The sequence below is a fragment of the Cyanistes caeruleus genome, chromosome Z (assembly GCF_971803275.1).
Source record: "Cyanistes caeruleus chromosome Z, bCyaCae1.hap1.1, whole genome shotgun sequence".
NCBI classification, from domain to species: Eukaryota; Metazoa; Chordata; class Aves; order Passeriformes; family Paridae; genus Cyanistes; species Cyanistes caeruleus.
In genome coordinates, this window is record NC_141732.1 from 76,412,916 (window position 1) to 76,485,004 (window position 72,089).

The window sequence follows — 72,089 nt, forward strand, 5'->3', positions numbered from 1 at the left end:
AATAAAACAAAATAACAAGCAGGGGCACAGAACTCCATTCATTTACTTGTCAGCCTGTGTACAAGACAGGGAGGAATTGTCTCTAATGATGCTTCTTTCTTTGTTAGCATTTAAAAGGGCAAAACCATCATACAGGTCACTTTTGACAAACCTGTTTATTTTCCATTTTCCACAGCATTTGCTGAGCATCCCGCTCAGTTAGTGATTTAATTTATTTATTTATTATTTTATCAGCACTGCCCCCTTCTTTCCTTAGCCTTTTTCCCCTTTTTACTCCTTGAAAACTATAATGACTAGAATCAAATAAAATGTCAACATTTGCAATTCCGGAGCTTCATTTAAGCAATAAAAATAATAATTAAAAGGGTAAAACCTTAGAGAGATTTCTTCATTTTATATGGTTTGCCAGAGATGATACACATTCAAAAAAGCCAGTAAAAGAATTAATTAGAAACAGCTAAAGCTCAACAAGCTATGCAAGTTAATGAAGCAGAGAGGGAAATGTCATCTTTGAAACCCAGAGCTACATTGGCTTGGATAATATATACTCCTGCTTTACTCTCCTAACTAAACCTCTTTTAATCTCTCCTCTAAAAAATCAATGCTAATGACACTGATTTACCAGGAAATGACAGGCAAATAATACCACAGGAGTTGTTCTTGTTTAATGGTAACTTAGTTCTGAAGAAGAATGGCAAGGATTTTATTTTGAAGTGTTGGTTTGCTAATTGCAAATTACTTACAACTTTTTTTTTTTTTCATTCTGTTCTTCTTCTTCTGCAGCTGATCCTGAGTTATAGCAAACCCTTTATTATGTGCAAGAAATGGTAAATATCTTACAGATTCAGACAAGAAAGATTCACTAGATTACTCTCTCTGTTAAGTTTCTCTTGCTTTTTCTCTTCATCTTTTATTTGTTCTGCTGAAAGGTAAATGAAGAACAGAAAAAGATACTGCATGTAAGCAACTAATCAGCAGGTCTTGTTCTCCAGGAGCAGCTTATGTATTTTCACTTTTGCAGAATAATATGTGGCACTGGAGAAGGAATTCTTTATTCTAAAAAATTAGTCAGAATTTAGTAATAAATAATAAAAAATTATAAAATCTCACAAAACAAAGGAAAAATGAATATTTTCTCTGAATAAGTATTAATAAATAATGAGAGAGAAGTATTTATAAAATTTACTTTTATTTTGGAGAGTGTTTAACAGTACTGTCCTATCATCAAAGTGTCGCATTCATACAAATATTCCTCCCAAATATTTCATATGCAGCTTCCAGTACTATCAGTATTAGGGTGTCTGAACATCTTCCAGTAATTCTAGGTTAATTTTCAGCAATGCTTCTGAACTATCTTCTCAGAATTCATGGTGGGAATTGTCATGACTTTTCTATTCTTTCTTCTCATTGTTCCAAATATTTAACTATTCCTTGTAGCAAGCTAAAGAGATTAATATCATGTGTATTTAGATGCTGAAGGTATTTTTAAGATTTTTTTTTCTTTTTTCACTGAAGATTCCACTTACACACAGAAAGCCAATATACTTAGCCATGTGTTTCCTAGGTTGATGCAAATAATAAGTGGGAAAAAAAGTACATAAATGATGAGTCTAGACTGCTGGTTTTCTAATGGATGCATAAAATTTCTTTACTCTAAATTTTATACTTTCATCTTAAAAAATTTAGTTATATTATAAATATGTCTGTATTTATTAATTTTTATACAGAGACAGAAATACATTTTAATATTAATATGAATTTAATTAGTTAATAAATTAATGTTAATATTTTCTTGTTATATATGTATAGGTTATCATCATCATTTTGCTCTAATTTCATACATTTGTGACTCCCGTTAAGGTAATCTTCTGGGTGAGCTGGGTGGTTCAAATTGCTCCTGCAGGCTTTCCATCTATAGATAGGTGTAGAATAGGAAAACCTCCGTTCAAATGAACATCTTTGCCAGGAAAAATATGGTAAACTGGGTAGGAAAAATCATATGCAGACTGATCTTTCACGGTATGTGTCAATATCCATAGTGCTGTTCCACACAAGCCTGAGACTGATATCAGTTCTGGGGCCCCAGTCCAAAAAGTTCTTAGTCTCAGTTGTGAAGGATGCAAAATGTGTGCAGCACTGTTTATCTCATATTTGGCACTGCTGTGAGTAGTAACATATAAATAGATTGGGTATTCATTAATATTTTTACAGTTATCTAAGAACCTTACCTCAAAGGTGTCATATCCATGCAAAGCTTTATTACTGCTATCACACAGGAGAGCCATGAGGACTAATTAATTAATGTTTGTAGAGTATCTTGCAAATGCAAAGTGCAATGTGAATATGGATCATTATTATTTATTATCCTAAAAGATATAAAGATATATGGGAGAGCCTGAGCTCCTTTTAAGTTGCACTTCTATTGCATCAAAGTGGGCATAACACTGCCTTAAGGCACCTGCTGAGGATTCAAAAGCAACAAGGATGATCAAATGTCTAAGCAGCATGATCAGTGAGGAAAGAGCAAAGTTTATGTTAAAGAAAAGACTGATGCGGAAACCCGATAAAAACCTTCAAATACTTTAAATATGCAAACAGAAAGTGCATAATCTCTCTCTATACCCACTAGATATTGGATAGGCAGAGCAGAAGGAAATATATGGAATGAAATATAAGTAGGTCTTTTGAAAAATGAAGATAGTTTATGCTGCATTTTTTTCTGCAGGGTTACAGCTTCCCTGCAGAAGTTTTGTAAATGATATGCATGCATCTGTCAAGAAAGAGCAATATATTTCCTTCTGCTTTTTGGAAACTTACTGGACAATACAGAATCTTTGACTCAGAAATGGCCTGGCTTGGAAGGGACTTTCACAATCACTCAATTCCACCCTCTTGCCATGGGCAGGGCACTTTCCTTGCGATCATGTTGCTCAGAGCCCCATCCAACCATGCCTTGAACACTCGAAGGGATGGAAACATGATCTGTTTGTTTGTTTGTTTTTTCCCAGAAAACATTTTTCATCATTCTGTGTGTCATCAAGCTCCTGGAAGGGCTAAAAAAGTATGTAGATTTGGTACTTAGGGATATGGGAAAGTGGTGGGCTTGGCAGAGCAGTCGATGACTTTAGAGGTCATTTCCATCTTTAATTATTCTATGACTGTATGATTATATGACCAGAGATGTTTGAACCCTGGCTGAGGTGAGTTTTTAGGGTGGATTAGCATAGATATACATCTTGTTCCTCTTATGATTGAGTCCAACATCCTTACCCAATTTCTGATACAGCCTGCGTTGCCAAGCATGCACTCCATTTTCACATCTGGTCCTATATTTGCTATGCAAAATATGAAAAGGAGAAAGTGTTTGTTTCCCTCACAGACTGGTATACCTTTTTTCCTTCTCTCAGTCAGCTCTTTGTATATTCAAAGTTAAACTCAGGCTGAAATCTCAGCTTTGAGGAGCAACATGTTGGGGTTGTTTGCTTGTTTATTTGTTTGTTTGTTTTCTTTAATTATGACCATAACAAGAAATTTAAAAAAGAAAGAATATTCAAACTGTAAGAAGCGATGGTTTTTAATCTCCCACAGGTTCCAAGAAAACTTGCAGAAAATATTTACTTTTTTTTAACCTTCCCCTGGAATTACTTAGCAAGTCTTAACATGAAGAAGATGTCTTTTTCCCAGTTATTCTCAATATCACTTCTCTCTGGGTGATGTCTGTCTGTTTTCCCTCCCTCTGCCCTTTCACACTGTAATGCTTTATGGAAAACACTGTGCCTACACACTGTGAATTCAAAAAGATAGTTAAGTGAACAAACAAAACCAGCAGTGCTGCTTTTCCCCATGTTTGTTGCTCAACCATTACTTGGAAAAGTGCTTTAGTAGGATAAAAATACAGAGACAAGCAAGGAAATGAGAGGAAGCAAACTAGCTTTAGTAATATTTTCCTTTACAAAAATATATAAAGGTTCAAATACCATTTTAAATATATATGTATATATATACACACAGATATGCATAATATGAATAAATATAATACATGATATGAATATATATATATATATGTAATATGAATCAAGGGTCTAAAAGAATCAAAGAGTTAAGGGCATTGCTAGGGGATAAAATTGGTGGAATGTAATAATACAAGCCATGAAGAAGAGTTAATTATTAGAAGATAGAACTAGCTGGAGCTAAGACTATCTCTCATTTGCTTGGCTTTGTTGTGTCAGGATGGGGAAGATGGGGCCTTGTAAAGATGAACAAATGTAACTACACCTGGGCTCCAAAACCAGATCCAGGTTAGGGAGTTTTGGCCAATGGACCAGAGAGCTTGCCAACAAAACAAAGGTGAAAAGTTTGCCATGAGGTAGATGTCCCTGACTTCATCTTAGGAGACCACTGACCCATTTCAGAACCCACCAACTCATTTGGAGGAAGAAGCTGCGCAGGTGTGGAAGGACTTTGAGCTCATTTTAATATGAAGTGGGGGTAGGCAGGGTTTGGTAATGCATATGTATAGGCATAATGAATAATGCCATGGCCAAGGAAGGCCCTTGTGCTCACTCTTGTGCTGGGCTGCTGGGCACAACTTTGGGGTCGCCAGCACAAGAAAAATGTGGACCTATTGGAATGAGTCCAGAGGATGCCACAAAGATGCTGAGATGACTGGAGCTCTGAAGACAGCCTGAGGGAGTTGGTGATGTTCCACCCAGGCCCTGGGGAGACCTCCCAGCCCCTTCCAGTGCCTACAGTGGACTTATAAGAAAACTAGAGACTGATTTTTTATCTACTGTTATAGTGGTAGGACTATGGGAAATGATTTTAAACTGAAAGAGCATAGATTTAAATTGTGTGGAAGGAAGATGATGATGGTAGTGAAGAATTGGAACAGTTAACCATGGAAATCATGGATGGTTTGTCCCTGGACAGCTTCATGGTCAGGATGGGTGTGGCTTTGAACAACCAGATCTAGTGAAAGATGCCCCAATCCATGGCAGTGGGGTTGCACTAAGAGTGTCTTTGAAGGTTTCTTCCAACCCAAAACATTCTAATTTGCAACAGCAAACCTTTCACAATTTTTTGTCCATTTGATCTGATCATTTTCCTCAAGGGCCTTAGTGTGAAAGACATACCTGTGCCTCTGAGTGAATCTGGATGAAAGGTTCAAACGGGAGTTATTCTGAACATGAGAGCTCAGCAGAAGTGTAGAGTTACTGCTCAGTTTCAAATGCAAGGGGAATCAACATTTCTTCCAGATGTACAAGATGTCCAGCCCAAAAAGTAAGAGCAGCACTTACCTTTTTTATGCAGGTGAACACCCACATTTCTCCATTTTATTGAATTACTTTGTGCTCTGATAAAGTGTCATAGCCATTACTTTGCTACTCATAGGAAATGCTGTGAGAAGAAAAACAACCAAACAAACATTATACTTGGTACTTTCATTTTCACATCCAGAGCTTCTTTTTTCACCGTGATATATGCTTATTTGAAACCGACTGTATATTTTAAAATATACTACTGTGCCCTTGATGGCAGCTGAAGGAATTAATACCTAATTTTTATGAGCCTGTAAAGCCTAAAAGCCCAGATCCTTTAGGATATGCAGGCATGCCCTGTGCCTTCAAAAACCATCACATGGTCAGCAAGAAAAGTATCTAAGTGACCTGATCAAATCTACATAGAGAATTCATGACCAAAGAGGTATTATGCCAAACTTCTTTACATGGAGACTGAGACAAAGAGACTTTTTAATTGACCTTGGAGTTTCCAGTCCTCAGGAAAAAAATGTCTCTAATACTAATGACTGAAAAACCACTGAGGAATAATGGCACAAAAGCCAGATACACACTTCATAGAGAAATCTGGCTAACAAAGGCAAAATTCTACCATGACTATTTCTGCTGGCTTTAAAGAGTGTCCACACTGACCACAGGGTGGGGATGGCTGACCTGTAGCTATGTGCCATTTCCAAAGGAAGCACAAAGGATGATTGCCTGAACAGCAGGGTAAGCTGTCATGAAGGTAAATTTCCCTGTATCATTCTCTATCCCAACCAAAAGACTAATAACTTTATTTCCTACTGAAGCATCTTTTTCCTTGTTCATGATGAAAGAAATAATATAAACACAAAATCTCAAGCTTCTTTTTATTCAGTACCTACAGGGTCTTGTTCTTTTTTCCTTCTTTCTTTCTTGTCTATGGTTCCTTCAAATTAAGTGGTTCCTTGCAATTAATTTGCTGTGAAAGGTAATCCTCAACTCAAATCACTCTTCTGGCAACATCAGCATTTGATACAGTAAATAAATTTTCAGTTATCTTCATATTCTACCAACTATACAAAGTACTGTCCCACCAGAAATCGTGATCAGGTATTAAAGACTCCTGAGAACTAAATGATCCAAGCTCAGAAGCTCTGAATCCCATGATAAATTATACAAAAGGGGCACTTGAATAGATTTGTAACTGATTTTGCTGCTCAGAACACCTCCATTTCAATTAGAGGTAACCAAGAGGCATGACACTGAAGAGCAAAACTAATAATTTTTGCTGATGTCGAGAAAGGTTATGGGAGGTGAGGGGATAGAAGCAATGACTTCTGTAAAATGTACATAATACAAGTGCCTCAGTCTTTGTTTTATGTCCTTGAAGTCAGGAAGGGCCATTTCTATTTTCTCTCTACCCTGTAGCTGTGGCACTGTCCTGAAGAGAGGAGCCCATCCACTGCAGGGTGACTTTGGCCTCAGGAATTCTCAGACGGAAACTGAATTGTGATCATTTCATGGCTGCAGATAAAAATTTCCTACCTGGTTTCATAGTCATGGTTTGCATCCAAACATGCACAGGATAGAAATCCCTACAACCAAGACAACAAAAAACACAAAAGATTTACAAATCTTTTGTGAAATTGCAGCACAGGCAGCTCTCTAGACTGCTAGCCCAATTTTGACTGCTGTAGATCCCAAATGTTTAAGTATCTCTGACCTCATAACAATTTCTCCCCAGTTTTTGCAGTCTTGGTCAGGTTGTCTGTGTTGGGCAGTGGAAGGTAGGCTGGCTGGTCCACTTAACATCTAAAGTACTTTTTTATTTCTGCTTTATTTCTTCTTTTTTTTTTTTCCTACTTGTTCAAGGAAAATTAATAAGCCACACGTATGTGACCTGTGTTACCACGTACAACTGATTAGACTATGCCAGTGTAAATTATTGCTCTGTCCCTCTGTAGATCTATTACAATTTACTTCAGTGGAAATACTTCCCTTGGAAATCTGACTAATTTTGTGCCAATAATTTGTGAACCCAGTATATTTACAGGTTCTAAACATGAAGGCCATATTTTTATAGGTACTGTAGAGTTATGTTTCTGCTTTTTATAGGTGTTATTCACCATAAGGTCAGACCTCAATGTAATTAATAAATCTCTATGAGCTTTTAAAACTTTGTTCTTGGTCTTTGTACATGTGGTTCTTTTTTTTTTTTTTTTGTGGTGTTGGGGTTTTCTTTTTCTTTTTCTTTTTCTTTTTCTTTTTCTTTTTCTTTTTCTTTTTCTTTTTCTTTTCCTTTTCCTTTTCCTTTTTCTTTTTCTTTTTCTTTTTCTTTTTCTTTTTCTTTTTCTTTTTCTTTTTCTTTTTCTTTTTCTTTTTCTTTTTCCTTTGCTTTTGCTTTTTTGTTTTTAATAAGTGACACTTATATCAAATTTTGGGGTCCTGAAGAGCTGAAATCAGTACAATTTTGCTTCTTGTATCACTAATTATGAAATCAAATTGTCCACTTTTCTTACAGCAGCTGTATATGTATATAACCACAAATGTTCTCTAGAAAAATAGTCTTGCAGAGAAGGAGTCAGTCTCAGTGACATTTTGTGATAAAAAGAAATGTAGAGGATTAGAGAGAGAGGTAAGAACACAGAGACAATCACCACCCAAAGACAGATAAGAGGAAGTTCAGCCCCTGAGAATTGTATTTTAGTGCTATTGTATGCAGCCCTTAAGACCAGAGTTCCTGAGAAATTATCTCAGTCTCTCAAATCTAACAGCAAGACTTCACAGAATACAGTTTAGGCCCTGGAGAAATCATGTAAGCTGTGTTTAAATATTAAACAGTTTAAAGAGTGGATCTCTTCTAACCTATAGTGGCTCTTTAAGGAGAATCCACATCAGGAGCATAGTGGGTAAATCAGGGGGGAAAGTGTTTTTTCTCAGTAGGAAGAGAGAAATACCTGGAGCACTCTTCAACTGCTGTATGACATAACTAAAATGATTGCTTTTATTACTAGCATTAATACTGAAATATTGTTTCCTAAACAGGGATAAGCAGCTGTATTTTTAAACTTATTTATGAAATAACATTGTCTAGAAAGTTGTTGCATAGGGAAACATCTACCTTGCTGTTTTTTGATACAGATGTTTGCACAGGATTGTCAGCATGTGTGTGAGTTAATGTTTGTGTGAGTGTGTTCCTTGTTACAGTCAAATTCTAGGGGGTAGATTTTTCTAAAAGGTGGATACACATTTCATAGTGCATGTCTTTTCTACCCTTCTACCTTATAAAAACATGTTTTTTGCAATAAAAACACACAAAAAAACCCCAACAAAAATTATAAACTCAGTCTGGTTCCACTTGCAAAAGTACTAAAAATATATATTTTGAGAACATAAAAAATTTGGAAGCATGCTTCAATGCATTCAATTCCATGTAGTACTCAGGATATTCTGTGTACCTCTGGCTGTCAATAAAGATAACATGGATTCGTTAAAGTGGAGAAAAGCTAATACAGTCATTATTAGTTCCCTATATTTTATGTTTAAAAACACTCTTTGAGAAACAGTAATGTCACAACTGGTACAATAAAAAGTCATTCATCATGTTAATAGCCCCATCAGAAACAACGTGTAATCTGTACCTCAGGCAGGTGGGCAAATCCAAGATCAGATAGACAGAAATGCAAATTCAGTTCTTATTCTTGGACTCCTCTCCTTTGGGATCTTAAGTGGGTTGCTCGCTCTGTCACTCAAGAGTACTTAGATCTAGAGAAGATAACCTGGTCTGGAATTTGTTGGTAAAACATTGCCCATGAACAGACTGTCAAATCACGTATTTTGGGGTAGCTAATTATACCCCCAAATACTTCAGCATGTGGCTAATTCTGAATCCATAAAGGGTCCCATTGAAACCAACATCTGAGTGCCTTTTGGAATTAGAAACTTATGGAACATCTTAAATTAGGGGGAAAAAAACCCTCTTTGAAATCCTCCCTTCTCTTCATTTCAGAATCTTCCCCAATGAACCAAATGCTTTGCTTATCTGAACTCTGGCTTGTAAAGTAAACTGATGTCTCAGTTTCAATGCATTTGACCTTGATGACAACTTTGATGTTAAACTTTGCAAAGCTAAATGGACTCCTGTGACTGTGCTGTTAAACCTTACATAAATTGCACAGAGAACACGGAAAAAATAAAAATAATTTAAAACATAACCTAAGAAAGATAAAATAAAAAGAAAAAGCCAAAAGTTGGCATGTTTTCCTGAATTTGGGCCATATTCAAGCACAGATCACTGCCACATGCCACTGTGCCATCCAGTCCCCTACTCACACAACTACTGCAAATGGTATCATTTTGCAACTAATTTACTCGCTTAGTTTTGGCCATTAGTCATTCCCAATATCCTCAATCTGCAGGTAATTTTCCACATTATTAGTTACCCACCTGTCTTATTAAACTGGACTTTCTGAAACCCTGTGTGTCTACATTTTCTGCACCTTCAGATCAAGCAAATAATTGCCTGTACCTGGATGGAAGGATTTAATAGGAAGATTATAGTTGATTCCAAAAGTTAATAACTATAACATCTGGTTTCTCTTTTTAACATTTAAATGATAAATTCAGTGTTCAAGAAGAAAGGAGAAAAAAAAGTGAGAACACAGAAGTATGAAATGTTCTTATCATTTGTAGGACAAGTTAAATTTAGATGGGCAGAAGGCAGGTTTTACTCTTTCCCCCTTAATGTTCCACTACCTTGACCCAAAGGGACCAATCTTTATCACATTAATAGAAGGAATTTCTCAATACTGGGACAAGACTTGTCTGCTTTATCATCAAGAATGCCAAGTGAGCTGAATTATGCAAAATCTTGGTTATCTTTCGCTGCTCTTTATGATAGACTATGGCTGTTCTGAGATGCCTCAACTAATTTCCATTCAGACCTCTATAAAACCATCTGCATGGGAAGAGATTTAAATATTGCTGGGTAAAACTGGGAACTTTATTTTCCCCAATCAATTCTGAAGAGACTGGGGGAAAAGAGAGAATGTGAGAATGAAGAAGGGACAGGAACCTGGGGTCTTGCTGCCTGGACCTGAGATGCTCAGAGTTGCACTGGCAGCTGTCCACAGGCACAAGTGCTAAATCTATTTTGCATATAAATTGACACACTTAAAAAAGATGCATACATCTTTAGCAGATGCATTTTCCTTGGTAGGCAAATAAAATCATGTTTGTTACTTAAGTTCACCTGCAATGAAAACAAAATGCCCAAGAGCTGTTTAAGAGGAATAGCAGACTTGAGCTCCAGCCTGCAAGACTCATTAGTCTTTATGGATTCCACATCCAAATCTAAGTGTCAAAGACCTGACAACCACCCAGGGGAGAAAGTTATTTCAAAAAGAGATGAGTATCTAGGCACATAGTGGGTAGTGTAATTAACCTGCCCAGGTGAAACTCTCCTTGGGGAAACATTTACTCCTCTTCAAGAATCACTGAATATGGTAGTAGCAGAAATGGAAGGAGCTGTCCTAGTCCTGTTACTTCATCTAGGGTTTAAAATAGTATCTCCTTTTAGTTTTTTGGAGTTTTTTATTTTTTTTCCCCAAAATGCCCAGATTCACCAAATTCACTTGGAAACACTCTGGATCTTCAGTAAACTCTGATATGGAAGAAAGATGTTCTTTCTTTGCTTTGAACCTTCTTTCTGAAAGCTGGGATTGAGAGGTCTCCACTACAGAGATCTGGGCACAGAAATTAATACAAATTATTTTTTCCCAAACCTTCTATGTGAACTGGGCTGCTCCTTTATATTTTATCTATGGCAAAACATATTTCCTGAATTCCATCCCAGCGGAAGGACTTGAAACCAAACCTCTTATTTCATCCACCCAACACTCAGAAGTTTCTTCATATGAAGATATGATATAGAGCATATTAATAGAGATGGGTGTTCCTGAAACCAACAGTACTGTTTTAATATATAAGGTGCATGACCATCTTCTAGCCCAACTGAAATCTATGACATGAAGCCTGTCAACTTCATCACTGGATTTACCAATAGATGTCTTTACTCTGCTTCAGGCACTTCCCTGCATGTTCAATGTGTTATTGCTTGAGAAAGAGCTACTTTGGATTTAAACAACTGAAAATATAATTTCGGTATGTTGGCAGAATTGCATCACCAGCTCTACTGCTGAGGAGTTTTCTGTGCTGATTTTGTCTCTTTTCTTAATTCTCACCTTATTCCACAAATAAACTAAACAAGTCTGTCCTATGGTCCTGTTATGACACCACATGAAATCCTGTTGTCATTCTAACCAAGAGTAAAATTCATATTCAGAAAGTTTGAGCTAGAACTGATATCTTTAAAAACATGTCCATATAAACCTGGATTTATATACTTTTGCCAGAAGTTCAAGTATTTTGCTCCTTATATAAACTGAAACTTGATAGCTGTAAAATGGACATAAAGCTAATAAACTGCTTCATGAGTGTTCAGTGACTACTATTTATTTTTTTTTTTCAAGAGGGAAAAGAAACAATTCATATTGTCATTTATATTTATATTTATATTTACATGGTACTCTAAGCTGCTTAATTAATGAATCTATAAATTTCTGTGTTTGCCTTTCTCCCTCCCTACCATCTGTCCTCCCCTCCTACATCACTTTTTTCCTTTCTAAGTCCATGTGTAATTTTCTGTAATCAAAGAAAACCTTAAGCAGCCTTTTTTTTTTCTTTTCCTTCCCTCCCTCCCTCCCTCCCTCCCTCCCTCCCTCCCTCCCTCCCTCCCTCCCTCCCTCCCTCCCTCCCTCCCTCCCTCCCTCCCTCCCTCCCTCCCTCCCTCCCTCCCTCCCTCCCTCCCTCCCTCCCTCCCTCCCTCCCTCCCTCCCTCCCTCCCTCCCTCCCTCCTTTCCTTCTTTCCTTCCTTCCACACTTCTTTCTTTTTCTCTCACTCTTTCTCTCTTTCATTGTGTTTGGGTGTTGTTGTTTATCTGTTCTTCCTTTTATAGTATAGGCATAGAAAAAATAGAATTATTAAGAAAAATAGTTTTATGTTATTAAATTATTGGTCCAGACAATAATCTGGTCACACCATACTTTTGGTTTTTGAAAACCAAAACAATGAATTCAGACTATCACTACCACAAAGTGTCAGTTGAAATCTTTGAACTTTCAAATCATGATTTTAGCAATAAAAAATTTTTGGGACATTAGACTTGTAAATTTGGAGTAGAATTGTGATAATTTACTGGAAATTTCAGGACGTTATTAACAGATGCTGGTATCTTGCTACATGGAAATTGTAATAGTTTGCCCATGACTAAATAAAAATTGTTTTACTGTCAGTTGCTTTCTACTTTTACATGATAGAGTATATGCAAAAGGATGAAAAAGGTCAATGTTTCAGTTGACACAAGAAGGAAACCATAGAGAAATCAGTTGGAAATTTTCCCAGTACAGGATGCTGCCCTTAGCACTAACACTTGTCATAAAAAAAACAAATCCTATATAAAAATTTCCAGAATAAAAATTAAGCATCCCTATTCTTGGTTCTGATTTATATAATACTGTATTCTACACATTTATGACTTTTGGAAACAAATGTTCAGCGTGAAATCTTTTCTGTGACTGCATCAGTGTCTGAAAACAGCTAAAACCAAAAAATGTCATCTGGACAATGATATTGGGAAATCTAATTAGCATTAAATTAGGCTGAGATTATATATCATAAGCAATTAGAATAGGGCTTTGAAAAGTACTGTCTCTCTCTGATGCTTTCAAACCTTTCAGTGTCAATATTCCAATAAAAATGATATTTACCCCCACAGGTTTCATAAAGAATGAATTTTTGATTACTCAGTCTGGTTGATCAGGCTAACTTTATTAGAGTTGTTTGTTTTTTTTTTACTTTCCAAACTTCAGCCATTTATTTCCCCCGCTCTCCCTCTCTAAGAAGTTTAACAAACACTGCATTTACTCCCCCGCCCTGCAAATGGCAAAAGAAAGTTACCTTTTATTTATGAGTGATCATTTTTCCTGTCTATATTTTGACAAATAACATGGCAGAAAATGATTAAGGGTCTCATTTTGCAATGTGACTTGTATGTTATTTATTGTTAAAATAAAAGTCACTTTGTGGATTGAAGTTTTTAATCATTTTTCCACTCTGTCAGGAAATAGTTTTGTCAAAAAGTGATGATATTTGACAGTGCTGTTTTTTAATGACAGGTACAATCCTGATAAGGAGTTTATCAGTAATTATTTCACTGTAGTATAATTATATGGATAAACTATTATCTTGTTATTTTCCATTTAAATGATCTTCCTTTTTCCCATGTTATTAATAGGAAGATTACAGTGCCCTGAATAGCTCCCACATAAAATAAGGGATACACAAACATTTTTGAAAATACTTTCCCTGTCTTCTCTCAGAAACATATTTCATCCAATCTTCAACTCAATTTTGCAGCAAACATAATGAATACTCTAATTTCTTTGTCAATCAGATTGTTAAGCATTTTTGTTTCCCAACTTCTCCTTGGAAATCAACTGCTCCTATTCCAGTTTTGCATATGCAAGAGAATTACACTTCTTCCATCTCCATGTTTACATCCCACCTAGCTTCAGCCACTTTCCGGGAAGTTTAAATTAAACTTTATCAGTCTCTTCCAGTATTAAATAAAGACAGACAAGGACTTCCAGAAGATGACTCAGGTCCAGTTAAGTCAGCTCCAGTTGCTCATTAAATTGCACAGATGACAGGGAAAAAAGAAAACAAAAACAAAATTATAAAAAAAAAGAAGAGAAAAAAAAAAAAAAGAACAGCTCTTTAATAAATGTACTGAATGCTCAAACTCAGATTTAAGTTTATAACTTTTTTGTGATGCACCTACACGTGTTCCTCAGAGTGTTTCGTGTATGCCAGACAAATCCACAAATGCCCATTAACTCATCACAGCTCTGTGAGGAGCACTAGGGAAGTGCTGTGGTCGGGTTATAGCTAAAGCAAATGATGCCTAATAGGTCAGCAACATAATGAGAGGTCAAGGAAAAGGATCTCAGCCTTATCCAGGTATTTTTAAGCCACCTGTCTGGCAATACTGAAAGAAGATTTGGAATTAAATGAAGGGAAAAGTGTTCTGCTATGTCAGGACTGTGAGGTGGTGGTGGATGAAAACTGGACACAGCCTGGCAGTGTGCATCTGCATCCCAGAAAGACAACTGTGTCCAAAAGAAGTGTCACCAGCAGGTCAAGGGAGGGGATTGTCCCTGGTGAAAAACTGCATCCAGCTCTGGGGACCCCAATAGGAAGGATGTGGACCTGTTGAAAGAGTCCAGAGGAGTCCACAGACATGCCCAGAGGACTGGGGTACCCCTGCTCTGGAGACATGCTGAGAGAGCTGGGGATGTTCAGCCCAGAGGAAAAAAGGATTTAGGAAGACAAAGTCCTTCCCAGTCCAAAGAGGTTAAAAGAGAGCTGGAGAGAATCTTTTGACAAGGGCATGGAGTGATAGGACAATCAGAAGTAGCTTTAGATTGAAAGAGGCTAGCTTTAAATTAGAGACGAAGAAAAAATTCTTTCCTGTGAGGGTGGGGAGGCCCTGGCACAGGCTGCCCAGAGAAGCTGTGGCTGCCCATCCCTGGAAGTGTTCAAGGCCAGGCTGGACAGGGCTCTGAGAAGCCTGGGGTAGTGGAAGTTGTCCCTGCCCATGGCAGGGGGTTGGAGCTAGGCAGCAACAGGGGGAGGGACTTTATTACCCTTCCCAAGCTAAATCATTTTATCATATTATTTAATACTTAACATCAATGGATTTTAATGCAAATCACTGTGGAAGGAAACCATGTGAGAACTGATAGCATTTTCTTGTTGTTCATGAAGCATCATGGTCAGATACCCCACTATCACAGGTGGAGTGATGCACTTCACCAGTTAGAAGAAAAGCAACAACATACTTTATTGAAATAAAAGAGTGAATTAAGAAAGTTGGGTAGCAAATGTGACAGGGATTTAATGAGATCCAATGTCAAGATACACTTGATTACTGCACAGAGAACAGGATTACACAGAATTATCAGGGAGACTCTCCCACTGAGCCTCGAGCTTCAGGAGGGATCCCTTTGTGTTCTAAACTCCTTCTCTGACAGGAGTCTGGGGATATCTGGATCCACTCCTAGCCCCAGACTTGGTCAGTGGCTCAGACCTAAAGAATGTGTGTCTGCACAATCAATTCTTTGCATTCCTTTGCTAAGATTTCAAAGTTTATCAGGCTGTTAATGACTTCCAAGGATCTGTTGCTGCAAGGAGTCTCTCAGACTTGAGGAATAACCTTGAGACATCCCTGCTAAAGGGGATATCCTGGCATGCAGCCCGTCTCTGTGCAGGAGAGCCAAACAGGCCCCGGGCTGTCCACTATTTATGGACTAAAATGATGGACTTACTGTCATATTTGCATACCAGAAACATGTCTGGGTCACCCTTCCAGACAGTCCTTGGCTACCCCATTGCCATCCATCCCCCAAAGCCCGGAGTGAGATGCCAGTCATATTAACACAGCAAAACAGTTACTGTCAGACTGGTGCAAGAGCCACACTGGCATCGGCTCTGTCAAAGCTCTGCTTCTAATTTATCATTTAATTTAAACACTAGAATGCAAAAAGAACAGTTCTTAACCAGGGGTACAAATATTTTGATAGCATATCACTTCATTGGGCATGGCCTGCCTGACTAAATATCCTTTCCTCACAGACGAGGAGAGGCTGATTCAGTGGGAACAATTAAGAAAAGTGAATTCTTGATGGGCTGAAACAAAAAGTTGAGCTGCTCTTCTTATGTTACACATACAAGTTGTTACCACAGGAGAATGGCCCCTAACCCTGCAAAAAGCCATGGACAGCTTGTTTTGACAGGAATCATGAGGATCAGCAGCAGCTGGTGATTTAGCTTAAAGAATTGTCCCAGCATCTACATTTGATTTCTCATCTTTATCTCCTATCTTTCAGACTCCCATCTGAGCTTGTTTTCAGACAGGACTTAAAAATAGAAAATAAATGGCACAGTAGCCACAAGGGGAGGACTCAGAGCCTTTGATTGCCAGGTAAGTTTAACTGTAATAATCACAATTAAACTCCTTTAAATTTGCTGCACTTCTTTTTTTTTTTTTTTTTTTTCCCCAGTCATGGAGATAACTGTCTCAACTGAGGAAAAAAACATGAGATGAGGTGGTTTAAAAATATCATTTTGCTAGTGTTTCTAATCAGGAAAATTGTTTTGATTATTCAGAGTGGGCTGGTTCCACATTGCATCTTTTGCACTAATTATTTCTGGCTGGTCACTAGTCTGACTTTATCTTGTCTTATCGTGTCTTATATTATTTTAACATTCAATCTACAGTAGCTACAGACATAATTTTCCTGCTCAGTGCTGGACAATTCTTACTTGCTTCAGCCCGTGATCATGTCAGCCTCGAGAGGAAAGAGGTACATGTGTAGGTCACAGAGATCAGAAAGGAAAGAATTTAGGCAGTAAAACCCTGATGTGAAACATCTAAGGAGGGACAATTTAAAATTGCCATGCGGGACTCGGAACGCGAGCGTGTTAACTAGCAGCTCACAGGCTTTGCCTATTCCTCTGTTCCTGCTTCAGTTTGACAGGATTGGCACAAGGAAGCTCTCAAAACTGTCAAACTAGCACATTTGATGAGTCCAGGTTCTTTTCAACCCCTATGGCAATGTCCTTTTATTCATGCAGTAAAAGCTTGTTACCTGGTCACAAACATAGTCCTGCTTCAAAGCTCCCTGCTCTCTTTCCACTGCTGATTTCTGTATTTTCCCAGTTATTCAGCATCAAACCCAGAAAGACCTGGACTACTGGATTCCCAAGGCTTTTTTTTTTTTTTTTTTCTTCCCCTTGTTTTCTTCCCACCCAAGCTCCCAAGCTTAGCCTTTTCCTTTTGCCTTTCATTTTGGTGACAACCAAAGCAAAAGTGGTGAGTTTGTTTTGCTAGATTTAAGACACAGCAAACAATTCAAATAAGGAGTTGAAGAACCAAGAATGGGGATGCTTAATTTTTATTCTGGAAATTTATATGTAGGATTTGCTTTTTTTATGACAAGTGCTAGTACTAAGGACAGCATCCTGTACGGGGAACATTTTCCAATTGATTTCTGTATGGTCTCCTTCTTGTGTCAACTGAAACATTGACCTTTTGCACAGCTGAAGATTCTCTCCATGTGCCTGTGAAACTCAAATCATGTTGATTAAATAAAACACATGATCATCTCAGCAAGACAGTACATAATGAAGCACAGCACCAACCAGGTAAGATAACGCACAGAAGCACAGACCATGACAGAACATCACAGATACGACCACCTCTGTAAGACATCTTCACACACACCACAGGACATGACAAAATGTACATTTACATGACTTGAACTGAAACTGTGATGTGTGCCAGTGTGGACATGGTGTCATAGCCATCCAATCCTATGCAATTTGCTCTGATCAGATGTTTTGCATTTCTGTTTGTCCCTGAGCTACAGAGGTGTACATGGAGAAAGTTCTTGGGCTGCTGCAATAAGTATGCAGAGACTACAACAAAGTATGCAGAAGGAGACAGGAAATAATTTATGTGGCAGCAAATTAGATTTGTCTGTGATGAAATCGGTCCACTATATTTGCTGCAGTGTCTCTAACCAGCAGCTCTCTGTTGTGTCCCTGTGCATGACAGAGGATGATATTCCATTTGAAGAATATTTGGCTCATTTAAGCTGGAAAGACATTGCAAGGAGTTGCAAAGTGAAAAGACAGAAAACAGGTTTGGCAGATTTTTTTTTTTTTTTTATTTTTTTATTTTTCTTTTAAAATATTTTTTTCTGTTTTACTCTGAGTTGCTTTCCCTTCACTCAGGTATTTGAGGTACTGGTGCTATGTCATAGTTAAGTCTATAATCTCAGATTTTGGGCAAAATTGATTGGGAGGAAACTTCAAACACTGGTGATGAGTTGTGCAAGGTCTTATGAACAAGCCTGTACCACAAGGAAAATATGGTCTGTGGAGAGCACAACTAAATTGTTAAATTTCCTTTTGTTTTCAGGGATCTCAACCTGGTTACACTGCTGCTGCCCATATGAGATATATAAGGATCGTATTTCTCCTTTGAGTTTCCAACTCATTTTTCCCCTCATTACCCATACCTTTTCTTATATTCAAAAGATAAGATAGGATTTTGTGCAGAATGCTGGCTTTTAACAAGAAATATTACCATCTCTGATTTTGTTTCCAGCTACGTTCAGTTTCTTCACTTGTATGAGATTTCCTACTGCATAGAATCATGGAATCACCAAGATTGTAAAACACCTGCAAGGTAATTGAGTTCTACTGTTAATCCAGCATCACTGTGTCCATCACTAAAATATATTCCCAAATGCCACCTTCACACGCCTTTTGAACACATACAGGGATGGTAATTTCAACATTTCCCTGGGCATCCTGTTTCAATTCCTGACCAGGTTCCACGGTAGGAAACAGAAAACCAGAGCTTTTTCAGGTAAATACTGACCCTGAAAGCAGCCCATGACCCTTCCGGAGCCATTTATAGTCTGAAAGACCAGGTACATTTCTCTTTTTTAGCTCTGTACAACCACCTGGAAGAAGGTTGTGAGGTGGATTTCAAATTTTTCTCCCAAGAAACAGGATAAGAGGAAATGGCTTCAGGTTGCACCAGAGGGAGGTTTAAATTGCATATAAGAAAAAATTCCTTCACTGAAGGAATTGTCAAGGAACAATGGAACTGACTGTCGTGCCAGTGGTGAAGTCACCTCCCTGGAGGTAACTAATATATGTAGATGTGCTGCCTGGGGACATGGTTTGTAGAGTTTTGTTGGTTATTGTTGGTTATTGTTTGTAGGTTATTGTTGGACTTGATAACTGTAAGGGTTTTTTATGATGTTAATGATTCCATGATTCAATTTAAAAAATAAATAAAAGACAAAACAATATTTTGTGAGGGTTTTTTAATGATTTAGGAGTTATACTGGAAATCCTTGAATATGCAAGGTCCCTTTCCATTCATTTGTGTGTGATCTTCTCACTTCTCAGTCATGCAGAGAAGTCATGAAGCACCAAATAGTATCAGAGGAGGAGGTACTGGAAAAGCCTTCACACTAGCCATGCCAGGCAAGAAAGTGTGGAGAAACCAAGAAATACTGGTTTGAAGCACTGATGTTTAAATGTTATTCCATTCTTGAGCAAAGCACTGTAACTTTCACTGGATGACAGTCACAACAGAGATACGGTACATAAATCAAAATTCAGACAGTTTCTGAGCAATCACACGTGTGACATACCTGCTGGAGGTGACTAAGCTACATGGAGAGTGATGGTAGGCACCTGCTTGTCTGAGGACAGTAGAAAGGAAACTGCCTTTCATTAGGCCAAGATTTGCAGGAGTTAAGTGCTGATTTTCAGAGCATGACTATAATTCAGCTTCAAATAATGTGATAAGACAGTCAAAGGCAGAAAACTCTGCTAAACTCTCTGACAAGGGAACAGAAAATCCTCCACAGTTATAGAGACTCTAAGGACTTAGTCTCTCATTTGTAATTTACTTCTTCCCTATAAACCCAGTCTGACCTTGTCTGTACAGTATTGTCCAGACCTTTCATTTGTCATATGGTATATGGCTTGGTAGTATAGCTGGTGTCTCAATGTCACTGAGTGTCTGGGGCTTGGGATTTTTTCCTCCACTTTATGACTTCAATGGTAAAGGTAAAGCAGCAAGAATGTGGATGTCAAAAAATGCCTGTATGTCTTTGCAAGAGAATTAAAGCTTGGGAAAGCACAGTTAAAATTTCCCAGCTGAAGTAAGAAAAAACCCCAAAACTTTAAGGTCAAGTGGATAAAATTTTTTTCCCTACTTTTCTAGTGATCAGATACTTTTTTTTTTTTTAATTGCAATTTAGTTTAAAAGCAAATTAATCACAGAAAAAAAATGGTTTGGATTTTGTTGTTGTGGATTTTGTTTTGTTTTTAATTACAGAGATCACTAAGAGCATTAGGGTTGTTTGGTTTTATTTTGTTTGTTTTTAAAGTGATTAAATGCAACTGAAGACAAGAATTTAAATATGAATTCAAAACTAGAAAAATATCTGCAAAGAAAACTGATGTAAAGTACACCAAAATTGGATTGTTCAGATTGTTTTGTGCTGAGAAACAAATTCATTCCCTGTAACACTGTCATCTCAGTGAGGTATCACAATTTAGCTGTGATGTAGCGACAAGTTCACCTATTTTACCAATGCACAGTATTGGAACATTTATTAGCCATGGACTAAGAAAGCTGAAGGTTTCCAAGTTTTCTATCAAAATCACAGAAACTCATTGCACAGCTTATTTTTTTCCTGGCCTTGAAGTTCAGAATCAGAAATTCTTTTACTAGGACACTGAATTTGATACTGCTCAAGAAGATATTTTAAAGATATATTTCTTCATGTTTACTCCTGGTGTGCAAACACATGCTTGTACAGTGTGTAAGACATTGTGTACATTGATTTCTACAATATGTCATCTGAACTGATGTTGTGATGAAAACCTACCGGAAGCTACAGTGACCAACTTTTTAAATTAAAGTACAACATCTAGATGAAACATTCTGCCTTTCAGAATCCTTTCTTTGTGGGAATGGAATGAAATTATCTCTACATTTTTTAAAGAGCAAGGTTTTCTGAAGATAAAGTAAGCTTGTGCTAATGGCTGATTTTAAATTTGTGAGGTCTTCTTCTTGGATCTGGAGTTATTAAAAAATGAAGAAAACTCAAAATCTGTGAAACTCCTCACCTAACTGCAAAAGAACTGGGGAAAGAACCAGAAGGGTAAAACTGACAGAGCACATGGATTGAGTTAGAGGCATTTTAACAGGTAAAGCAAAAGTTGTGCATGTTGCCAAAGCAAAACAAGGAATCAATTCACCGTTTCCATGGGCAGGCGGGTGTTCAGCCATCTCCAGCAGAGCAGGGCCCCATCATGTGGAAAGGCAGCTTGGGAAGTCAAACCCCAAACATGTTCCTTTCCTCCTTCCTTCCCCCACTGAGCATGACGTCCCATGGTCTGGAATGTCCCTTTGGTCACCTGGGGTCATCACCTGTCCTGGCTGTGTCTCCTCCCAGCCTCCCAATCACCCCCATCCCCTCCCCAGCCTGGCAGTGCAGGAAGCAGCAAAGGCTCTGGCTCTGTGCAAGCCCTGCTCAGCAAGAACAAAAACATCTCTGTGTTATCAACCAGCACAAACCCAAAACACAGCCCCACACCAGCCACTGGGAAGAAAACTACCTCTGCCTCAGCCCAAAGTGAGCACAACGTGACATCCCAGCGCTAACAAACTTACTCTCCTTATCTGGACAATTCTCTGGCTGCGAGTCAGATCTTGAATTCCCCAGGAGGCCATTCTTCTCTGTCTCTTTTCTGTGCATATCCTTGAACTGATCAGCCACATCAGCAGCGTTAGGTATGAAATAAGAAGCCTGACCTTTGGAATTGGCTCTCCCGACTGATCAGCTCAGCACTGATGTGCCTGGCACATTTTGACAGCACTGGGAGTTGCGTATGGGAATTGCACATGTCTAGATGGGAAAATATTTTAGAGAGAGGAAAATTCTATAGAGAGGGGCATGGCGGAGGGAGAATTTCTCTGAACAGAGAGATGCAGTTTAGCTGGTTATTTTCTGGCCAGTCTTCAGTGTATAAAATCAGGTTATCTTCAATATTGAATTGCCTATGCATCCAATGAGATCACAGTCAAGCAGAAGAATGTCCTACAGACATGAAAAAAAATTAGGATGTAATATATACTGAGCAGCACTGAAGACCAGAAATGTTAGTAAATGGTCAACTGTCCCAGTCCCTCTGAAGGCAGGAACTGAGGCTGTGTAAAAAATTCTTACTAAAAAGATAATTTCTTTTTGATAAGGATTTGTGTTTGTTGCAAAGATTTAATTGAGTACAAATTACATTTCCTGAGTTGTTCTGCTTCATGTACATTTATGCTTTAATGTACAGAGGCATTTCTGCATTTTGTCATGGTTTCTTCCCAGACCAACACTGAGGGACTGACAGCAGCAGAAAAATCTGTTTTTCATAGGCTCTGCCATCTTTGATGAGTACATGTGACAAGTGTCTGAGCTTTAAAGAAGAGTCTGGGGCCACCAGAAAACAAATATAACACATGATGGATCAGAAATTCAAAACCTGTGGGTAGTTATTCACACTAGCTCCCATGGACCTCCTCACAGCCTGTGAGTTCTGGGGACCTGGCCCCGGCACACATTCATATTCTCTGAATGACCTGAGAGGACAGTTGACTTTTTAGCTGCAGTTGGAAACAACCCAGCATATCTTTCACAAAGGGGAGACTGCCCAGAACTCACACAATGTTCTTCCCATACACATGTTTTTTGTTTTATTTTGTTTTTGTTTTTTTTGTTTTTTTACAAACATGTCTAGCCCATATTCTCCAAGATTATCTGGACACCTGTGGGAGACCAAACAAGGTCTGAGAGGTGGAATCATATATTCTCAAGCATCAAAGGCCCCACATGCCTTTTGTCATGGGCTGCTTTTTCTCTGTTAGAAGCACAGAGCTGCATCCCATTTTATTACGGATGACAGCGCTTCCTTTCCCTGGCTGTGCTCTGCTGTCCAGTGGATGCAAAACCCCAGGGTACATCCACACTCTCTAAACAGCGCAAATCATTAGCTTTGGGAATTCTGAAAATGACAGAAAATGGCAGGAACACTGGGGTCACCTCCCAGGCTAGGAGAATGCTGCACCATTTCTGTCAGCACCCACTGTCCCACGAGAGCAGTGGGGAGCTGCATCACCTGGACAAGGCCCCCAGCACGGGGCTGAGCAGCAGCAGGTCCAGCAGAAGTGGTGATGACTTGCACATTGGTAGAGTTTGCTGTGAAATGACATTACCACCACTTTGATGAGGAAAAGGCTTTTGCTTAAGTAATGACATCAGTCTTAAATAGATCTGACAATAATACATGCCTTTGGAGGGGTTTAAATAGCTTTCCATGGGAAGCTGGGATCAGCAGTCTGATGTAAAGTGAATTTCCCAGCTCGGCAGCAGAACTAGGAGCAGAGTTAAAGTCCTCTGAATTACTGTGCATCTTTCTCTGGGCAATACTGGTGTGTCCCTCTCTAAAGTGTCGCACTCCTTCACCTTGATCTATGTGTGATCATACCCCTAAAACAAAGAAAAGCCATGTGACAAATGTTTGTGGGAAGAGATTGTTCAAATGCTTTCAGCACATACTGGCATGGTTTATTACCATATGTATCCAGCTTGTTAGACAGCTAAGAAGGACTTTCTTGCAGTTAAAGTATGAGACACAGATAAAGCCAGATTAAAATTGCACCTCTGCTACCAATCTCCTTTCTGATGCTGGGCATGGCTCTTAATTTATCAGACCTACTAACCATACAGCATGAAAAGCATCATGCAGCCCTGGTGAAAAGAACTGTTTATAGCAATAGATATAAACAAATTCAGGGTGTAAATTAATTGTGTCTATGGAACAATGAGATAATTTTAGAAGTACAAATAGCAGAACTTCTCTTTACTTTTTACAAATTTCCCAAAATTTCCTGTGTCAAATCAATCTGGAAATATTAACAAAGATTTTGCTGGACATGGGTAAGAACGGTGTTTATATTTATGTGAAGAAAAGGAACGATTTCCCACTGCACTGGACAGGAATTTTCACTCTGCTTTTGCCATCTGAAATGTGTCAGCTCTGTACAAGTTCAGCAGCAAACACAGACAAGCAAAAACGGAAGTAAGCTATTTCAGCTAGATTGTTTAAAGATATATCAAGTTCTGAAAAAAACCCTCATAATTACACTGGACTTGAGACCCCTGAGCCATGTGCTTAAAGATGACATAGACCTCAGGTTACAATATGTTTTTATCTATGCCAAACTGTCCGCTTTTCTGGCAAATACAAGAGGAGGAACAGAGTTGCTGGGAATTACAGCTAATTTTGGGCTGCATATAGCTTTCTTGTCTGGATCTTCTGTGACTTAAGCATGAGGAAACTTTTCTGGGATTAAGCATGAGGAAACTTTTCACACTGGTGAGACCAGACTGTGCCCTCAGAGTTATATGTGTTGTGGTATTGGACTCTGCTGTGCCCTCCTCAAAGGCAGAACGAGTTGCATTTGATGGTGTTTCTGAACCTTTGTGAAGGGAAGAAGAATTTTTAAATGTTATGAGACATTTCTCCAAAATAATGGCTGGGGAATATCTGCTTGTCTGTGGGCACAGGTGGCTCTTTGCCTCTTTCTGTATGGAAAGGAGAGTTGGGTACTTCTCTCTCGGCCTCTATGTCTCTCTCACTGATAATGAAGGGCCTTCAACAGACAGCAATGAGTTCTACTATATTCATTCTTCACTTTTATATTCTCTTGACTTTTACAGGTGTTCTTTGAAAAATTGCATTAGGGATTTTATGATATTTAGAGCTGTCAGTTCTTCTATCGTCTCATCTCTGAGGCTGGGAAATTGCTACACAAACATAAAAATAAGGTGAGAAGGTCATTGTATCCTTCCATGTTCTCTGGCAATAGTTTCCTTCTACCTGTCCTCTTTATTTCCCCCATCATCACAGTGTTCCTTCCACCCTGGAGCTTAATCACACTATCAAATACACCTAGATTCTAGGCTTTTTTTAGGTCTCAGCTTTACAGAACCTTAGATATCATGTTGAAGAAAGGATGCTTTCTGTTAAGACATCCCACTGGAGGTGTAACTTAGAGCTTGTTGGTGGATTCATGCTCTCTCTACCAAGGCATCCAAACCACTTTCTCAGCTGCTGTTCTTTCACAAAGTGAACCTGGGCTTGCACACTGGGTATCAGATCTGATGTCCTCCAACCAAGCTGTGATCAGGTCACATAGAACACTGGGAATCCTGAAACACTTCACAATACACCCAGTGAGGTACATCTGAGTAGAGGAATAGAAATTATAGCTAAAATATTAGCAGCACAGCTGATTGTAGTTTTTCCATGTTCTAGCATAAATGGCTAGAAGATAAGTGCTTGGAGCTGGGGATTCCAACAGGCACAAACCAACCAATGACCTGCACGGCACAGCACCCTGCAGGGAGGGATGAGGTGAGGGGATGTGAAAAGTGGTCAGGTAACCACAGATCTGATTGCCATGCCCAATCAGCAGAAATGGGAGAGTTGCACTCATGGGAAGTGGTGGTGCTCAATCTGCTGTTTCAGCTTCTCCTTCTTCCCTGCGGACAATCAGAGCAACATCAGTGCTGCCCAGCATCTCCTCACCCTGTGTTCCCTCTCCTGGCCACCTCTCCCTTCCCTGCTGCAGTACAGTTTCTCCTCCAGGGCTTCCTGCAAAGCCTTGAGCCTGTGTGACATGGTCCTCCTGAGCCTTTAATGCATAAATCTTTGCTCTTTTCCTGAGCACCAAATTCAATGTATTTCCACGAAGAGGCTGTCGTTAAAGCAGTGATTTATCATTGGGACAAGAAAATACAGAGGCTATTGAAAACCAGCATCCAGACATTAATTCCCTAAAAATGAAACTGTAGTCATTCAAGAACTGAGAACTCCGAATTAAGCAGGAAAAACAAAACTATCTAGACCAAACTAAAAGAAATGGTCCAAATATTACACTACAGACTTGAGAAAGCAGGAAAAGGAAGATGACTTCCATCTTGCTGAAGAAATTTTACAATAAGATGGCTTTCCCCCCCACCCCACCCTTCATCAACTATTCAAAAGTGTTTACCAAATATATGTATTTTCTCCAATAAAACTGTGGTGTGAGTTAAGCTTGTGAGCAGATGGTTGTAAGTACATAAAATTCGAAATCTAAAATTCAAGATGGTGTGAGCAGATATATAAATCATATGATATGTTTTTCGATTGGATGAGCAAACCACAACTCTTAAAACCAGACTTCCATTGCAAATAGCAGCATTTTGTGAAATTCACCTTCTGTTAGTATTTTTTAATAGTTGTCTAAAATTAGCTGTTCCCAGGAACAACCCAGCCAGCAAACTCATTAACTAAAATAACTGCTGAAAACAAACACAGAGTGGGGGCTAACCTAGTCACTGAGGCCTTGTTTTATAAATTTGAGTAAATATTAGTAGAGCATTTAAAACAGTTTGTCCATCTCTATCAAAAGTTCATGTGCGTTGCAATTGTGCAGGGAAAATAAAATAAATTTTAAAAGCCACACACAAATCTTGATGTAAGAGAACACATTTGAGAAAAGCATAGCCTCATGAATAGCATTGACAATTCAAATAATGAAATGTACATTCCTTTCACACAAGATCACGCTCACAAAAACTTCTTCAGCTTTGTGCAAATATTATTGAATATTTTGATGAGACTGCAGAGCTAAATGGATTATTATCTTGAACTTCAGACACTTGCCTAAGGACTTATACCTAGTGTTATCTGACAGAAAAATAGAAAAACAACCCCAAATTTCTTCCCTTTTGTTCTCCCCTCTCGCCCCCATCAAGCCCTCTACTACTTTATCCCCATTCTGTAATTTAAACACATCAAATTTGGCGTGTAGCTATTTTAGATGGTGGGAACATTTTGCCATAAAATCTAAAAATCTGAAATCTATATTCTGGCATGAGACCATAGAGCTTTCATTAAGAAATTTTATTTTAACATAAAAATGTGTGGTTAAGGTAAGAATTGTGATGTAAGAAATCAGGGTTCAGAATCTGGATTTTCATGTACTAACAATTATTTGTAGGCCATGATATTGACAGAATTTCATTGGTTTAGGTGGCATAGTAAGAAAATATAGTATTATATTTACCTCTGAGGTTAAAGAAAAAAAATCCCACTTAGGGTTTTCTAAGGTGTTGTGGTGAAGTAGCAGAATCCAAGATGTCACTGGCTGTGATGACATTTCTTACATCAATCCCCTGCTTTTAGAAGCATTGATTTAATGTGGGGCAAAACACGCTAATATTCTCTGGAAGGGACATTTCTGTCACTCTAAAAGTGAACTTAGAAATGTTTTGGCACACACCTGACTCCTTTCAGCAGGTCTCCACATTTCTCTTGGAACTGATTCCTCTCAGATTAAAAAACAAATGAATGAAGCAGTTTCTTTCAAGGCTGGAGAAGAGATAAGAGCTCTCAGGATCAGGCATGAAAAGGTGTATCAGGTAGACCTAAAATTAGAGCCTCTTATCTTAAAAGACAGCCTTGGCATACAGATGTGTAAGGATTACAACATCCATCTAAAGTAAAAATGGAAACTAATGAGCAACTTTAGATGAATTTAAATTTATGTTAAGGTCTAAAAATGTTATTTAGTTTTATTTTGTGTATGTTTTCTAAATTAAATCACCCTGTTTCACTCTATCCTTTGACCTTATGTCAGCTAGGTCAGAGTAAAGGTCCTTGTTATTTGTGACCCCAAACAAAATGTTTGATTTCCTTGTTAATCCCCTTTTCACAGGAGTTCAGCTGGCCATAACCATTGTCCTGCTTCCAGGTGGAGAAAGGGCTAATAAACAAGTTGTGTAGTGATGGGAGGCTGCAAAAAAAATCCTTGCTGATGTTTTTTATCATGGTTCTCCTTCTGTAAAGATTTGCACCTCAATTTTTCCTTGGAAAGTAATGCAAGAAGCGTGTAAAAGTCCTTGGGGAAAATAGTGATCATAACTGGTAGAGCATCATCAGTCAGTCATGTTTCCTGGGCTAAAATTTCCTGCCCAAATTCTTCCCCTAGGCTTGAAACTGGAGCAGTCAGCACCAGAGAGTCACCAGTTTGTCATGGGTATGTTGATGTTTTACAGTTCAAAGATATGTTGGATTAACACAGACCAGCTGCGCCCATGAAAATAGGAATACACTGAACCAAATAGGGAACCCTACCATCGTTTTTGTACCTAACCACCCACAGAAATTGTATAACCAGTGTTAGAGACAGAACACAAGCCTTCTACTGATGGGGCCAGATCCTAATCCCACCCTCCTGGACTTGTTATTACCTTGCTACTAGAACTTGTGTGACCTTGAATGTGGTACCAGACTTTACTCATCATGGTTTAATGTTTAAATGTGAAATAGCAGCAATGGTCTTGAAAACATGGGTAAAAACAGAGGAACCAGAACTGTAAACACCACACTGATGGCCCATCACTGAAGCAGCAGAGCTTCAAGGGCTGCAATTGGACAACATTCACCAAAGGAAAAAAGCATCAACTGAGGGAGGGAAAAAAGACATCCCAGGAAAACAACAGGAGGAGACACCTACCTCAAACTGGGAGAACAATATCCCCCTGCCATCTCTGGGTAGCAAATAGTCAACAGCTGCAGGCTGAGTTGGGGACATTCTATAAAACCAGTACTTTATAATAAGATATGTTCTCAGATGTGGTAGTGGGGAAGCCTTTAAGAGAACTTGGTCCCCTTAACCTGTATATAAAATCAGCAAGGACTAGAGTCCTCAGCACAAACTGCAGTGACACAAGCTCCATGGCACCGTCTACTCATATTTAATTTAAGATTGATTGTTAAGCATTAACTGTGTTGAATATGCAGTGGCAATAATTGTTAATGAGTAGGAATAAACCATTAAAATAATATGTATTGTTAATGAACATCAATCTGGTAGATTTCTGTTTTAAAGTTTAAATTGATTTGATTGATCAGTCTTCTAAATATTCCCATCACATCAGTCTCCTGCTCCTTGAGATAGAGCTATGTATATACACACACACATACTGACATATATATATATATATGTATATTCAATTGCAACATGTAAATGTCAAAAATAGAAGTATTAAATACATCGTACAAAAATATAAGTGAAAATTATAATCATTCCAAATTATTCAGGAGCTTGTTAAGTGTCTGTGACTGCTAGGAATATAAATAATGATCTTTATCTGATGTAAATTTTTGATTAGGAGATGCACAGCATAAAATGATCACCAGCATTTTTTTAACATTTCCTATGACAGGATACAGAAGCATTTTGGATCCTTACAATTAAATATTTCAGGTTGTGTCAAGATAGACTGTTAGCCCTATTGCTACTGAGTAGTCAGCACCCTCAATAAATAATAATTGTGTTTGTGTTACAAATGGCCAGTTTGTCTGACTTCTCTGTTATGACAATCTCAACATTCCACAAGGTACACAATTTAATTGCACTGAACAATGGTCAGAATAGAGCAAAACATTGTAAGTTTTGTTCACCACATTCATTGACATGTATTTAGTTCTTGGTCATATGATCTTGTATTGGTGTATCTATAATGTTCTCTAGAAATCATATCTGCTGGTATTAACTCTTTCATTCCTGGACTGTCTTATGTCGACAGCATTTGGACTTAGTAGGTGAATGATGTTTTCTGAATGAAGGCATGATGCCTTCCAGCATGACAGAACACCCCACCAGCTCAGCATATCAGACCTGCTGCTCTTTGCTGGGTAAAACACTGGCTGGTGGCCAGGCCCAGAGAGTGGTGGTGAGTGGTGCCACATCCAGCTGGCAGTCAGTGACTGAGGTGTCCCCAGGGATCAGATCTGGGGACAGCCCTTCCTCATCAGTGATCTGATCAAGTGCACCCTCAGTCAGTTTGCAGATGACACCAAGTTAGGTGGGAGTGTTGATCTCCTGGAGGGCAGGGAGGCTCTGCAGAGGGACCTGGACAGGCTGGATCCGTGGGTCTGTGGTGTAAGGGGTAAAAAGGGGAAGTGCTGGGTCCTGCCCTTGGATCACAACAACCCCTTCAGTTCCTGGCTGGGAACAGAGTATCTAAAAAGCTGCAGAGTGGGAAAGGCCCTGGAGGTGCTGGTGACAGCAGCTGGACATGAGCCCAGGAGTGCCCAGGTGGCCAAGGAGACAAAGGATATCATGGCTTGTGTCAGCAATAGTGTGACCCACGGTACCAGGGCAGCGGCTATGCTGGGCAGTGGTGAGGTCACACCTTGAATCTTGGCTTCATTTCTGGGCTCCTCAGGACAAGAGAGACATTGAGAGGCTGGAGCGTGTCTAGAGAGGAAAACTTAGCTGAGGAAGAGTCTGGAGCACCTAGAGCAGCTGAAGAAGTTATGGGGGCTGGAGAAAAGGAGGCTCAGGGGAGACCTTCTCACTCTCAAAAGGAGGGTGCAGGCAGGTCAGGCCCTGCTTCCAGGGGACTTTGGAATTGTCAGGATAAGAGGAAATGACCTCAAGTTACACCACTGGAGATTTGGATTAGATACTATGGAACATTTCTTCACCAAGAGCATTTTCAACCACCCAAGCAGGCTGCCCAGGGCTGTGATGGAGTCTAGATGCTTCTAGAGATATTTAAAAGGTTTGTAGATGTGGCACTTAGGGATTTGGCTTAGTGGTGGGCTTAGTTGTATTAGAAGTGCAGTTTATCTCAATGATCTTAAGGGTCTTTTCTAACCTAAATTATTCTGACTTTATACTGAGCTAACCACATAGACTTCTGACAGATATGCTTTACAAACATAAAACAAAAAATTCACATCTGCTGAATGTGTTGCACCTGGTTCATTTTACCAAGAGATGATCTTTTCTTCTGAAGTCCCAGACATTCCCTAGAAAAAGTGTCTCTGAATGTTCTGGACACGTTCAGGTCATTTCCTATCAAGCAGATGTGAAGACTACAAGCTTTGCAGCAAAACTGATATTTCACCGTGAACACTATCACTGGCCAATATCTCCAACTGCAGAACCATTTGCTTGTCTTTGTGAAATGCTGGTTTCTTCACATACAAAGAATCATAAGTGAGCTTCAAAACTAAAATGGTTTTCCTTGGTTTTTTGTGGTATTTCTTTCAACTCCTGCTTGCTTTCAGAAATCTGAGGCAGGAGACCAGATTTTTTGTTTCTCAGTTCACTGAAGCATTCTTGTTGATACAAGGGACAAGGTAGGTGATTTACTGGTTAAGAAACTTTCATCTTCTCAGCTGAGAGCAAACTGCCATTTTCCTCTGCTCTCCTTCCGCTGTAACCATTTGTTATGAGGAGTACATCACATTGCTTGCTCTCAGTTGATATCTTCCTTATCACTCGGATGGGAGTTCAAAGAATTAATTTTCTGTGCTGTGGGTACCTTTAGACTCATGGGAGAGAGTCTGGAGCTGTAAAACATCAAGTCCAGTGTAAAGTTAGACACCATCTATGGGCCATATTCTACCACTGCTGATGGATACAGTTTGGATGACATAGTCTTCTACCCAAAAGGGAATCAGTGCAGAAAATGGTCCAGGTTCCCTCTGGAATAATACATGACTCATCCAAAGCATTTGCACCTGTGAGCCATGTCTAGCCATGCTTTAGAACCTAAGCATGAAACCACAAGTACAATCAGAATGTAGCAGACCCATTCATGCTTTCTGGGCTGTGTGTGTGCCTGGTGACCAACTCTCCAGGACTCATTGTAGGTCCAAATTTTAGACTCACTGGCACAAATGTTTCTGACTTCAGTTCAACAAGTCTGATAAGGAAAGCCTTGCAGAAAAAATTAGACAACTGTGAAATGGATAATTGAAGATTTCGTCTATGAGTGTTTGAGATAAGGAGTGCAATAATAAAATTTGTCTGAATGTATTGAGTAGACTCGCTGCAGTTTATGTGTAATCATATATTTAGCAACATTTGCAAACAAGATCAGCAATTACACAGCTAAATCAAACCAGCACATGTCTGGCTATGCCACAGTTTATAAGGAAAGAAAAACAATCTAAGATTTTTAGTTTCAACTGAAGTGCAGTTGAAGACAAGGGATGCAAGAGGGGTGTGCTATGAGTATCATACCAGCAAAGCAGATTATCTGGCTTGTTGATTGATAAAATATTTTTAATACATTTTATATTAGCCATACAATTTTTCTGTTAAATCAATTTTAATCTTGACAGGTGAACGATAGTCTTATTTTCTTTGATGTTAAAGTGCTGAAAGCAAAATGTATAATTGAGGCAAATACCTTTGTCTTTAAAGAATCCAGTAGAGAATCCTTTAGTGCAGTAGCCATGAAACCCAGAAGATAAACATAGTAGACTGACAACTATAGCTCATCTACATGAAACCACTGGAAATTATGGAATAGTTTGAAAAATAAAAGATAGAAAGAAGAGCATAGTTGTAAACCCTGCTAGGTGAGCTTTCCCAGATGACAGGCAGCTCTTATTTTTGAATACGCATGTGTTCAATGAAAAGTTTTGTTAAATTAAAACAGGTTGACTCCAGTGGGAAACAGATTTGAGTTTTCAAGGTACAAAACCCGCTTCAAATAAATATTCAGCCTGTTTTGTCCCTCCCTCTCGAACTTCTCCTCTAGGAGAAGGTTCATTTGTTTTACAAGACAACAAAAAAAAAAAAAAAAAAAAAAAAAAGAAAAAGGAAAAAAAAAATCCTCCAGCCACACTTTTACTTTGGACTAATGTTCACCTGTGTGAAACAGTATTTTTTCACTTCCCACACAGGAGAATGACCAAGGACTGATTGACATCCTTAGCAGAATGCCAGCTTTTCAGCTCCAGACTTGCAGACGTTCCTCTACTCCTCAGAGCCCCTGCCCTAGAGGCGTTTGGCTGTCTTGCTTATTTGATTATGGTCAGATAGGAAGACTGAGCTCTGATAGACAGCTGTTCTCCTGCTATATACTAATAGATTTGATCTGTTTTGTTTGCCTGTGGGGTTTTTTTTTGTTTGTCGGTTGCTTTCTTTATTTTTTGTTTGTGTTGTTGTTGTTATTATAGGTTCAATTTTCCATATTTTATTTTGAAATGTTTATACTATTATAGAAGACTTATAAGTGCATGGTAAATTCTGATACTCATGAAATAGGAAAGGGTATTTCAATTTTTCATTGAATTTTATAAGTTGAAAGGTAAAATTTTGGAATTCAATTGAGATACACACAACTTGCCATGGTGTCAGCAAGCAAAATTTGGCAAGAGATATAAACCAAACTTGATTCTTAAAAAATTTTAGCACTGTGTGGACAGTTAACACTGTGTAACTTTGAACTCCCATTCTCATTTTTTTTTTCCTTTTTCAGCAGAATTGTTGTGATTACAGTGGCACTGAGAATGTTTATCTCAATTACAATTCAGCTTCTTCTTTTATCCGCTGTTCTCAGTGCCTTGTGTGAGACCAGGACCCGTGTAAGCCTTGCTGGTATTTGCATGGAGAGGTACAAAAAGATGGTTATAAGTACTCCACTTTCCTTCATTCCAGTTCTGAAAAGAATTGCCTGAGTGGAAGCCACTGGAGACTCCAGGAAAGAACTAATATAGACGCTGATACTTTAGTTTCTCTGTATCAAAAACTAACTTTGTGGGATTATTTCCAGTGCGCAACTATATGTGACGATAGCATGAAAGTTTTTTTATAATAATGAAAAGCTAATTCTGAAGATTTGGTGAGTTAGGTCCTTGTCCAGCTTCCTGGGATCTCGATTTTTTTGCTTTGAATCCCATTGTGTGGTGACATGGATGCATCAGAGGAAAGTCTGTTGAGAGCCATAGACTGAGGTGAGGTGTAACCCTCCATTTTTCTCTGTGCTGCTTCATCAGCACAGAGATTTCTCATCTCTGAACTGTTTTATTTTTTTTTTAATTTTTTTTTTTGGTTAAACAGCTTATTATTAATCTGCACCAGTCAGGGAATGTGCATAGTCTGAAGTGACATTACAATCAAGTACCATTATTTTCAAAATGTGGGACTACTTTTCCTCTTAGGCTTGAATAAATCAATTTTAACCTTTTTGCAAAGTGGAGAGAGAGCTACAGGTGTGACAGTGTAAGAAGGGCACAGAGCAGTGCTTATGCCAAGATGATGCCTTATCCTCCACAGACCTGCTCTTGATGTCATTGCTTGCCAGCTGTTGACTTGCTAACCAAGGCAAAATACCCTTATTAAACACTATTTGGTTTTTCACTGCAATTACCAACATAAGCAGGGAAAAAATGTTTTTTTTTGTCTTTCATTTCTGATTATCAGCATCATTGCAGTGACTTTCCCATGGGTTCTCAAAGATGTAAGTAGAGTGTGCATTAAAGGATGGCCTTAGGAAAGAGGTGACACTGGAATGCACTCTTTCAATATTAGCCCTAAAGACTTGACTTTCCTTTCTTACCTCAGCCACTGTAAATGAATAATATAATGAAGGAAGGAATCTAAGTTTCATACTTTTCCTCCTCTTTGCAGCTCTTTCACTGTCTCTTTCCTGCCCGCCTGACATTTGGGGAGCAGAGTAGCAAATTCCCATTTATTTCTGCATGGGTAAGGAATATTATTTACACTCTGTCTCAAGGGAGTTGTTCAAGTCACTGCATAAGGCATAGCGTGCATAGATGAATCCTGAATTGCCCATCACTCTCAAATAATATGAGGATGATCTATAAAAGTGCATATAAATCAAATGATGGAAATTCCCCAGGCTCCATACTCCGTGGGCCAGTCCTTGTAGTACAACAAAATTCCTGTGTCAAATATATCTGTCTCTGAGGTACAGTTGAAACTTTAAAGCATTAACATTCTAGTGGAATATGAGGGGACAGACATGAGTACAGACAGATAAACCTCTGGAATGAGAAGATTTTTTTTTCGGAAATAAAATGGGTCATGGATGATATATGGAGGAGGGGAAGCTCAGGTCATTTCTTCAGACAACATTTTTCTTCTTTTGTGTGGTGAAATGTATTTATTTACACACAAAAAATCATTTTTTAATGGGACTGAGAAAAGCCTCTTGGCACACTGAGACCGATCTCTTTTTTATTAATTCCACTGCAAAAGGTCAAAACTATATCTATTAAGTATATTTATACAGGAAAGTGCTAGACACACTCGATTACATAATGAGATTGACATCCGTGTCTTGTAAGATAATGATCTTGAGACACAGTCCCAGTGTAGCTCTGATCAAGGTAATAGAATTGACTTTGGACCCTTTTGTTTCTTCCAGGCTCTTAACCCAAAATGAATTGGGTTAATCTTTCAAGAAAGCTGTCTTAATTTTGGATGCTTTATTTGAGACTGTGGGCTGCGGTATCTGAGTTTATTTTTGTTTCCCTGGTAAGAGATTGCTTAGACTTGTGCTTTGCTGAAATGTAGCTGATTTTTTTTCTAACTTTTTCTTTTAAAGGCAGATGTTTTTGTGACATAAGAAGATACTAGGCAAGAAAAAACAATGCAACTGCAAGAAAGTAAAGGTCTTTGTTTAGATCTGAAATAAAAGAAATGAAATAATTCAATGGAAGTATTGTTTACCTGAAGATTTTCATCACCACTGGGCAGAATACAAGATAGGTCTCCTATCTACAGTGATGCATAAACTCAAAGATATCTTAATTATTATCCTATGGGCAATAAAACACTCTATTATTCTATTTTTGTCAAATCTAGTCTATTATTTTAACGTCCATCAGAATTGGCACCCCATACTCCAGTTTTACAAATAGTTCCAACCTTTGTTCAAAATATTTGCTGTGTGTTGGCACTTTAGGGTTTGTGCTCTTCTCCCATCAGCAACCAGGCATTTTACCCTGTGGGAGCACTTAAATAGCTGGTGACCCCTAGGTCGCCTAGGTGGATGTGTGACTACTTAGGGACATCGAATATAATGTATTGTCACTATTTATCACAATCACAGAAGCACCCAGATTTAACAATCTCTGATAATCTACTGGAAATTCAGTCCTTAACTGGATTCAAAATGCTGACTTTATCCACAGGGGAAAAAAAAAACCAAACCAAAACAAAATACATAACACTGTTTTACCTATTAAATATGTAATGTTTCTTTTAGGCTGAAGCTTCGTGAATTACTAAGGTTGAAGAAATAACTCAGATTTAGCAAGAATGTGTTGAAGCTTTCATCTCACCTAAATTTATCCATAGAAGAGCTGCAAATTTATTCTTATTTAATCATTAATCTGGGCTTCCTCTGTAGACAAGAGTGGGAATATAACATGTTCACAGTCATATATCTCATGTTAAAATAGAGTGAATTATCTTGTGGAGGTGCTGATTTCTCTCCGCCAAATAAACTTAGAGGGTATCTCATTGTTTGCTTAACATGAGGCAAAAATTATTTTAGAAGTTAAAATGTCGTGTATATCATTTCAAGACAAAGAGTTTAAAAAGCAGAAGACTCTGGAACATCCAAGACTTAAACGTTGCAATGAATTTTCTTAGTGATTTACGCTCCTACATCCCCAGTCCCTCTGAAAGCCCCACTGTTTACATCCAGCTGGGTGTCCAAATCCACACGTACAGAAGTTAATTTCTAGGAATTTAAGAGTTCATTTTCACTGTGATTGAAGGACATAACCCAGTGTGACCTCCCTAGATTTTGCTTCCTTGGAATTGTGAGTGCTTCCGAGAAACAAGCCAAATACCAGATTTTGGATGCCAGACCCTAATTTTGGCCTCCTGGAGTAACCTACCCAGTGCTGCAGAGCTGCAGCTGGGACACAGGGCTGGGTTTAAGGAGGTTCTTGGTTAATCTTCTGCAGATGCAATTATGCTCTTATGGATTTACCCAGCGATAAAAGTTTCCAAAGATCTCTGACAAATTCCATTAAGACCTGTTAGGTGCCAAAGGACACAAAAAATGCTCAGCATCTGAGATTTCGCTCCTAAGTCAGGGGCTTGCAAGTGCAAAGTGAGACTCTTAAAGGTTATTTTCATAAAACAAAGGAAGCGAGTTAAATGTTTTCTGCATGTAATTGAAAAATTGTTTCAGCAATAAAAGATACAGAACAGGGGGAGCAATGGCATGTAAACAACCAATCAACTTGAGACCTGCTCTATCTTCGTCCAACAATAATACCTGGACTGTTAAATCTCTCTCACAGGTGGTTTATTTTCTTTTACAGCACTCCACTGTATTTTGCCTTCTATATCTGGCACTGAAAGCACATTCCTCTTTTCCTTCTGATAAAATGATGGAGTTTACTGGGTTTCATACTAATACAGAAAGAAATAAAACAGCAATACCACCTAAGTGGGAAGGATTTGCTGTATCAGGACATTCATCTGGATCTGTAAATACTAGTTAATAAATACTGCAGTATAAATAGAGATATATCACCAATACTACAAAGGTTTATGTAATAATAAAAGATAGATAGATAGATGATAGATAGATAGATAGATAGATAGATAGATAGATAGATAGATAGATAAATAGACAAATTTAAAAAAAAATATTTCATCCCTGTCACTTCTAAGTCTCACAGTCAGATGCTGAGACACATTGGGATTCCTGAGCTTCCATTAATTTCTGCTTTAGCCTAAAAAATTATTGAATATTTTTGACAAAAAACATTATTACATTAACTCCAAATAGCCTGAGAAGATTTAACTCATCTTGGATAGCTGATGGCATGATTTTCAAACATTAAGAACAGTTTTCAGTGTGGTTCATAAACTTAGAAATTGATTTCGTAATCACTCATCTCTTCAGAAATATGAAGATTTCTCATCATATTTCCCAAAAATAACCATGTTGTGCCAGGCTAGTTTACTTCCTAAGGAAAGTCCAGTGTGAGAGCAGATTTTCTGCAGGCTTCCAGTACTCTTAGGGATGGAGATATTAATGGTGTGATACAGACTGTTCCAGAAGAAATTCTGTTTTATGACATTTCCTTTAAAATTGTTGTCAAGATAAATAAAAATTATAATATTACTAGTTCTTGTGGAGTTTTTGTTTCAGGAATCTACAGCTACACAACAGGAGGCAGGACTCAGAGTGCAGTAAATGTCGGGAACCCTTCTGCATGTGAAGATGTTTGGGATGGATGGTGGAAGGACTCAGTCCAATCCTCTTCCTACTGAAATCAGAAAATGGTAGACATCACTTCCTAAGCAAAATTGTTAATGGAGATATGTTTTATCCTGTCTGTTAGTAGGCAAATACAGAGGATTAATACATTTGGGAACCTTAGAGTTCCCTACAACCTTTTATTTTTTAAAAAAAGTACTTTCAAATTTCAAAAATTTCAGCTTATTTGGAAACACAAATACTGATGTTTTTCACTGAAAATTATGAAATCTTTTGAACAAATCAGAAACCTCCATTACATTCAACCAGGTTTCCTTTTGTAAAAAAAAAAATGTTTTTCTCACACAAATTATTTTTGTTTGGTTTTTTTTTACTTTTTAAATAAAATCTGCCAGAAAATTTGCAAGCAATATTTCTCTATCCCTTGCCAAGTTTTGTCTTGTGGTTGTAATCAATGATCTGACATCTGAAATCAGTGTTATTTTTCCTTCAGATTATTCTTTTGTTTAACTGCAACTCACCATGCACACACTGCTAAATCTCCTCTTCAGGTACCTGATTTTATCCTGTGTCTGCAATTTTTCTTTCTTTCTCCCACCTTGTGCCTATAAATGTATCTTTAAAGCCTGCTATCTATCATTTCTTCTGAAAACCAACTAACTGTTTGCACATTTGCTTTCCAGATGTTGCTGCCACCAAATTATTCCCCAGTGATTTAAGCTTGAATTTCACCCATTACTGTTTAGCTTGTAGGACATATTCCTGGAACTCGAAAGATTTTCAACTTCAGTTTGTCTTCCTTCCCTCAGGAAAACTCAAAACAAAATAGTAAATTTTACCCTAAAACAGACCATAAGAAAGGTTGAAATTCAACAAATGGCTTCTAAACAAATAATGAAATAAAATAATTCACTGTGCTATTTTGTCAATCTATCTAAAAGGGTTGTGATGCTTAACAGATAGATAGATAGATCTCCCCTGAAAGATCAATCTCACTGTAAAAGCGGCACCATGTAAATTACAGTGGTTTTGATACTGAAATAAAATATTCCTGAAGTGTATCACTATATGAAATGTCAAGTGTTTTTCACACATGCCTCTTTTCAACCAATATTCCTAATTTAATCTATAGAATAAGGTTCTCACTTATTCCTGACTGGGTAATTAAACCAGTACTAAACTGAGTGTACCAGAGCTCATTAAATTTCTACTTATCCCTGTCTGAAATGAGAATGTTGAAAACCTTTTTCCAGGTGCTGCCTAGCCCTTACAGATCTCAGTTTCACAAAGCTGCTGCTCCATTCCCTTGGTCACACGTACCTCTAACATGGAATTTGCCTGCATTGAGGCATAGCAGAAGTGGAAAGAGTGGTTTGAACTGAATGTACATTTCTCTTTATCTCCTTCTCTTATTCCTGAGCTGCTTTTGTGTCCGGAAGATTTCCTTTTTTTCTACCCAGAAGATATTTTGGCATTTGATTTGGGATTTGGGTGGCTTGTTTGTATTTTTCTTTATTCAGCAGCATCATATGGACTATTACTGTGTAGTAGACAAGGTAACTTAAGACAGAAATAAAGTGCAGCACTCACATAGTTAATGCTATTTCAGGGATCTATGCGTAAAAATCAATTTTAGTTATTCACAACCTTTTTTCTTCTTTCCTCACTCAATTACCTTATTGACCACTTATTTATAAACTAAAAAAGACACATATTCTCCCTGTCTGTTCCACAGAGGAAACAAAAAATGGCCTTATTTAATCCTAATGTTGGTGGAATTCTACCAAGGGAAAATTTCACTCAAATGTTCCTGAAGAAAGTCATTGAATGAAAATAGATTTTACTTTGGCTTAGTTATTCATTTTACTTAATTCTATTCTTAAAATATATGTTTCACATAATCTCACCAGATGTCTGGTCCTGCATACTAAAATTCCAAAATTATCATTTCACATACACATAATAATATTTGAAATCAATAACATCTAACATGATCACATAATTTTGATAAAATTAAGTCCTCACTTGTTATGAGAAGTAAGGATGGGGAAAATACATCTTTAAGTAAGGTACTGAACAATGAAATAAATAGGTAAATTAAATATTTTTAAAAGTTATTTTTTCCCAGAAAATAAAAGTGGGTTGGTTTCATAAATGCTAAACACCATTACCTGCTTTTGAGTTCCACTGCAGAGAGTGGATTAACAGCTGTTGTCAGAAATTGTTGGTGTAATGGAATTATTTATGGTGTCATCTGTTTAATTCTTGTGGGAAATGTTCACACAGTCTGTCAATGAAGTGCATGAATACAGCTAAAACATGGTTTATTGACTATTCCAAATGATTTCATTTTATGTATGGTAAAACTGGAAAATTTTAAAGTGTTAGCCCTATCTGGCTTCTCCGAGTTTATCTAATGAATGTTAGAGTGGTGTTGAAATATGGCTTTCCCTTTTTCTACCTCTGATCAGACTTTGGTACCACTGCTTGGTTTGCTCAGAAGTTCACATTTAATAGGTACAGCAGAACACTTTTATTACAGAGAACACTTCCTTGTAATGATTGATGGAGATTAATTCTAGTCCACTCATTCTCATCTGGTGCTTCGAAAAACATTCAGGATAAAACCGTTTGTCTCTGTGTGTTCTTATTTTTCATTTCTGTGCAGTTCTGCCATTGTCTCTCTTGGCTGGGGCTAGAAGCAGGATTGCAGAAATGCCACCAGAAAGGCTGTGCTACTGGGGAATAGATGAGGCATGTTGTTTCAGATTTAATTAGAAAAGTTTTGTACAGATTTGCTCTGTAGGCCACATTTCAACATTAAAGTTGAGGGCAGCTGATGCCATCTGCTCCATTTAATGCAAATTCAGTGCAGCCCTTCGGCTCTTGGCAACTTACCAATACGGTCCTCAAATTATTTGGGCAAAGTATGACCACCCCTGCTGTACTGAGTGCCCCTGTTTTCTCTCCCCCTCCTACCTAAGCAGTGATGGATTTTTTTGTGCTTCTCTGGCTGGTCATGTATGATTTTGAGGAAAAAGATAGTTTCTATCAATCAAAAAACAACACTCATCATTAGTCTTCTGGGACACATGCTGCAAACCCTTAGGACCAGCTTTTCAAAGGGAGAGAATATTGTTTCTGATGTGAAGTTGATGGATGTTTCATGTACTGTGTGTGACAATGACACAAGAATCTCCAAGAGCAGAGGATCCTCCCAAACCTGTCTTAGCTGCTTTATGTGATCCAGGCTGTAAAGAACATCTATAGCTCACTTCTTAATGGGTGCCAATACTGAAAAATACAAAGAGATGCCCAGGAGAAAAAGTTGTTGTTAGAAAGTAATTATTTGTCATGTTATCTGTCCAATTCAGAAGGGAACTGCCAGGGAGCAGGGGTCTGGCTTTCATGTGACTTAGCAAAGCACTACATACAGCTATGGAGGAGTAGAAATTACCAACAAAGTAAAAAAAGATAATCATTATTACCTTTTTCTAATTTAAGCATAGTACAAATTTATATGAACAGTCATAAAAAATGTGTTTGATCAGAAGAGCTATTTCTAAAGTCCTTTTTAACAAATTGACATATATCAAAAAGAAAACCAAAAAAAAATAATCAAAAACACAAGAAAAAGAAACAAAAAAACCCCAACCAACCAACCAAAAAACCCAAAAACAATAAAATAGAAACAAAGAGACAAACAAAAAAAAACAAACCCAGAACCACAGACATGTTCTTATCACTGTGTTTGGTTTTAGAGTTGCCTTAGTAGATCAAACTGATAATTTTGTTTCACAGAAGGAGGTAAGAGACAAAGGGAGTCGAGGTGATTTTCCTAAGGTCACTTGAAAAATTTATGACAGACTGAGGGAACAGTCTGTGGGAACAAAACTGAGGGATCATATCCTTGTGTCCCATTGCCAGGCTAATGCTCAAGCTACTGTGTGTGTTCATCATGGAAATACTTGATCAAAAATATGATATTTGTGCTGCCATAGGTGAAATATGTCTCAAGAATAATTGCACACTTGATACTTAGGAGAGGAGAAATTGAATGTATTAAAAAGGAAAATGGACAGAGAAAGAGGGGGAGGAACAGAGTGAGTAGGATGCAATAACTCTGTTACCTCTGACACTCCTTTCAATGTGCTGTCATGCCTCCAGATGTGCATTTCTTCATGTTTTCAGAAATCCACTCCAAAGCAGTCTGGCAGGGGCAGAGCTGCACCAGCTACAGTTGCTGAAGGTTTCAGAAAGAGCACAATGCCGTACTCTTTATTGTGGCAAAAATTAAATGAGGAATAAGAATAACAAACCCTACATTTTTCCATTCATCTCTTTGTTCTAGCAAAAATTAAGTAAGGAATAAGGTTTAAAAAAGGCAAATTTATCTATCCATCTCCTTTGTTTGTCTGTTTATTCAATTTTTGCTTTATTTGCTTGTTTACATGCTTTGGATGAGGACAGGCTGGATATTTGGAAATTGTACTTTGTCACTGGGCCCAGGTATCCAGAGGGGTTTGTTACTCTCTGTCTTTGAAAGATTTTATCATTCTAAAAAAAAGCCATCCATGATCACATGTAGAGAGGGCAACAATCCCACTATGAGAAGAAGGTTCAAGGAGAACCTCCAGGGGTCTATATTTTTTATAGTTTTGCAAGTTTTTAAGAGATTATTCATGGGGCCCCAGATTCATTGGGAACTCCAAACACTGTGGTGGAACATCTGGAGCTGGAAATCTTAGAAACTTCAAGGGTCTGCATGTAACTAAAAAATTTCTAGTTTAGGTACCTCTGAGAAAGTAACGGCTCTGTTCATAATCCATGAACAATCATAGATCCTTCTGAGGCATAATTTGTAGGAGACATAATTTAGATTGCCTCTTTAAAATGAGATAAACCTTACAACAGAAGAGTCCTTTCTATTCTTTGACCAGAGAGAAGGCATAGGAGGAGTAGCTTAAATAAAAATATCTACAGTGCTGCTGCCTGCTCTGAGTTAGAAGAAAGGAGGTCTTCACTGAAACAAATTTTTTTTATCATATGAATCTTTCCTTTTGGCAGAAGAGGTGATTTCTCAGTATACATATTAATCTTAGGTTAATATACTGGTGTTAGTTTCCTTGATTACACTGAGCTTTGGATGGGGGCCTAATTCAAAATGCTTCTCTTTGGAGAGATTGCTGAAGAAGCAAGCATCATTAGGGATGATACACTAGGTGAGGGAGATGGGGAATTTAGTTGATTGTTTCAGCTGTGAGGTACCCAGAAATATAGTACGTTATGAGGTTGCTCTTTCTGCTTTGATATATTGTGTTTGTCAGTGGTGCCTGCCACACTCAGATAGGCACCTCTTCTTGTTTTGCAAATGTAACTGTCTCAATAAGGATAATTAAATAAAGCCCCTGAGGTCCCATGTACCACAGCTTCTATTTCTTTCTTCCTGTTCTAGCCCATGAAGTGGAGGGGGGAAGGGTACCAGCTCATTACTTCCCAGTTTATGTTGGGGAGGGTTGTTGCTGCATCCGTGCATTTACTCTGCTTAAAAGGCTCAAAGCCAAAACCCTCCAGGACTGTGGTCATCTTATGGGGTCATTAATTTGTCTGGGGTACATGGGATGAGTGAAAGGCCTTTGCATTTAGGAGGTTTCTAAAGGCATTTGAACTGGCATTGCACGTGCTTCCATCAATTCAGTGACTCCTGCTTCTGAAGGATGAATGTGCGCACTTGAAACTGTTTCAGGAGGCAGAGTATGAATGAGACTAAATAAATCAAAGCCTGTAAAAACCAGAATTCAGTTTCTGGAAAGAATTTTCTGAAACAACTTTAGCAACTTTTGTGGCTGAAACAGCCACAAAAAAGGACAGTCAGGAAGACACCATGCATGTTACTTTCTTCTATGTGTTAATTGATTGTTTCACTATGAGTATCTTAAATTGCTGCCTTGAAACTAAATTAAAAAAAAAAAACCAAAAACCAAAAAACAAACAAACAAAACCCAAAAAAAAACAAAAACAAACCAATAAAAAACCAATAAAAAAACAAACACTAAAAAGAAAATGCTGCCCTGGTTGGATATAAGTCACCTGGGATGACCAGTATGGTAAATTTTTAATAAGAAGATGAAGCATTGAGTGATTTACTGCTAATCCCATTGCGTGAGCTGGAGGAGACTAAAGAACAAAGGTTTACCGTCCCTTTGGAGATTTGTTTCATCTGCACATCAGCCTACAATTAATGGCCATTTAACTGTTGTTCTCCTGCTGGACATTGGTGGATTGATTCAGTAAATAAAAGTGACAGAGCAGTGTCCCATGGCAGTATAATAGAAACTGGCTGCACCTGTTATTTGTGAATCACTGCTTGCCAGGGCATTGACCTTTTCTAGTCTAGCTAAAACTAATAGGAGAAATTATGGGACTGATTAGTTAAATTTAATTATAAGAAGTTGTATGGCAGAATCTCAATTCCTTGAAATTCTTTGCAAACCACGGTACCGTGTCAATAACACCAACTCCTCCCCTTTTCCTAACTAGTCTTTACCTTGTGGTAATGAAAGGTTGGTTAGTTAACACTTATCAAAGCAAAAAGCAATGATTATCTACTCTAAGGGCTTGTTGGGAGGGAAGGACAGTTGGTTAATGAGAAAAATGCAACATCAAAGTCTCCTCTGGCTTTCTCTTTCTAGTGAATAAAGAAGAAGGAAGGAAGGATTACACTGAAAGAAGCAAAACAAAACAAGACAAGAAACCTTCAAACTCTACCTAAAACCCTAAATAAATGGTGCAAGCATGTGTCCTCTGAATCCCAATCCAATAAGAAGACAGCTGCCATCAAGTAACTGAGCATTTACAAATATTTAATGGCAGGTTTGTCCTCTAATTCAGCTGTCAGGGGTAAGAGGAGAGGGATAGGGATAGAGAGGGTAGAGGAAGTCAGAGCAGAGTGAATTAATCCCTGCTGCTGTTATTGAAGGTAGGAAAGAAAGAAAACTGCAATGAGTTTTACAGCTGAACTAATACCCTGTTTCTTTCTTGAAACAAGCTGGCTGCAGAGATGGATCCAAAGCTGGTCAGGAACTCAAACGAGTGGCATGTGTTAACAGGGAATAAAACAGGGTTTGCACAGCAAGTGCAAATGGTGATCAGGACTACAGAAACTGCACAGAACTGTTCTCACTCTTGAATTTGTCAGAAGGGCCTGAGAATATTTTTTTTTTAGAGTGTATCTCCATGTTTACTCAGTAATAGCTTGATTAAAATAAAAAAAAAAAAAAAGAAAAAAATAGCTAATAGACCTTCTTGCCATTCTTGAATTAAAATAATGTAAACCCCAGATTTTTACCCCAAGTTATCCTAGAGGAGAAGAAAAAGAAAGACCCACTTGGATGACAGGGTATCCTAAGGATGTACAGGTACTCTGTTAGCTGCTCCTCCGTGGAGCTAAGCTGAAGGAGCAATGAAAGGACAGAAAAGCCTGTTATTGATTAAGACTAAGGAAACTGTGACATCCCCAGTGCCAGCATTTGGCTGGCTATGCTCACACTGTTCTCCAAAACCAGGAAAATGCAGGTGCAGGTAGGCTGATACAGGGTGGCCAGCTGAAATGGGTGCAAAATCTGGCTGAGATGGAAAGCATGAATCCTCTCCTATCCCCTGAGCATCCTGGCAGGAAGCAGAGAGAGAACTGAATAAAAATGTGTCTGGACTCATTTGCTGCACTGCTCAAGCCCTTCATAGAAAGCTAAACATGTAAACATGTGGCTAACAATCCTAAAATTAATGTGATATGTTCAAATGGACCTCAAACAATTTGCTTTCATTCTGTCAGCATTTTCTTTTCTGAAAATAGAGGGGAAAAGCTAGGGGGGAAAAGGGAAGAATATAAGGATTAAAGTAAAGGATTAATAAAAGCCAAACACAGCAGAGTGTGTCAGGAATCTTGAGAGGTCTCCAAACATCTGTCAGACAGTGCACATCAGACACAGTGTGTGGTGTCACTGGTGTTGAAAACCATAGCAGAATCAGAAGTGGCAAGGATGAGGCAAAATTACTTCCCAGGAAGCATCAGTAAGCTGTGAATATCAGGGAAGAGAAAAAAAAAATAAAAAATATAGCACCATGTTTCTACCATTGCAGCTTTGGAAAAGCCATTGTTTTTGGAAAGCTTGGCCACCTTACCCTCCTTGCTGGCTGCTGGTTGCTGTTGTTTAAATGCAGAGCAGAAGATACAGCTCTCATTTCCCTCTTGACATCAGCTGTGCTCCCATGAACCAAATGCTGTGATGCATATAATCCTGGAAAAAGGAAAAGTCTGGAAATCATGAAGCAATAATTCACAATACTCCTCAAGCAAGAAAGGAGCCCCCAGTGTGAGATAGCAATTTTCACAGAGATATCATAAGGGGCTATCTGAGTAAAGGAGGAGATAATTTGTGAAAAGAAGAAGAACAGAAAGGGAGCAAAATTTAACCAGTCATGCAGCAGGACAGTAGTGGTACCAGAAATAAATCCTAGGTCTAAATATATTGTTCAAGGTGCATCCAGTAAAATAATACTTCCTGGAAAAGCATCTCCACTGTGAATTGGATCAGATCCTCACATGAATAGTCTGTTAAATTCTATGGTCTGTGTCTGAACCTACGGAAAAAGCTGCAGTTTCATGCGCTGAAGTTATGCTGGGGGTATTGCAATTAACAATGAAATTTTGACTACAAATCGAGACATTTCTTGCTAACCCGTTTTATTTTCCACATTTTGTGTTTGTCTGTTACTGCACATCTGCTCAAAGATGGGACACTTGAATTACACAGCAGATTATTCAAAATCACCTCCAAAACACAGGAAAATTACTCTGCTTTTTTGTGTCCCTCAGCTGTTCCTATTACTTCTTCAAAAAAAAATTTTATTCTTCATGTTAGACATGGTGCCCCTTGGGTGAGTAAAGGCTGGTGATCTTTAATTAAATTAATCAAAGCCAGGGACAAAATCTGTGGGGAATATTGGGAAAGCCTCTAGGTTAATTAATCAGACACAGAGAAATAGTTTAGACTCAGAACATTGCTGTTGTGCTTTCTTAAAACATGAACTGGTATGAATAAAAATATTTTCATTCCCTCATTCCCTGGTTTTAAAGGGCAGTGAAAAAATGTTTCATTCAGCTCATACAAGGTCATAGATGATTTAACTCAGTAAAGGCAAAATACTTCTAATTTTAGTCCTAGTCTCTGTCCACATTATTCCTGAAGTCCAACTCTTATTTCTTAGGTTTTTTTGGGGGGGTTTTTTTTTGGTTTTTTTTCTGTCTTGTAAGTACAAATTTACTACTCATGAAAGAAAGTAACTAATTACTACCAGGCAAACTGATGAAAATTGCATCTTCTTTTGTCCCTGTGCAATTACAGAAATTGCACATTTCTGTCATTGTAAATAATCTACCAGGTGCCCCAGGACCCAGAAGTAGTTATGGGTGAGTGATTAAGGACAGAACTTCAGCAGAGGCATTGGTGGTCTCTCTTGACCTTATAAAGAAAATATGTCCAGTGAAATCCTCCTGCCTGTTTACAAAAAAACATCAGATGGGAGTCCTGCTAGACTTTTACAGGACCACTGAAGGGAAGCGACAGATTTCTCAGTAGCTCTTGTTTGGGTAGGTTTTGTCTCTCAACATTTGTCTCTCAAAGCCTTTTTCATTGCTGTCAATCATGCTTTCACCCCATAATTACTAACAAGGTCTAACAAGCCCTGTTTTCCAACTTGATATCTTAGAGAAGTATCCACAAATATCTTGGGTGGAACTTAATTTTTATTTTTCATGTGACCATGTCCTGGTTTTGGAGGCTGCAGAAGAGTGAGGTCTGGACAGGCAGTTGAGCAACACGACTCAGTCCCCTCATTTTCACAGAATTCTTATTTCCTTTACATTAATTTTCTACTGTAATCTTTTCAGTTCTGTCTCCTCTACTAGATGTTTTAAACTTTGCATATGCCTCTTTCTTGCCCTTGATTGCTTTTTGCCCACTCGTATTCATTCAAATTAGCCTTTTTTACTTCCAGCATATTTATTGCTAGTTGGCATGAATAACCCTTGGGTATAAATTAATTTATATTTGAATACTTCCAATTTCCACTCTAATTCATATGTTTCAGTTAAACCCCTGATGTCAAAAAGGCTCTCTAGGGAAGAGTGGATGGCTCAAGGGATAGGTAATAAACTCCCTTGCCTTTTTCCCTGTGGACCACTGGTTCAACTGGGCCTATAGAGAGTTGGTAGTAGCTGACAGTCCTTATTCTCCACTGGTTTTATAGACTTGAGCTGCACAGGCTCCAGTGCTTTCATATTATCATGAAAACTGGGCAAAGAATTTTTTTTTTTTTTTCCTTCAAGTATATTTAGTGAAGTAGAAGTTTAAACAAAAGTTGGTTTGGATTATAGTTGCATACTTCCTTCTAGTTGTTCCCAGGATATGCTGGCTTTGGGTCATTTTTTATGTTTATGCATTTATTTTTATATTTGTTATACACAGATATATACACATATAAAATTTCAGTTAATTTATGTTTAATTAAGAACTAGGAGGAGATTTTGTTTCCGAATCAGAGCATGTCGGTGAGAGGCAAACGAGCACCACTGCAGAGGAATTAGATTATCTGCTGCTCTTGCTTTCAGTCTGTAGAAGATGTAGGACTCTCAGCTGAGGTCAGGATTCCTTTGTGCTAGGTGGGGTACGTGTGCATGGTAAGAGGGAAGACAGGTTCCAAAAGACCTTGCTGTCTGCATAAAAAGGGGGAACAAAATGTCTCCCAACAGCTCCCATACAAATCCAATTGATCTGGAGGGATGCAACGGGAAAGAATTGGATGCAAAGCTTTCTAAAGAGCTGTCTGTCTCTTTCTGTCAGGTAGGGAAGGAACAGGACTCTTTTTACAGCTCAAAGCTATGTATCTAGGCAAATAATGTTCTAAAATCCCTACACCTATTTATTTCCTCCTATCTCAGCCCCCTGTTTTCCCACAGACACAAAGCCTCTGTGATTTGTTCAGTTTCCCCTGCTATTTATAACACTGGGGTCAGCCAATTAGACAACAAGCAAGGGAAGGGGGGAAAAAGAATAAAACAGGAAAGGGTGGCAGAGGTGACCAATCATATGGCATAAACAGTGAATCAGGATTAGTGGACATTCATAGCCAGCAGCTTGCAAGAAATCCATAGGCTCAAAATTGTTCACACAAACTGCTCAAAGAGCAAGTGCAGAGACACTAATCCATAAAGGTCACATTCCACCCTTGCAGATTCCTCAGACAGAAAAAGGGAAGGAGGGGGGCTAAATTAGTTGCATAAATTATTTGCGATGAATATTCTGAGAAGCTGTGGTTGTGTTTGTTTGTCACTTCCTACCCTAATGTCAATTAGTCAGGGCCAGATGTTAGCACACATTGACAACAAAACTCCCTTCAGGTCCTGAGGCAGAAAGTAATGAGTGAAGGTGGCAGATCTATGCTAAAATGGTCTTTAATAGACTAAGGTCCAGGTTTTCACATGGATTTAGGTATCTAAATCCCTTTGGAGACCTCAGCTGTGGGATTCTGCATGCAATTCAGTGAATACATCAAGGAATTCTGGCAGTTACTTGTTTTTCTCTCATTTTGCTTCTGGCAGTCTGGCTGCTCGGCAGACAAAGAATGGGTCAAAAAGACCCTGAAAATCTGAAATAAAATGAAAAAAATTGCTGGTCAGCATTGATGCCAGGAACAGCATTGGTTTAGTGCCATCAACAATACCTAAAACTGCCTGTAGTTTTGAAAATAGGTTATTTTTTTATGATTTGCTGTAAGAAATGATTTTTAAAATTAGACCTGCATTTCTGTAGTTTCTGTGAAAAGAAAAATTGAAGTAACTTTTTCTATTGAGTTTGGGCTTTCCTGTTTGTTGTTGTTCCTATTGTTGTTTTTTGTTTTTGTTGTTTTTGGTTTTAGCATTTTTTTTACTTTAGAACTTCAAAGCTTCTCATAAATAAATTGGATTTCTGGCCTGAACCATATCACAAACAGAGGCTCTGTGATCATGGCTTCAGCTTATAGTATATGTTATGGGGAACATATTACAGTCAGGCATCAGGGAAGATATAGTCCAGTAAGGAATCATTCTTTATATGGAGGATTGAGGGCATTTGGCACTGCAATTCCCGTTCCCATAAGGCTCCACAGTACTGTAACCAGATGCAGTTTACTATTGAACTGACTCCAAATGAAACATTCTCATTTAATTTAACACACCAAAATTAAATATTTTGATCTGGGAATCTGGAAGCATTTTGTTTTGTCTGAAAATGTCAAAACAAAACATTCCGACATATCTGAACAGTTTTTATTTTTCAACAAAATTTTTTTGTGTAGAGGAAAAAGATATTTTTACTTTTTTTAGTATTTTGGTTTTCTCTGTTTTGGGGGTTTGATTTGTTTGGGTTCAAGATAAAAATGTGGAAACATGGGTGTGGAAGTATCTAAAGAGGTTGTCTAATACCTTGTCTTGACTAAGAAAGATCCAGTATTCTAATATCATTCCCAACCAAAGAGTATCGAGTATATTCTCCAGATCTTCCACAGACAAAGATTTCCAAACCATCCACCATAATCCTGGTATTTAATCAGTCTCACAATTAACTTTTCCCTGTGATTAAATCTTCCTGTTGCAGTTTCACTTCTACTACCTACTACTCATGTTGCTCCTTCATTTTACCAGAGCCTTCAGTTTATCTAAAGATTGTCAGTGTGAATTTCTTTCTGTGGGTTAAGACACACAAACTCAAACACCGTGGCTTCCTCTGGGCTCTGTGCCAAAGTCCTTTGATAATCCTAGGGGTTTGGTCCAGTTTGGTTGGACATAGGTCCTGTTGCCTTTTCGGGTGGTGTAGAGTAGAACAGAACCCACATGGGACAGGGAGGTACAGCACAGAGCCCTTGGGGGTTCTCTGTGGAGCATCAGGTAGAAGCAAAGTCATCTGCACTAAGAAGGCTCTGTGGATATCACAAGAAAAGCATTAGACAGGGTCCAAAGGAGGCCAAGGGTGGTGAAGGGTCTGGAGGTGAAGCAATTTAAGGAATGGCAGAGGTCACTTTGTTCAGCCTGGAGAGCAGGAGACTTGAGGGGAGAGCTCAGTGCAGCCACAGCTTCCTTGTGGGGGAAGAGCAGGGGCAGCCCTGATCTCTGCTCTGGTGACAGGGACAGACCCCAGGGAATGGCCTGAAGCTGAGCCAGGGGAGCTTTAGGCTGGATATCAGGGAAAGGTTCTGCCCCCAGAGGGGGGCTGGGCACTGGGACAGGCTCCACAGGGAATGGGCACAGCACCAAACCTGATGGAGCTCCAGAAGTGTTTGGATAATGCTCTCAGGGACAGCGTGGGATTGTTGGGGTGTTCTCTTCAGGACAAAGGGACAATGACCTCCCTTCCAACTCAGAATATTTTATGATTTTATGGTTCTGTGAAAGGAAATAAGTATTTGTCTTTAGGCAACTAAGCTGGCTTTCAGAGACCAGTAAAAAAAAAAAAAAAAAAAAAAAAAATCTGCTGTGGTCTAAAACATCCAACAGGCAGACGAGTATATTTGGTGTTTATACACTTAAATGATAGGAAAACACCTGTGTGTAGATACCTAGATGGAGGTGTTTTCATCTGCAAATTTAATCTGACCTTCAATGTCTACTTCCTTCATCACTATTCTGTTTTCTTCTCTTTAGGTTAAGTTCCTTCAAAGGTTGCCAGATTTTTCTAGACTTTGGTTTTGTTCTAAGAATTCCTTTGTCTCTATAGTTAGCCCTATTAGCCTTTTAATTTTTATTATGTTATTTTTTTTGGGGGGGAGAGTTCTTCTGAATCCCATTCTTATTTATAATAACCTCCACTAAATTTCAGAGCTGTCGGAGTCTGTCTTAAACCCATTGGTTCATTTTTATCTTTTCTTGTACTTTCTTCTCTCCTGAGGATTACACAATCATCCATTTCATGGCTACTTTTTCCTAAGTTCATCACAAATTTCACATTCCTGGGTAACTAGTTATTGGTTAGAGGATTCCAATAAGAACAATATTCTTGATTTTTCTGCCATTTCTTCAAAAAACAAAATATAATTTAATTTAAAAAAGAAAAAAATTTAGTCATGTTAGACTACAAGGTATTTGCAGCTTGTATTTCCAGCATAATATGATGCCAACATAAAACAGTCTTTTCATAAAATAAAATTATTACTTTCTTCTATTTATTGCTAAGCATATTTCAAGATGTAAATTAAAGATAATTAAACCTTGCTGCATTAAATCCCGAATGAACATTTCCACATGAGTATTGCCATGGCTTGCTACAGCATCAGTTCAGATCCAAGCAACTTTGTATGGTAAATTCAGTCCTTTCATCAGAGCTGGTTCTCTCTTCCAAAGAAGATTACCTTATTGCTATTGTTAAAGCAGACTTTGATATGTTTTAACTGTGAGGTTCCACTTGTAGTGAAACCTTGCAAAAGAACAGTCAGCTCTCTCTGTTGCTAATATTCTTCTGAGCTAGAATTTTTGGGGATTTGAATTAATTTTTCTATTTTGACAGTGTGCAATTCCCATTCATTCTTTTAAATGTACGGATCAGTCCAGCCACCATTTCCTCTCTTCCTTTCTAAGATCAAAGGCAAATCCTTAAAAAAAGCCCAAGGGATTAATAACTGCACCATTGACTCCTCACTAAAATCATCTATATATCACTGGCATTTTTGGGGGCCTGAAATCTGTCATCATATGCAGCCAGTGGATCTTCCTGCTTCCAAGATCCTGTGGTCCTAACCCTCAAAATAAGGACAAGTATTTTTAACACATTTCCACTGATATTGCATAAATCCAGAAGCATTTATATGCTAACAAAATCAAAATAGGTGTGATTAGTGAGTGGAGAGTGTCAAGATGGCTGTCCTTTTGCCATCAACCCATGATAACAGCACTGACGCTACATTAAGGAGCTGCATATTGCATAAACCAGGAAAGGTTATAGGACATGACAGACTTAGATAATAGTAAACCCTGAGAAATCATACCCTGCCTATTACATATTTATTATGCATTACAAATTGTAAATATTTTAAAAATAAAAATACCCGAAGATACTGTGTGGGTAAATTCTTAATGCTTAATGAAATTATTCATGATATACAAAAAGCAACCTAACTCAACAAATAAGATGAAGGTTAATGCATGCAGATGAATATAAAAGAGAACCCAGCCCTGACGACTAATATGCTGTGTCCTTCCCCTGGTTGATCCCAGAGTGAAATTAATGCAACCTCATTTTCATCATTAAGAGCTATCCCTAGAGCTGAGGTGTAGAAGACCAGATAGGAAGCACAGAGAAAAATCTACTTTCTTTCCTTCAATTTCTCAGAAGCTTCCACAGCTGAGTGGTTATAAATACACACACACATATAGCTTGTATTCGTCTTTCCTATCTACATCTTTAATTCATGCTTTTCCAGGAGTTTGCTTTATCCACTTTCTAACTCAAAAGGTCAGTCACAGGTTGGAAAGGCCTGTGATATGTAATGCCGGCTGAAAATAATAGGAAGTTCAAAAAGAGGTAAACAGAAGGAACAGGCATAATAGGCCCATAGAGGATTCCTTTTTCTTTCAAGGATTTCTGATGTTCTTACTTATAATGATAATAGATCACACTGTATCATGTCTACAATTTCACTTCCCTTTCATTTGTAGCTACAGTCTCTTTTTTGGCTGTAGAGTGAAAATTAGTCTGGAGTCATTTGTGGGTATTATGGGTTCTCCAGCACTTTTGTTAGCCCATAGATGTCAGCCTGTGCCCTGACCAGATAGTAAAAGTCTTATTTACCTTCTGTCCTTTCCTGAATTATTTCAGCTGTTTGCCTGGGTGTTTTACACATTCCCATCCCCTGAGCTAAGGGATAGGGTAGCACAGCTAAGTGCTAAACACTGATACTCTGGAAAACATGCCAACTGTGTGATGCAGCAAATGGGAAGGGAATATTGCAACACCCTTCTTAGTTTCACAAACCTGAAGGAAAAGCACTGCTCTGGGAACTACTGTTCTCCACTGTTAATCTCTCCCACTTAATGACTACTTGCAGCAACATTCTTCCTCAGTAATGCCTCACACAGCCTATTTAGTTCTGCCTCATCACACCTCTGTTTCCTAAATCCCATTATTTGCAACTAGAATCCTGGGCTCCAAAGAGAGAGGTTTGATCCATGTATTCCCATGTCTCTTGAGACAGGCTGTTTGGAGCCAGGGCCACTGCTTTCCCACAACACTGTCTGCTGGGATGCCTCTTTCAGGCCTGGGGTTCAGTGACAGCTGCCATGGGCTGTCCAGGGCTGCACTTCTGCACTCTGAGGCATTGATAAATCACATCTCACTTCTGGGACTACAACTGAGGTGCCTCTAGAAGACTTTCCACCTTGAGGCCCCATCTCAAGACTCTCAGCAATGAAGGTGTCTCCAGAACACAGTTATTCTCCAGAACTGCCACTTCTCCCCTTTCACTGACTTAAAGGATGAAAAAGCCACTGAGAGACCTCAGCCTAATCCCTAAAGCTACATAAAGGGTAAAAAGTTGAGACAGAGCACCTTGATCGTCAGCTCAAGATGCTCAAGTGCTCCACCTTGAGCCTCAGTTCCTGAAGGAACAGCTCTGGTCATCTCTGCATTATACTAGAGTGTGGAAAGATGAAGCCAAGGAGACTGGTTTGTGACCCTATTTTTCACACATGTAACAGGAGTGTAAGGTGATGTGTGTGCATCTTCAGTGAGTAATCCATTACTCTAGCCATCTACTCCTCAAGCTTAGCCTCATAACTTAAATGAAAAGATTCTCCTTGGTTTTTTTCCTTAACTCTTCTTCTATAACATTTCAATAAAGAAAAAGAAAAGACTGATTTTCTAGTATATCTGGAAAATTAAAAAATTGAAGCTCCTGCATATCCATGAGAGATCTAATGCTATAAGTCAGAAAAACTTACAAGGGATGTTTGTCTCTGTGTAATAATTGTGAATACTTTAATTTGTGGCCTGTGCTTATCCCACTTAATCAAATCAAAGGCACCCAATTCATCTACTAGTGTCCTGAACATAGGAAACCACGGAGTAAATCGGAACAGGAACAGCAAAGACATAACAAAATTAAGATCTTATTGCTATTTCTGTTTTTTCTTGTAACACCAACTGTCTACAAATTTCTGGTGTAAAAAAAAAGTCCTTTCACCCCTCCTAGGAGGATCTTTCCTGTTCTCCAGGAATACTCACTGGGACAGAAGAATATGCCCTGAGGACTACACTGGGATAGCTCTCAGCTCAAACCTATCATAAATGCTCCCACAGAACCCCCTTAGTGTCTCCCTGCCCTTTGGGCCTGTGGGCACCATCTCAGTAGCTTGCACAAACATAAAAAGTTGTACAAATGATTCAGAGGCTGAAAATGCCTTGTCATTGATCAGTGTCAAGGGGAAAAGAGTTACCTATTTATTGTATCTGTTCTCTCAAATCAGAAACTTTGTCTTATTTAATTAAGTTGTAAAGGTTTTCCTTGTAAATAATCACTTTATCATAATTTCCTGAAACTATCTAATGGGAGTTGGATGTAAATCAGAGCATTTATCATACTTCCTACAGTCAGTGTCATTGCATCCTGAACCTCTGGATCTTTCTGAGTAATTGATACACCCTTGCCTTCCCTAACTCCTTCCTTCCCTCCTTTTCTTGTCTTTGCCCCTCCCTCCTCACCACCTTGGGTTGGGAAAAGCAGTGCTGACATTCTGAAGAACAGTCTCAGCAGTGAAATATCATTAAAATTCAAAAATACTGTTGGATATAACACACAGGGTAAAAAAAAAAAAAAAAAAAAAGCAAAAACAAACCAAAAACCAATGGGTAATTTAGGAACAGAAAACAGTGACATAAGGTGCGGAATAATGGAATATGGAAAAGAAATTATGATGATGCCTAGCTGACAGATTGTTGTCATTCAACTCTCAGGGGCTTTGTCACAACCTTCCAGTAGGGATGCAGTCTTGAACATCTGGCCAGCAACTGGTGCAGAACCCCCAGGCCGTGTGGGGAAGGAGCAGGAGGCCCAGGGAGGGGGGCAGAGACCCCTGTTCTGCCTCCAGCCTCCACCATCACTTACTTCTGTGATTCTTTTGGAGAACCATGGGTCTTGAGACATGCAAATTCCTCCCAGGGGAAAAAAAAATGAATTAGGTTAAATCAGCCTTAAAAAAAAATCTTCTGCCAGAGTTTTAACATTCAGAGGTGGTTTTGTCTTCTTTTCACCATGGCACTTCGAGATTGCCTGTAAATGCCAAAAAGAGAAGTGGAGGTTTGTGTGGACATGTTTGCAGGAGGGTTGCATTTCATTGTTTTGCTGTTTCAGCTCTCAAGTCATAGTGCAATTTAAAACACAGTTCCTTCCTGGCCATATGCAGCTCTTCATAGGGACAGCAAGGCTCATCTGGATGACAGCAGAAACAAAAATAGGAACACAACAGAAAAACAAAAACAAAACCAACCCTGTTAGGCCAAGTATATTTTCATTTGCAGAAAAGAAATTGCAGTGAATCAGCACAGCTAGCCCAGCTGAAAGAGGTGAGATGACCCCCTGAGATGACATTTCAAAAGTGAGTAATTACTGATCTGGCCAAACCCTGTGATTCTGTGGTGCAAAGTATATGATGGTTTTCTTTTGTTTGATTTTTTTCCCCCGTGTGACTTCAAAGCAAATTTTCTCTGATGCAAAATGAAAAATTCTATAGCTTCTGTGGCCAAAAAAAAAAACAACACAAAACCAAAAAACAACAACAACAACAACAACAACAAAAAAAAAATCTTAATTTTGCAATTGCAAACAGTTTGGAAGTTTGGAAATATTACCATAAAAAAAGAGGCATTTCAGAGATAAATATGGTTATTCCTGTTGAATGTCTATGCCATTAGGTTATGTAGAAGTTTAGAATGTCTTCTGGTTTATCACAAATGCCTCAGGGAAAATTTGGTAGGAAACATTTTCAGAATTTTCTCTTTGGCTGGGAATTACATAATGGATCCAAGATACCTTCCATATAAAAATTTAATTAAAACTTATTTATGTTTCTGTGGAAATGGCTGCATATTTTGTGTGTGTGCTCACACAAGTATATTTCTAACCACAACATTTAGATTTTGAGTAATAGAAAGTACAAATATGTCTGATATACCACACTGCTTCTTTAAGCTTTTACTTTATAATACCTCTTATAGCCACCAAATTTACACCTCTAATGATGGTTCAACTATGTTGCTATAATTAAGGAGCAAAAAGTACAGGTCTAAACTGGATTTTTCTGAAGAAATGCAAGGGCGGTTTTCAAAACTCCTGTGTGACTTTCTACCTGGTCAATGTTCAGCTCTAATTCCCTGGGTGAGGAGATTTCCTCATCTTCATAAACTGACCTGTAAAATTGCAACGGTTGTTTTCAATCAAAAATTATTAAGATGGGTGATGGAATTGCTGGGTGAATTTTATAGGTTTTATTCAAGAGAAAGGGCTTCAGATTAGACTATAATTGTTCCTTCCAGCCTTACAAATCCATAAATTTTTCTATTGAATTAATAATGGTGATGGGCTGATTTCTGCTGATCTTACCTCTGCTGCTACTTGTGCTTTATGTTCTTAACTGAATAATGTGAGCAGAGCCAGGCTCGATAGCTTAACATTATGACAGTAATCACTAAACTATATAAATGTCTGTCATGGGTTTTAAAATTGTTGCATCAGGTAATTATTAGTTGCCTTGATCTTAACAGCTATGGGAAAATGTTTAATTGCATTACATTACATTTTATTTATTTAAACAGTGCCTTTGTTTGATCCAAAGCACCAGGGAAAGATGAGAGAACATCATAAATTAATACTATCTGGCAGGCCAGAAGTGTGGTCTTATCTATTCTCTAGCACATCCATCTAAAGGGAACCAAAAACAGGAGCTAGAAATATGACACAATCCAATATTAAAGGTAGAAAATGTTGTGAGACTTATTATTAAATCCAGTAGATGATACATTCCTTTGGAAAGAGCCATATGAAACGATTGATGGGTGGATTAATTTATCTGCTCATCCACCAGCCTTTGAGAGTTGGCAGTACCTCTGTCCTAAATTCACAGTGGGAATGAGGTGGTTACTTAGCTGAGAGTGCAATTGCTGTTAGTTTGGTCTTTCTCTTGAAAGCAGGATTTCTAGCTACAAGTGAAGTACCTAAATCCCAGGTTCAGACAATCAAGTCCCTCTGGAAATCTGTGTCAAAGTATCTGGCCTGGTAATTTGCTGAACGACAAAAGCTTTTGGTTGTTTTTTTTACTTTTTTTTCCTGTACTTCTTAAAAGATTAGGGTTTTGGTTAAGGAAAATGAGAAGTAATAATGCCAGCAGGGACTCCACCATTAGTCAGAGGACTTGATCTTCCTATATATCCACCATCCATTTTATGAAAATAATCAAGAAACTTTATTAGTGCATCCTGCATTTTTTCTCGTACCTTTTTTGTCCCCCACTAAACTTAGGATAATCAAATTTTAATACATAGATCTTTAGGAGTGTGGGATTTGGACTGTGATCTGAAGACTTGTTTATGATTAATTTAGCCACAAACTAAACAAAAAAAAAAAAAAAAAGTAGGTTCAAGGTATTGTGGACATAAAGACCTAGTCATAATTCACATTTGTGTACATTCTGTGCTTTCAAACCCTGTGATCTGCAATCAGGTGGACTTTATGTGTCTTTCTGATGAACATTATAGTCAATGTGAGCTGCCATTGGCCCTGATACTCTAAGCTTTCCTCTTTAAAAATTATTTCTAAGTAGGGATGGTAGAAAATTAATAAAAAAATATTTCCAGCTGCTTAGAATTTCTATAACTACTAGGTATTTTTCTTCTTGTATGAAGTTTTGCTTGACTAGGCTGATCACACAATGAAAGACATTTTTTGTAAAATCCTTTTGGTCTTTTAATTTCACATTTGTAAATCTCATTTGGTTCCTCACTTGGGTACCTCGGTTGTCCTCTTTTTAATTAGAGGAATAAGTTCAGGTGTTAAAGTCTACTTTGAAAATGCAGAAAAAGGGTAAGAAATAACAGGTGCTACACACCAGTTCTCAGGCAATACCCAATTCTCTGTTGGCCTTATGATCCATTTCAGAACGAGAAATCTTATTTTCACTTTCCCCTAATACAACTCACTCAATTCTGCATTGATTTATTATGCTTCTGTGCTATAAATCTTATTAGCTGTGTGTGCATGTTTCTTTTACAAATACAACAGTGCCAGAAGTTTGTCCTCATCATACTCAGACACTGTGTGAGCTTAATGGAAAAAGATAGCATGAAAATGAAGCAGGCTGAAAAAAAGATATGGAACTCAAAATATTAAATTTTATAAGAATAAAGATCTAAACTGAAATGTAGTTGCACCTATTCCAAAGGTGCTCCCATCTGTTTTCTTTTTTTTTTAAAACCTATTTTTTTTTGACTTTTACCTGATCTACAATGCATCTGAGATTTTATTACTATGATAGGACTGTGTGAAGTCAGAAAGAAATAGCACAGAGATGAGGTGAGACTGACTAAACCACACGAAAACTAGACATGTAAACATTTTGCGTGCATGTGTGAGCTCTCTCTGGCTTTATTTCAGGTCAGATACAGCCAAAAATGTTGAGCAGATAAACTGAATCTTTATTAAGACTTCCAAGAGTAAAATCTTTGTGAATAAAACCTGTATTATTTCTCTTACTTAGTCCTGAGTTATTTGAACACTGTACACTCAAAATCAGCGTCCAAAAACTAAGACCTGGCTTTCCCGTTTGCTTGCACTGAGGAAATTGGAACATCCTGGGTGCTAAGAAGAAAAGAGCCTGCCTCAAACCAATTCTATCTGAGGACCCGAAATCAAGACTCTTTCTCTCAGCCTAATGAGAGAACTCAACCTTCACACTTCCAGAAAAGAGCTGAAGACTCCATGAATCAGAGAACCTCACAGTTCTCTCTTACATTTATGGTGGTAGAGACATGGTCTATTCCTTGATTACCTTGACATGACTTTTGAGTGAGGTGACTCAAAGATCACTTCAGACACAGCTTTCTGAGGCTGTTCTGAGAACATGCAGGGCTATTCTACTTGAAAAACTTCTAAATTTGCCAAAACCCTGGCTGTGGGAAGAGGTTTTCTGGCCTGACTTGTTCTGGCTGACTTCTCCAGGGAACACCTTCCAGGCCTTACCTACAAGGATATTGTAATATAAGGATTGCACCTTAGTGCAATTGCCACCTTCTCCTTCAGATCCTTCTCCTTGAATGGATCATTACTGAAACAGCTGTTGTCCTCCAATGTCCAAGGTCCAAGAGACCTGCTTTATAATCCTTGGCTGCATCACAGACCTGACTGAGAGGTTGTAGGGAATATTGATTTCATTTCTCATAAATGAGTCTTGAAGCTATGCTGGTTATCTTTACGATGCCGTATCAGAAACCTTCTCTCACCTTGAGACAGCCATGCAGTGTCCTGCTTCCCACTTCTGAGAGATGTTTTATAACACCTCTCAGCTCAAAAGGGTTTTGTCCACACTAACACTAGAAATTGTACAATGCTAGGTCAAGGGAACCACAGAAACACCAAAATCAAATTCAGCTTTGAGGTACTTCAAACATCCTGAAATCACAAGGTCTTAATAATTTTAACTCCTTTTTCTTCCTCTGGCGAGTCTTGGCCTCTGTCACAAGCAATTGGTGCAATGCAAAAGTGGATGGGCCACTGGTCACTATTATTGCACCAGTTTTTGTAATTGTTTAATGTTCTGGTACAGATTTTTGCAACGATATTGATGCCTAATCTAATTTTTGGAAGGAGAAGGTGTCAGGCTGCCTTTTCCATCAGCTCACACAGTCTATTTAGTTTTCCTAGGTTGTTTGGAAGCTTGATGGGGTTTAATTGAAAATGTCAGAAGGGAACATTTTAATTTGACTGCATTTGATATTGTGGCTAATGCATCCGGCAATCCATTGTAATTCAAAGCACTCTTCACACTCCACAACTGGCATTGCTATTATTTTAAAAGGTGAGAACTTTCATTGTTAATCTATGTGGGGTGCTTAGAGTAGCTTATCCTCTGTGCTGATTTTTTTTTTTTTTTATATTTATGTTCTATGCTTCTACAAGGGCAACATCCAAAGTGTATTTTCTGCCCTAATAAAGTTCCCACCTCAATCTTCAGATTCCAAAAGATCTCAAAATATCTTAGATGTCTGGACATGCTTAATTTTTTATTGTTGTGCTAAAAAGAGGAGGAAAACCAAAACAAACAAAGTTAAAAAAACAAACACAGACACAAACATACACATACACACCCCTCTCCTAGCCAAACAAAACCCTACAGAATATTATATGCTAGGATTAAAAAATATAACTCTTTATTAGAAAGTTCACACAGGATACAGGAAAGTAAAGGTTAGGTCCCAGTTTCCAGTTCTCATTTTAACAGTTGTATAAAGATGTGCCACAAAAGACTGAAAGAATTTCAACTGACTCCATAATTCCTTTCTGTTCAGAGTTGTCCTGAAATAGAAGTTCATGCTCCATGTATGGTTTTTATAAGTGTTTCCCATCTTCACACGAACACTAGGGATCCAAACTGTCAGGTACAACAGAGCACAATAGATCTGCTTAAAAGCTTACACTTGTCTGTTTTAAAGGATTCGATACAGGAAAAATAACCTAAAAATACATAGTTGGTCAAGTCTGAGGAAAGATTTTGATCCAGTTCAAGTCCTTCTATGTTTTTAATTTTAATTTATTGCTCCCGTACTAAAGGCCTGGAACTGCCACAGCTGTAGCCCTTGTAGTGACAACCAGCTATTTTCCATCCCCTCCTGCATGAATGCAATCAGATTCTTTTTACATATATCTAGCAAACTTACAACACAGAACCAAGAACGGTCATGTTTTTCCCTGGGAAGCATTCTGCCCTTGACAATATTGACTATCCTTACGGTATTTCAGGAAAAATGCCTCATTTTTGAGAATCTTAAAGAGGATTATTTATGAATTGCTGCAATCAGTAGCTTGGGATTTCCAGATAAAGATGATTTTGCTCCTATCTATTTTTTTGGGCAGCTAGAAACATGCAAGGCTTTTTACCAGAGAAAATATGTAATGGTAAGGAGATTAGACAAATATGAAGTTCACTGAAATTGGAGGTAAATCATAGCATCAATTCTCTGTTTATTCAACTCAGAGTGTTTCAATAGCTAAAGTGTACATTGATATAAAGTCACTTTCATTTAGAGACATTTGTAACACGTTGGCATTAGCTAGCAAGCCTTAATTAAAACAAGGGAAAAAAAAGGGAGAAAGAAGGATCACCCAGTGTGACTGATGTTTTGAAATGTTTGACCTATTTTCTTATCTCGTAGCTGTGTTTAGTTTAGTCTTAAAAGACAAAGTCTGCACCATCAAGTTGTGACTACTCTGTAATTTAGTTTCCCTGAACAACTCAGTGTCTACTTAAAACAATAAAAAATTGATTAAAAGGTGGGAAACTCCAAGTAGTCTTGTTCAATGTCTGGAATCATGGTCCAGTATCCTGTCTGCAATGAGGATGGGATCTGTTTCCCTCAGTGTTTCAGCCTCTGAATCATGGAATCCTGGGATGGTTTGGGTTGGAAATTACCTTAATGACTATCTGGTTCCAACCCATGGACACCTTCCATTAGACACCGTTTTTCATGCATTTCCTCATTCTCTGCATTAACACACTGCTTGGTGCTGCTCACTGCATCATTCTTAAAATGTTCTGATAAGTGCTAAATCTTTTAGCAAATCTTGAACTCAAAACAAGGTTTACAAAACATGGCCAGTAATCACAATTGTCAAAGAATAAGAATTTCCTCTCAGTCCTTACCAGAACACACACATCTTTTATGGATATTGTCAAAAAACCTTTATTCTCCTCATGATCCAAGTCCAAATATTCCATAAATCCCAATGTAGCTATACCAGCAAAGGGCAAGGGTCCCATAACATTAGTTATATGACATTAATCTTGCTGTCTTTATCACTAAGGACAAGATCTGAGTCTATAACCACAGTGAGATTCCCTTAAACCTTGGAGGGGAAGAACTGAGGTGTAGGAAATTAAGGGTATTTCAGATAAAATATCATTAAAAAAAAAAAAAAAGATTATTTTAGTTTATTGCATGAGTCAGGGTATTTCAAAATAAATGCTTATTGTTCTACATTTTCAGGAAATCTAAAGGGAAATTCAGCCTTAAATAAAATACTCTGTTCAGTCCAGTACAGAATATGAGTCTACTTCATTTTTTTATTATTAATAGAAGTGATAGCAAGCAAGTTTTAATGAAATGACAAGAGATTATTAAAAGCATTTTTATAACATGTTTAAAAGCTTTTTTTCTTATCTTTTTAAAAGTCAAGGAGCTTTCAAAATCTATACAAACACATAAAATATTTCTGTTGGCCTAACTTTATTAAACAGCAAAACCAAAGAAAAGAGTAAACCTTGTAACCAGATAAAATCCATACAATTCTTCCTGTAAATTAAATACTTTTCTTTATTAAATTTTGCAATACAAACTAATTTTCATTGATGGATATGTGTTATTATGTTATTATGTGAAAATATCAAGTTAATTTGTATTAAGTCTTTCCACTGTGACACAAAATTTCTAGCATTATATCCTCTAGCATTTCTAGAAATAACATATAGAGAGTACAATGACCACAAAAATATTAGGAATTCAAAAAAATGAACACAATCTTGAAAACAACATTGTTTTTTCTTGTTTTTTTTTTTTTTTTTTTTAACAGACTAGTCAAATAATGTAGTTGTTAGAGTCTTTATGAAAGAGAAATAGGTCCTCTTTTGGATAACTGTGATACAGAAAATCTAAATCCTGTGAGCTTTTCTTATTTTCATTAATATCTATGAGGGAGGAGTTAAAATACTCCCCTACTCCTCTGTGCTCCCCATCACACACACCTGAATTGTTGAGGCCAAAATAACAACAACATCTAGAAGAATCAGAAGCAATGCATTGTAATTTTGTTTGAGGCCACCCTACATTTTTCAGGCTTTTCTGTCTGACGGGAATAACAGGTTGTGTTGGTCACCAGCCCTTTTTCTACTAAATTAGCATGATTCACCCATGAAAATTTGCAGCAAATAAATCAGAGCTTGCCCTAGTCAATACACAGCTCAGGCTACAACAGATTACTGCTGATGTGACCCAAACTCATGTCTCATTTGGAACAAGGGCCTTTACTTCCTTGGGCATCAATAGAGATTATGCTGCATCAGTTTGCTCAGGATGCTGTGTAACAGATCAATCAGCATTATAATGGAACACTGAGGTGTAAAAATAATGTAGGAGAGAGAAGGAAACACTTTTAGTTTTGGGGACTGCCATCTGAACAATGGTTCTTTATACTTTAACAAATTGGAAAAAAAGAGAAATTGATGAGGAAAAAGTCTTTTAGTGGTCATTTCACAAATATGGAATGTGTTTGTACTCCTGAGGGATTGGCACTTTCATTCACACTGTAAAGAATCTGAAGGCCAATTTGTCTCCTTGATGTCATGACAATGATCATCACACCAGCTTTCACATTCACTTTCAGGGTGTTTAGTGCCAGATGGGAAATGTAAGTACTCCTCAGAAGGGGTCTGTGTTGCCAGTTGCAATAATCAAGCTCAGAAAACAGCCTCAAGAGCAGAAAGCTGGTTCCATGTGCACAGAATAATTTCACTAATGAGATATTACAAAGTATTTCTCATAAAATGGTCATTCCATGGTCAGTTCATTTACTTCTGTGAAACACTGGAAGGTTCTTGGAACAACTGTGTCTGCCACCCTCCTCTGACCCTGAAAAAGTGGGAATTTGTGCATGTGTGCTGTGGTGTTAGGGAGAAGCCTGCAGAGAACATAATCATAGGAACCCAGGGACCAACCAAAGTTGGAAGTGATTAGACAAACCCTGGGTTTAACATTTTCATCCTTTTCTGTATATCTTTCAGATTTGTTCCAGTATCAGACAGAGCAGCAATGCATTTATCTCAATCCCCTGTGCTATATGCCATTGCCAACATTATCTCTACATCCTTTGAAAATTCGTCATCTACTGTCCCTGGGAAATCTGATCCCTGATTTTAGACAAACCTCTGTTCCCGTCACTTGTAAATACAACCCTCAGCCTAAGAAGAAATCTCATGCTTTGCAGTCCATGTGTCTCTAATTCATGGCTAGCACTATGAAGATTATAATGATTTTTCTTTTATCTCTGCTCAGCTAATACACTAGTGATTGGGGAGAAAACAGAATATTTTAGTTGAGATCCTCTATGTTGTTTGACACTCTGTGGTTGCTTCTATTTTTCATTCAGCTTCAGATTCTTGGGGAGAACTAAACCCAGTGCAGCCTTTGATCTTTTTGACTGGTTTCCTCAGTGGATGAAGCAGCCTTATAAAAAGGGCACAAGCCCTTTTTAGATGATAACATGCTGTACATTTTCTATCTCATTCAGCACCAGGGTGTTTGCAAAAAGCTCACCATCAGTATTCCAGCCTGTTTTTATGTGGGTCTCTATTATCTACAAAAAACACTTCCTGATCTGCTTTCTCAGAAGGTCCATATTAATTTGCTATGATCATTTCATTTTCTACGCTTTCCTTCACCTCACATTACTTTCTGCTGAGGCAAGCAAACTGTATGTGCTAATTTTTTTTCTGAAAGCAAAAGAGGTCTTTTTTGTCCCTTACTGTGACACACGCTCTCTTCCTCTTTTTTTTTTTTTCTTTTCTTTTTCATTATGCTTTTAAATTTTATGCCCCAGTATTTTAATATTCTTATCAGACCCTTTAATTTAACAAAGTCCTGGTTGTGCCATGCAAATTGTCTGGTGTAATGTCTTACCACTTGTTCTGTAATTCTGCTTTCCTCATTATTTACTTTTGATTTAGGCAATACAGTTTCATGCTTGAAACTGTGAGGAAAATATTTATTAGAAGAGGTATTTCTGCTCTCCCAGGTCCATTCCTCATCTCAAGACACCACGTGTCTTTCATCCTCTTTCTCTTCATGACATTTCTTCTGGTACCACCCTCTCAGGAAATATATTTGAAAAGTTCAGTAGCTCCACAAAACAAAAATTAACAAGTCAATTGTTCTGTTTTCACTGCATGGCAAATCTGTAGATGCATATTATGATGATGGAATATTTTTATCTTGGCATTTCATTGGATAAGAAGAATATTCAGATATTACTCTTTCTGCATTTTAAATTTCATATGTTGCTTATCAAGATTATATTTATGTCAATTATTTTTATTTAGAATAATCAGAAATAATAATTGAACCCCATGTTTGTACTCCAAAATCTGGCTCAAGCCACAATATTCATGAGGACTAACTACTAGCTGATTTCACTAATCTTTTGAAAAGAAAATTGAAATGTTCTTAAGTTCTTGGTTATCCTCTCAAAGTGTATGTGGGAACCTCATTCTCTATTCTATCAAAAACATGCTGGTTTAGCCCCAAATAGCATAAAAAGTAAATATAAACCAAAAATATGGGAGGAAGAGTACTTTTTTCTTCAAAATAAATAAAATTATTCCATTTTTGTTATTAAATTACATGTCATAGGGTAATCTTGCACTGACATTTGCTCAAACATTTTTGAAATGGAAAATGTTATTTGCTTCAACCACCTCAAAGTAAAACAATAAGTCCACAGCTCTTTCTTTTGTCATCCCAAAACAAAAACAACAACTAAAAAAATCGATGAATCCAGCCCTTTTCTGTGAAAGGTTTCAGTTTCGATGAATCACCGTTTTCTGATGAAAAAGTGTTTTGCTGAAAAATTCTCACCCCACTCTGTTTACTGTAGTGGCTTAGTTCTGGATGAATGCTTCCAGCAATCAGGATGGCAGAGGAGAATATAATCTGCAGGGCTATTGACTACTTGTTGAAGGCCAAAGAGAAGCTGACAATAAAACCTGCTGCAATGTACATTTAAGCCAGTTTGAGCAGAGAGAGGCTTATCACAGGCCTCAAGTGGATGGAGGCTTCTGCTCAGCTCACCTAGCAGGTCTGCTGCAGACCCCTTTTCCAAAGGGCTGCTTGCACCTAAAGCCTGGAAGATCCATCCTATTTCATGCAGGATGCTTATTTTCATCTTCCACGTAAGCCCACGGGAACTGGGGGTGCTGAAACCAGTGCTGCAGGTGTTCTTGTGCCCCTGAAGAGACCTGACCACGTCACTCCAAGTTCAGCTGAAACAATTCTTAGCTTTAAGACTGACATTCAGTTGAGAACCAAAGTCCATCAGTGAAGCACAGGACTGTGAAAACTTAGCATGATTCATTTTTTTTTCATTCATGAAGGCTGTCTGGCAATGTAAGATTTAATAAATAAATAAACAGATAAACAAATAAATACATTCTTGAATGATAACATGAAACATTGCTGAGAAAGGTAAAACCAGTAGAAAACTTTCAGGCATTTGAACTGAACCTTTAGTATAGGAGAATAATATTTTTTTTCCTTTTTAAAGAAACAGAAAAACCATTCAATAACCCAGAGTTGCAAAAGAAATCCCAACGTGCTACAAGTAGAGTGACCACCCAATAACCAATCACCGTGGCAACAGACCCAGATGCAAAAACTTCCTTTTGTTGCTCACTTAGCACTGTCATTTAGTCCCACTCATGAAACCCCATTTTAGAAGAGTGGACATAATTCATCATGAAAAGAAATAAGAAAGGCTAGAGAAAGGAGAAAGTCAGTTGTGGTTATTATTTATCATTACAGTCCCCTAATCCACTAAGCATCTTTTCTACTAAGCTCATTTTAAGACTTCCTCCCGCTCCCTCCTCCCTGCTGGAAACACCTCAAAGAAACAAGTGCACGAGAAAAAAGGGGTATGAAAGAAAAATAGAACAATTACATGAACCAGACAAAATTACTAGAATAGCCAAAAATAGACATGAGGATTTCAGTGTCCCATTTTTACTAGTGATGCAGTCAATTGTATACTAATCTGAGTCACTGTGGATGTCCTTTGTAAAGAAAGTACATTAGATATATAAAAGCCTTTTCTTGTTTTGTTTCACATTCCTATCTGAGAGAAGTTCTGCAGGGGACATCTGCCTATGATTCATCATATTTTTAGCTGCCCATCTTTTACATCTGAGAGAAGCTACAATTAAAGTCTGTCTCCTGTAGAGAGCATTAGCAGCAGCCAAGGTGGCAACAGAGCTTCCTGGTTTGGGAGGTGAGCACAAAGTCACTTTCAGACATGTAAATAAAATAATTTGGAACAATAATGAAGAGAAATTGTTTTGTTTGCAGAGGTCACAATGGGCTTCAGAGGCCAGCACAGGCTACTCAAATTTAGTTAGAGTACTAACACTTTAAATTCTTGCACAGAGGTTATGGTATGAGCATTCTCCTCTTTTCTTTTTTTACATTTACCCTGTGACATGAGCTGCCTTCCCTTTGGTTTCTGGCAGACCAATCATCACTGACAACGGAGTATCAGATTCTCCCTGAGTTTATGTTGTGAAGGACTACATCTACTCTAAGTAAACATCATCTTCAAGTCAGAAACAGCTCACCAGGTGCATATTTAAAACTTTATTTGCAGGCTCCTTGTCTAAGAAACGAGCCTGCTAGCACACTGAACATATCCAGTTCCTACAGTGAGATTTTTGAAGGACCACAGTGGTGACAGAGGAATCACAAGCAGTAGGTTAAACAAACAGCTGCTGGCACCTCACCAACCCTCTGCTTACATTTTTTCATCTGGTTTTTGATATTAAACATATAAAAATGGACAGAGTGCCTGAATCACTTCAGTCATTCACAGACTATCCATTTTGGAGGATTTGGTGAAATAACTGCACTTTGTTTTCTCTGAAGCCTGGATTTGAATGCATGATAACCAACCTACAGTCTGGGTTACCAAGAGTAAAGAGCCTAGAATTTACATTATTCAATTATGGGCACTACTATTGCCAACCTAAAAAGTTCAGGGGGTTCTTACAGAAAATCTTGGAAACTGGATGCCTGAAAGGAATTGCACCTCCATCCATAAACACCTTCTAGTTTCTGAAGCTGTCAATTGCTTTTCCTTTTTAATTAATTTTATATCTTTTAGTTTACCACGTGGATATGTGGTACAGACCCTTTGGTCTGAAGCCATAAAAGTTGCTCACTGATTGATGAACTGTTGAGAAATTGTTGCTTATTTCCTTAAAAAAAAAAAAAAAAAAAAAAGACACAAAGATATTAATGTGCTCACCTAACACTGGAATCTGGGACATTTAATGTTTCATGTAATATGTTTTATTTTGTAATACTATTTTCTTTGTCTCAGAAGTCTCAGAGTGAGTTTCTCAATTCTTTTTTGGATCTGCTAAGTACTTCTATAATGTAAATAATAGTAAATAGATTTATTTTTTTTCTCCTGTCAAGACAATCTAATTTGGACTCTTCCATCACACTTATCACTGGGATACCTGACAAGTTGTCCAGTTGCTTTTGAAATTCTTGACAAAGAATCCTAATTTAACCCAGAAGAAAACTCTCCTGACTCCCATTAATGTCATTGAGAGGTGGGGATGCTCACACCAAAATAGAATTAGGTATAATATGCCCAGAAGTCATATCCTTTATTTGAAATAGTAGGATTTTTTCACACGTGATAAAAGGTAGAAAATACTAGAAATGCTTTCCCCTTCTACTTATCAGCTCAAGGATCCTTTGCAATCTTGGAAAAAGGGTGGATATGTTTTTTTTCCTTGTGTAGAAGAAATTCAGGTTCATATTTTAGTGTCCGTAAAGTTCCATTTTAATTACGGGAAAATAATGTGAGGGAGATTGGTAATAGGCAAAACTTTGAGACCTTTTGTTCTTTAGTGCAGTGAAGGAAACCTCATTAGACAGGATTTTCTTAGTTAGCAGGGTTTCAGGGTTAATGAGCTGTGAGTGATAATATATAGTAGTAATCCCTCATGACTGTAACAAGTTGTATTTTATAAACTTCTTAACCTCAGTAGCGAGAGAGATGCGGGGTATGGGAAAGAGAGGAAACTAAATTTCAGGGCTTGGGGAAATTCTGGTCGTTTTATTCCCTATGTGGAAGTTGTTTGGGAAAACATCCTACAGATGCCACATGGGCAAAGGATAGGATTTTTACCTTTATAGTTACACAAATGTCCCCAGAATGACAGGTCTAAGGATTTCCTGAACAGCCCTTCAAGGTAAAGAAAGCTAGCTACATGTGGCAAAGAGAAATTCAAAAGAATCTCTCTGGTGAAGAGTAAATAGAAACTAGTAATTTTATAAGTAATTTGGCGATAAGGATCAGAAACACTAAAAAAAAACCCCCGAAAATTTAAAAAAAAATAATAAATTCATAATTTTAAAAAAGTAAAAGATAGAATAGATATGTGATTGGTACAACAAACTCACCTGGAAGGGGCTTGAAAGCTGGGTATGATGCCCAGAACCCTGTTAGCACATAGTGACAGCAAGGGACATAAAAATGATGTTCAGGAGAGTTGTCATTCTGCTAAACCACCTCAAAACAGCACATAAGTGCTACCTGCAGCCAGCAAGAAACAAAACTGTGCCTTCCATAGCTACCAGGAAGGTTCTTTGTTCTGTTGATGGTGTCAGTGAATTTCCCTGGGCTGGGTTAGCTTTCTTTTCCTGAAACTCTGCTGGAGTAGAAATATTACAGACTTCTTTCCAGAAGGAATGTAAAAAGCCAGTACTTTCAGGAGTTAAAAACCCTGTCTCTTCTTAGCAGTGACACATCCATCCACTTTCTTCAGTCAAGGAATGAGGGTATCAGTTAAATTAGGGAAATCAGGATCCCACTTGAGAGCTGGTCACCAGCAAAAGTCTTGGGACACATCATGTTGTTTTTTTCTGGGGCTTGAGGCAGGGCAATGTACTTCAGTCTGCCTGTATTATCAGCTTTATATTATCCAAGAGAAAAAATTAGGCCAATTTGAAGCATATTTTGATTAAAAATATTTGTTTTTACCCCTTAGTTTATTAAGCTTTTAATCTAAAGTAACACTATGCACAAATGTTTATATTTTCTATAGTTGCTTATTGACAAGACCACTCTGGAAGATTTTATAAATATCAATGGTGGTATTTGAGACCTTTCAGAATTTTTTTCAGCTGATGTTTAAGACATGATCAATCTCAGGTGCCACTGTCTAACATTTGCAAGAGACAATTGTGTAATATTTTTAGATTTTCAGTGAAATGTTGCAAACACTAATCCTTGCAGTGCCTATATGAGCACAATAATGAGTATTAATCTTGAACTGGTGTAAATCAGTTGTGATTGTCTGTGATGCCATTGACGAGGACTAGATGAATATTTTTCCCTTCAAAACTGCTTTTCAAGAGGAAACTAGGGTTTTTGTCACTTACATGTTAAAAGGAAAATAGTTTTGAAGGAAACAATTCATGGAACATATTGAGTAGACTTAAAAACGGATATTTTACTTCTGAAAATTTACTATGGTTTTTATGGGAGTTGTTCATCAAGGGCTGCACCTTCCTATAAGAGACAAGTTCTTCATCTGTATTTCACCCTTCAGGATGTGCTCTCAAAAAAGAAACAGATAAACAAATATTTTAACAAAAGCATTTTTATTTTTTATTTAGGAAAAAAAAAAAAAAAGAAGAAACATCACAAGATGTTCTAATGAAATACCTGTTAAAAGTGTAACATTTAAATGTCTGGTTAGCCACGGATTTGCCACAAAATACTTACTTTGGAGAGCTTCAACAAGGTTGTAAATACAAGAATTTTCATGGAAGTAGTTTAAGTCTTTTGTTTGTTTGGGGA